General features: G+C 34.3%; 5 protein-coding genes and 1 pseudogene across 6 annotated transcripts; 4 read left to right on the top strand and 2 right to left on the bottom strand.

Moving 5' to 3' along the window:
- The first annotated feature begins 22,922 nt into the window (after positions 1 to 22,922).
- On the top strand, positions 22,923 to 24,122 carry LOC111398116. Its single transcript, XM_023025071.1, has 3 exons — positions 22,923 to 22,986; positions 23,521 to 23,735; positions 23,778 to 24,122. The coding sequence occupies exons 1-3, from the start codon at positions 22,923 to 22,925 to the stop codon at positions 24,120 to 24,122; spliced, it is 624 nt and encodes a 207-aa protein (XP_022880839.1).
- A 4,603-nt stretch (positions 24,123 to 28,725) lies between these two features.
- On the top strand, positions 28,726 to 40,948 carry LOC111397576 (annotated as a pseudogene).
- Positions 40,949 to 44,698: 3,750 nt separating this feature from the next.
- On the top strand, positions 44,699 to 48,388 carry LOC111397574 (uncharacterized protein At2g34160-like). Its single transcript, XM_023024569.1, has 5 exons — positions 44,699 to 45,018; positions 46,785 to 46,833; positions 46,967 to 47,029; positions 47,296 to 47,360; positions 48,051 to 48,388. Exons 1-5 carry the CDS (start codon positions 44,896 to 44,898, stop codon positions 48,141 to 48,143), a joined length of 393 nt encoding a protein of 130 aa, XP_022880337.1. The 5' UTR covers positions 44,699 to 44,895; the 3' UTR covers positions 48,144 to 48,388.
- Positions 48,389 to 48,718: 330 nt separating this feature from the next.
- On the bottom strand, positions 48,719 to 52,768 carry LOC111397573 (adenine nucleotide transporter BT1, chloroplastic/mitochondrial-like). Its single transcript, XM_023024568.1, has 3 exons — positions 51,820 to 52,768; positions 49,748 to 49,909; positions 48,719 to 49,589 (listed from the first exon to the last, which is right to left on the bottom strand). Exons 1-3 carry the CDS (start codon positions 52,339 to 52,341, stop codon positions 49,116 to 49,118), a joined length of 1,158 nt encoding a protein of 385 aa, XP_022880336.1. The 5' UTR covers positions 52,342 to 52,768; the 3' UTR covers positions 48,719 to 49,115.
- Positions 52,769 to 57,966: 5,198 nt separating this feature from the next.
- Positions 57,967 to 61,234, top strand: LOC111397571 (protein NRT1/ PTR FAMILY 6.2-like). Its single transcript, XM_023024565.1, has 5 exons — positions 57,967 to 58,074; positions 58,246 to 58,463; positions 58,876 to 59,426; positions 59,519 to 59,859; positions 60,037 to 61,234. The coding sequence occupies exons 2-5, from the start codon at positions 58,275 to 58,277 to the stop codon at positions 60,570 to 60,572; spliced, it is 1,617 nt and encodes a 538-aa protein (XP_022880333.1). The 5' UTR covers positions 57,967 to 58,074; positions 58,246 to 58,274; the 3' UTR covers positions 60,573 to 61,234.
- LOC111397572 (DEAD-box ATP-dependent RNA helicase 56) lies at positions 61,017 to 66,682 on the bottom strand. 2 transcript variants are annotated; one of them, XM_023024566.1, is made up of 12 exons: positions 66,530 to 66,682; positions 66,256 to 66,385; positions 65,424 to 65,524; positions 64,506 to 64,678; positions 64,067 to 64,298; positions 63,813 to 63,931; positions 63,208 to 63,264; positions 62,942 to 63,126; positions 62,182 to 62,326; positions 62,004 to 62,087; positions 61,815 to 61,878; positions 61,017 to 61,316 (listed from the first exon to the last, which is right to left on the bottom strand). In XM_023024566.1, exons 2-12 carry the CDS (start codon positions 66,366 to 66,368, stop codon positions 61,306 to 61,308), a joined length of 1,284 nt encoding a protein of 427 aa, XP_022880334.1. In that variant the 5' UTR covers positions 66,369 to 66,385; positions 66,530 to 66,682; the 3' UTR covers positions 61,017 to 61,305. The 2 variants fall into 2 exon arrangements, with proteins under 2 accessions (XP_022880334.1, XP_022880335.1); XM_023024567.1 differs by lacking the exons at positions 66,256 to 66,385; positions 66,530 to 66,682 and having other exon boundaries at positions 64,506 to 64,765.
- Positions 66,683 to 72,089: the final 5,407 nt, after the last annotated feature.

Genomic DNA, 72,089 nt, shown 5'->3' with positions numbered 1-72,089 from the left:
CATGTCTATTATTATAAAAGTCAGCTATTAAATGTTCAAAACCTTCATATGACTTTAATAACAAGACCTACGTCGCTAACAAATGTTTTAGCATTTTGCACTTCTATTTCAGCACAGTAATCCTCAACTACTTGTTTTCTACTTGGAAAGATTGTGATATATATTAGTGCGTTCCTAATATTTTGAAGTTCATCATTTACATATTTTAAACTATATTGGACAATTAAATTCAAAATATGATATACACAACGAATATGAAACAAATACTCACCAAAATCAGGTTGTAGTACCATATGCAATTTTTCAGCAACTACTTTATTAACATTAGCATTATTGAAAGTAAATGAACGAATTTTACCTTCGCAATGATATTCTCTAATAATACCAATAATAACATTAAATATATTATTAGAGTTGTGAGGAAATTCAATAATTTTAAAAGCAATAATTTTTTTATGCATGCACTAAAGTAGGTCTATATAATGTGCAGTTGCAGCTATATATGCACTTTTATTAATCTCTTCCCATATAAATGAAATTAAAGATATGACATCTCAATATTTTTGCTAATTCATAATTAATTATTGTTTTGTTGAAGTAAAATACTGTATTGTATCAAAACGAAGAGTGTTTCGACTTACCCCAACGTACATTAGCTGCAAATACTCTTTCACATACGAGACGTAGTGTTGGTTGTCAATTAATGTCAAAGGCAACTTAACACCAGTAACAAGCTTCACCATTCCGATTTGAGCTTTCTCCTCCGAATTCACCCATGTGGATAGGGGTGCAATAGAACCACCGATGCTTGGACTGTCAAATTGCAATTGTGTTTGACATTCTGGAATAAGTCTGTGTTTGGCCGCACATACTTTGTAATGACGGTTGAGATGAGTGGTGCCAATTCCTTTTTGTCATGCCAATCTTTGTTGGCAGTATTTACATACTGCTTTGGATTCTTGGACTCCATTGACGATTTTTCACGTTGAAATCAATTTAAAGTGATCCCAACATTTTGTTTGTTTTTTCCCCTTTCGCTTTCCCCTCGCATTAGGAATGTTTAATTCAACCTCTTCTTTCTGATCGTGTTCCTCTTCGAGAACGTGAACATCATCCAAATTAATTGGATAATCTGGATTGTCGCTTACATGATGATGAAGATCCAAATTTGGAATATTTTCAGGTAGGGGTACGTTATTTAGACCTTCAAATTGATTCTAAAATTGACTTTGCGATGTCATAGGTGATTCGTTTCCTCCCACACCGAGCAAGTTTTCGACAAATGAGCGTGGATCCATTTGTTTAGTTGTAATAAGTAATAACTAGTAGAAGAATAATTGTATAAATGTAGTGAGAAATGAAAATTAGATGAAATTTCAATAAATATAGTGAGAACTGAGAAATAAGAATTGGATATTGTATATAAAAATTGTAAGTTATCAACACAATACAAGAAAGTTGAGAGAAAAATAATTGAGAGTTAAGAGAATTATAAAAAAAATTTGTGGCTAAATGCCACTACTTATAGAAAAAAATATAAGGACCAAAACGGTCATTGAAAAAATTCAGTGACCGAAACGGTCATTGACAAAAAGTCAGTGTTCATAAAGTGATCGTTTCGGTCACATTTTCATACGAGCCCACGAGCTTGGGCTCGTTTGGAACGAGCCACTCGCGGGCTTGGCTCGCCCACGAAATCGGCCCGTTCGGCTCACGCTCGGGCTCGTGTTTTTACGAGCCCGAGCTGTCCACGAGCTCCGTTTTTGCGAGCCGAGCGGGTAAGCCGACGAGCCGCTCGGCCCATTTACCGCCCTTAATTATTCGTATGGCAAGTTTATCTCCTTCAATTTTAAAAACAAACAAGTTGATCTCCGACATTTTATTTTAAGTGCACAATCATTCCAAATGACACATTAACCAATTAGAGCCAATAGTTATTTTTGAATTTTTGGATTTTTTTCGAAGTGTTTTGTCTTGTTAAATGAGTTTTTGTTAATCCTTGACGTAACCCTTGAAAACACTCTTATTTCAAATATTTTGGCACTAGATCAAGTTAAGAAGTAAAACTTAGGTGTTGCTGGGTTTGGCTAAATTATATTTTAATAAAAATTCCAATATAAGTTGATTAAATATGTGGTCAAAATTTTGTGAATTTTATAAAATGTGTTGTTGAAAATAAGTTTGAGTAATTTATTTCTTAAATTTGAACATATGAAGATCACTTGATATTGTGACAAAGATTAAACTGCTTTAATTATTAAGGATTGACAGTGTAATAATAATAATAATAAAATGCTAGGAACTAATTTTCTCATTTTTAAAAGTTGGGTACAAACTAGTGCAATATATTATTGTTGGACGGAGCGTAGTCATAATGTGGTTTGTGCAACAGGTGAACAAACCCAATAGTTGGGTGTGCCAGCTGGGTGGACGGCGACGTTTTGGCATTAACAGGGGACTCCCACATGCAATTTGCCAGAGGTGGGTCACTAGTGTTTCACTACGGCCATAAATGTCATTTTCAATCAAGTTTTTTTTTTTCCCCCTTCTCAAATTCAATATTTTTCTTGCATTTTTCTCAAGCTTGCTTTTCTATAAGATAATGAATTGATCGAGGGATAGATAGATTTACAAGGAAAAGTGCAAAGTTTAATGTTTGTTTAATGCTAAAAAGTTCTTGATTGTCAAAAGTGAAAGGAATTATTTCAACCCTATGTATCGATTAGAGGTATGGTTTTAATATATTAATGATCATTGATCCCTTATTTGACTTTATTTTTTTTGTAATAGACTTTGTAAAAAGCGATTTTAATACTTGTAAAATCATTTTATTGAGAAAATATATCGTTGAAAATTGAGTTTTAAAGAATGAATTTCAAATCAAACTGAATTTGTTAAGATCGAAATCACTAATTTAACTCGATCAAGCTGAATTTGTTAAGACAGAAATCACTAATTTAACTCATAAAAGTTTTTGTTGTCATCTTAATTTTTTATTTTGTGGTACTTTAAAAAGAATAGCATTACATGTACATAAACTTTTTTTATAGGGCTTGCACAGATAAGACACGATAGCAGGAGGAGTGGGTGATTTTTCTGCATTTTTTTATCATCACATGGAGCCCGCACAATGTGAGATTTCCGATCAATTTTATGTAAAAAAGTGTTCTATACATGCATAATTTTTGCTTAAAAATGCACATATAAGGCAGGTGGTGGAGATTGTTTCAGTTCAATATAATTTTTTATTTGTGTACCCTAATTCTACCCTTCCAACACGTAAGAAGCCCGTTTTATGATTCTGATATCTTACAAGAATAATCTTGCGTAATCTTTTAAATAAAATTGTTTAAGTGTGTTTTGTCACTTTTGCCCTTTCTTTAAAGGTTGAACCCCAACCTTAAGGGTCTCCCACCACCCCTGTCCTGGAGCATCGTGAGGGAGGTAAATCGCAGGTTATGACTCCAAGGGTACAGGATGGAAGGCTGCTTGTACACTTGCACTTATCCAAAAGCCAAATCCATATTTCAGGATTCGAACCCTTGACGCGGCAGCCTCAAGCAAAGCTGGATTTCTTCACCCTCCCCTTTTACCACTTTTGCCCTTTCTTTCTTAAGAGGGAAGATTAATCTAGAGACGAATCTCACTCACAAGTATATCCTTATCTTCTTAGTAAATTTGGGTACATAATCATTTGTAGTATGACCTCCTAATCTTGTTTGAATATTAACAAAGTGACATCGTTTTTCATTAACACTAGGTAATGAGTCACCTCCATATATGTGCGATCAATAATTTAATTTACATTACTTCAATTTATTTCTTATACTTATTTTCAGCAACGCATTCACACAATAAAATATTCTATAGATAAATTCAAATTTTTTCTTAATTTTTAACAACACATTCTTCAAAAAATACGATTCAAAACATAGTTTTTTCAAATTAAAGGCCACCAAACAGCGACTCACATAGAAAGGGTTGTCTTGAAAATTATAAAAAAAATAAAAATAAAAATGATGTAAATTGTTAAGAATGTATTTTGATAATTATATGATGCGATTGATTGATTATTTTAAATGTTGATTCTCATACGTCTCTCTTCTTATTTGAGTTCCTAGGATTTTCAACTCTTATCGCCTTAAAAGTCCTAATTAACTCTTAATTAGCTTCTACCAGGTCCAGATTCTTCTACATACTGGAGATTGAAGTTATTTAGATGGGCCATCTTCACTTCTTTTTAACAGAGTCATCGACATTCTTTTGATCAATGGTCCCGATTTCTTCCCAATGCACCCTTTTTGTTAGACGCTTACACCAATTCTTCAAATACCAAACCAAGATAGATTTTATTTCTCACATAATCTAAATCATTAATTTTATAAACGAGGAAAATTAATCTTGTGTAAGTCCCGTATTATAAGACAAAGACATTAAAAATCCGTGACGGCTAGAAAACAACGTTAAACGAACGGTGGGCCAATGGGAGAGGAATGAGTGGCATCAAGAAAGGATAAGAAAGCAGGATTGGAATGCTCATCACTACGTGAAAGACCATACAAGAGACTCAAATTAGTACGCCCGATAATGTGTCCTTCTTATCATTCAACCACCGTATGTATTTTGTTTCTATTCTAAAAACTTCATAATCACCACGAAAGACTTACTTATCTTGCGTGAACGATAAAATCTCTACGTGGGTACCTAATTATTTAATTTTATTCGAAGGTTGTCATGATTTTGACACTTGAGTTATCATTTTTCTTGGTACATTTGATAAATATTTCTCAAATCCACTAAAATTCATCAAGAATAGTTACAAATGTATGGATTCTTCACTAGTGTTTCTTCTTGCCTCTCTAAAAATTACATAGAATATACTCCACATAATCTCTTAGATTGCACACCAAATACAACCAACAACCGGTCACTAAAAGATTACTGGGATTGAACACGAAGAAGAAGAATACAGAACAACTTAGAGAGCAATCTAGAAACGCTAATAGAATACCTAGATCCAGCCGAATGAGAGACGGGAGGATCAATATACATGTCTAACCAAAAGTTGCCAATCCAAAGGCCAAGAAAAGGCCACGTCTAAAGTCAGGATAAACCCCTTACCTAAAGAGATAGACGCGTGCTTTGAAAACACGATTTCATCAAGTGTTTTGAGGCTCAATCCGAAACACAGTTTGGACCACAAACCAATAGCCCAATTGTGTAGAGAGTGCTTGAAGGAGTGAAAATGACTTTGGAATCGAAACTTTGATTAGTAAATTTATTCTTTCTCTTTGATGCGTAAGCGAGTTTATCGAACTACGTTAATTTCAAGTTGACTTGAGATGAAAAGATTGGCACATTCCCTACGTAAATGTAGCTAGGTTAGGCAAAGATACAGCATGAATATATTTGGTTGTGGAAAAATCAAACTCAGCGATTTGGCATAACTTCCCCAAAAAGGAACAAAAGACTAATCTCTACCCTTATATATATAATTTCTTCTAACCTTTTATATAACTCACAGTTGACGTGAATGTTTAACAAATTTTGAAACTCGGGATATATGAAATTCCACGCCAACGTACTCCTAATCCGAAGAGATTAGTCTAAACATTTATACATAATTTCTTGCGATACAATTCTTTAGATAATAATATCATTCATGTATTGTATAATCTACACTTGATGTGAATGATTAAATGATATTTAATGTCGAAATTTACATGAAATTTCATGTCAACTTGTACTAGTTTAGTTTAGAAACAGAAACATTTTATTTCGACTGAAAAATCATTTATTGTCTAACTCGACGTGAATGTTCAAACGTCAAAATTTACTTGAATTATACGTCAAGTTGTACAAATCTTGTTATGGTACGTATATGAACAGAAGAAAATAGGACATTGTGTAGTTCATGATTACCTTAAACACCATCGCTGCATGAAGACGGAAAAGAACGAAAGACACTCCATGTGATTATCATTGTTTCATATCAATTAGTTTGAAATTAATACTACTATGATTGCTTATATCCGTTGCGTAAAAGAGACCTTTTTATTTATTAAATTGAAGTTAATGAAGAGACAGGAGGAAGGGGGCTTAGAGATTTCGATTCAATTAAATATCAAGAACTTGTTCATCAAGTATTCGTTGATTTACTACGAATATTGAATAACAGAGTTGAGAAACTCTTCATTTTTCTTGATCCGAGCAGCCAATTAAGTTACGACTAACCATAATTTTAACCTATGAAGGAAAATAAAATTAGTAACTTACTCTTAATCAAAGACAAACCTTTAAGAAACATAATGTGAACAAATCTCCTCCCAATTACAATAGGAAATAAAATATATAGACAATAAATAAATAAAAATTACTATCCACCTTAGAATAAAATTGTCATATTTGATTATCTATAAGTTAAAATTTAACTTAAGGGCTTTAGCTTATGAATTTTGCTCAGAGGCTCGATTCGTAATGAAAAAGTGTTATTATTCCTCAAATTTCGACACGATTGAGTCAAAATGCCCAATTACATCAAATTTCCAACAATTTGTTTTATCAGAATTTTGATCTCCATCATGTATAATCTGCAAACAAGTCATGTTTCATCGATTTATTCACGACTATAGGTTGAAGTTGGCCAGTTGATTATTGAATGAAATTTAGAAATTTTGCAGCCTCCCCAATTTTTCATTCAATTTCGGTAGTCCGTCGTCGTAAATTTAAAATTCTCACCGTCAAAATATTCAAAAAATACACGCACACATATATAAAATAAGAGAGATGGAAAATAAAATAGAGTAAGTCAATATATTTGCATGTATTTTGTGATAACTAAAATTCTGTATTTATATGTAAGAATTAGGATGATGAGGATACAATAATCATGATATTAGGGCTTTATGATTCAATAATTAATATTTAATTTACAGCACTCCCCTGGATTTAGCCTCGTTAAAAATCTTGCTTGATAAAAAAATTTAAAAGAATTTGAAGTATCAAGATTTGGATGGATGATTATGGCATAAATTAGAGGAAATGAGTGAAGAAGGACCAAAGTGAAAGAAATCAAAAGTTCAAGGACTAAATTGAAAATATCGAAAAGTTTAACCGGAAGGCGAAACGAAGGAGTGAAAGAGTTGAAGGTCAATTGATGGAAGACTTAAAGTATTGGAAAAAGAAAAACAAGAAAAAGATGCTAAGGAAAAGAGAAGATGAAAGCTCAGGGACCAAGTTACAAATAATTCCTAGATGAGACGAGCGATGGAATGAAGATTCAAGAGTTTTAGAGGTCAATTGGATGAAGAAATAAGTCAAAGAGGTGAAATATGGTCGAAGTATAATCACACATCAATTTCCGATCGAAAGGGTTATATGCTCTGGTTTTTAGCATTATATTGGGCCCAATTTCGACATGGTAGACGATCGAATTAGAAGATGAGTTCTGAAGTAAAGTTGTAGATCTTTGAGTTAGCTTTCTAAATAAACTTGAATCACCTCAATCGGATATCGAGAGAGAAAGTTATGACCAAAATACTAAAAACTATCCGGCGAAAAAAACCGTTTGAACCATGCGGTCGCACAAGCCATTCCAGCGATCTTAGGGCCCTGTTTTGACATAACCATGCAGTAGCACACTATATAACTATGCGGTCGTATGGTAGAAACTTTTGACGAGATTTTTAATTTACTTTTTCCGTCCAACCATGTATGGAAACAAATCTTTTCACCACATAAATACCCTAATTCACCCTAGAACGTGGGAGAACGCCCCCAAAATCACTTTTCTCTCTTTTGTGCTCTAAAATTGAAGATGTCTAGCTAATTCCTCATACTTGGTCGAGGATATTGAAGGCCCGAAATCTATACAACTGTGAGATTGAATTGTTTTATTAGTTTAATTCATGTTTTTAGGTATTGAACATTCTTTTGCACTTATTTTCAATGATTGTTGTGTTTAATTGCTAGGATGCATACTAGTTTGTTATTCATTACAATCTGTCGCTAAGTTAAACATCAAATCCGTAATTTTTTTATTGATTTAACTTGTGAAGCAACTAGGATTAGTGATTTGCTGGTTTGGAAATTGTTAAATCTTAGGAAGAATGTTTTGAATAGGTTAAATGCAAATGCGTGGCTTGTGTTATCTAGTTCATCGATTTCTCTAATACGTAAAGCTATTATTGAATTAAATCTTAGCGCTTGTCTATGGTTGTTTGATAATTAGAATTAGTTAGAAGGTCGTTGCCCTAACTAATTACACTTAAGGAGGAATAGGAAATTAATTTGAATGGTAATTATTTTTTCAACAGTGAGTATTCAAAATATGAATTGATTCATACTTGCATCTATGATCAGTTGTGAAATTTCGAAGGTGGATATTGACTCAGACCAAGGTTAGTTTTTTTATTGATTTAATCCAATTTATTAATTTGCATTGTTTTTAGTTTGAATTGATTTCAACACATTCAAAACCCCCCTTTTAATTAATTCAGTATAAAAGATAGACTAAATACTCTTCATAGAATCGACCCTTACTTCCACTACTACATTAATTTTAAAAAGTATAGATTCTAATTTGGAGTGCCTACAATAGCACGCACCAGTTATAAGAGAAAAAAATGTTCTATTTCTTAATTGAATAGAATTACAAAGAGAATTTACAAACTCTTTACAACATCTCAAACAAAAATGAAATCTCTTGGGATTCACTTAGGGCATTTTTCTCTCTTCTTTCAATTTTTTTCTCTCTCTTTTCTTGCCTCCTCTCTCTCTCTCTCTCTTTTATGTTGCAACCTCTATTTGTAGGAAATTTTGTTGTCAACCAACTCATTTTCAGCCAAAAACTGCTATTTAATTCATTGATGAAAAGCAAAATATGTGTCTACCTTCCCTTTAGGCGGTTAAGTTTTTCGCTTGCATGTTGAAGACTTCTTCATTAAGTGAGTGACTAAATTGTGGCTGTCAACAATGGCTGCAATGTTTTTTCATAAGCAAATCAAAATGGAGACTGAAGGAATGACAGTTACGGTTGGAAATATCAAATTTCATGTAGATATTGTTCCATCTGTTATGGTTTTTTCCATTACAGTGCTCCTTAAAGGTATGTAAGACAAAATCCCAGATCTTATACCATCTTATATGTCATTTTTTTATTTTTTGTTTGCCATTTATTTTATTTTAAATTGCAATTAACTTGTGATTGCAGCAACATGTTGATGGGGGCTTGAATGAGAATCTAAATTCAAAGGTCTTCTCTACCCCAAATGATGTGGTCCAAGAATCAAGCTTGAAGACGGCGAGTGCGAGTCGAGACCCGTTGATTATCGAAGGCAGACTGATGACGCGATCGAGAGCAAAGCAAGTGAAACAAGTGATGGGATTGCTCCTTCAAGAAATCATTGATGGGACGATGTTCGGGACTCAAAATAAGACAAGTTTCGTATTCGGGTCGAAAGCCGAATCAAAGTGAATCAACTCAACACAAGCAAATGAAAACGGAGGCCAAAGTAACAATCATGCGGCCACATGGTTTTAAAGTCGTGTGGCTGTACATACCCATGCAGGGTTTTCTCGAGGGGCGACAGTTTCTTCCATGCGACTTCATGGAAATGTACCATGCGGCCGCATGATACAAAAATTCGGCAGAATTTTCTTTTTTCCGCAAATTTTCTTATTTTGTTAGAATTTGATATCAATTAGACTTATTTCCATATTTTGACGATTTTGCACGATTTTAGCTTTAGTATAAATACTCTCTCCATTACATTATAAATAACTTTTTTTTACAATTATTATTAAATTCAAGAGAGGTTTTTGCTTTCTTCTAATTTGTTCTTCTTTAAACAATAATTTAGAACTTATCAAAGATAATTCCTTGTGGCATTCAACACTGGGTCGTGAGTTCTTCAATTTGTAAGCAAGGGGTCCATTGCATCACTGTTATCTTTGGGTTCTTTGTTTCATTTTGTTGGGTTCAAATCCAAACTGATTATCAATTGACATTCTTGGGTTCTGCATCAATCTAGTTGTGGGTTTCGTAGTCTAAGTTACTACGGGGTTCGCATCAGTTGGTATCAGAGCTTTGGTCCCAATTTAATCAGGTTCTATCTTTAATTTTTTTGTTTGAGTTGTAATTTTCTTTATTTCCAAGTCTCTTCCTTGTTCTTGAGTCATTCTTCAATTCATTCCTTCAATCCATGTTTTTCGTTGATAGTATAATCTCTTGTATTAAAAAAAAAGTTATTGTTCATCCGGATATTAAAAAAAAGGTTATTGTTCACGTCAAAAAAAATTATTAATTGCTTGATTTGCTACCAACAAGTTCACATTCAAATTCCTAAAATCCAAAATTCTTTTTTTTCTTCAATTCTGGCAATTGATCCATTGAAATTTAGTGAGTCCATTCAAATTTCATTCCATTTGTTTCCAAATCCCTTAAAAATTATCCTCTTGACTTACGTTTTTGGTTGAATCCGCAAGTTTTAATCCGGTGAGTTCGTTATTGTTCTTAGAAGCTCTTGATGAAAGCATTGAGTGGTAAAAGGTATAGTGATGAACTCATTAGAGGGTAAAAGACAATTGTGTGATTCCGAGTGAAATTTGGTGAGGCAGAAATTGAGAGAATGTCTAAACAAGAAGGTTCCAACTCAAGCGGACACGGCTATCACAACAATGCATCGGAGGATTTGATACAACGGTTTGAACTTGCTTTTGGGGTTGTTAGAGATCGGATGGATCAACAAGATGCTTGGATGGCTAAGCAGGAAGTTTGGATGATGAGGGTGGATACATCAATGGCTAATCTCAGTAAGGAGCCGCAGGCAGAAGTATCTAATGCCAGGAGGTCGAGGAGGTAGGATCATAGGATAGAACGGAAAGCATTTGATTTGTGCAGTGAATGAGATGATAAGGAGTATGGAGAAGTGGGAATGGGATGGATGAGGAATAGAAGTGGTAGGCCTGAACGATGGGGTAGGAATAATCACGGAGATGAAACGGATGGGAATATGGGCAATATCAAAATGTCCATTCCTCAATTTAAGGAGAGGAGTGACCCAGAGCCGTACTTGGAGTGGGAAAGGAAGGTGGAATTAATTTTTGAGTGCTATAATTATTTGGAGGAGAAGAAGGTTAAGTTAGCGATGTTAGAGTTCATTGATTACGCACTAACCTGGTGGGATCAAGTGGTTACTACACAACGACGGTGTGGGGGAAGACCAATTAGTACTTGGGAGGATTTGAAGGCGTTGATGAGTAAGTGTTTCGTTCCTAAACACTACTATGGAGAGATCCATCAGAAGTTGCAGAGCCTGTATCAAGGGTCGAGGAGCTTAGAGGACTATCACAAGGAAATGGAAATACTCATGATCGGGGCAAATGTGGTGGAGGATCGAGAAGCTACCATGGCACGATTCTTAAACGGTCTAGATCGGGAGATTGCTAATGTAGTGGAATTGCAGCATTACGTGTAGCTGGAGAACATGTTGTATGTAGTCATGAAGGTGGAGAAACAACTGAAGAAGAAGGGGACTACGAGGCAGCCGATGAATACTTCGCCTTCTAACCCAATTTGGAAGTCGAAGTGGGATGGTAATAATAAGGGCAATGAAGCGGTAACCAAAGGAAGAAGTGAGTGACAGAAGGAGAAAGAAGAAAATGCTAGTAGGGTAGCGCTAAAATCGGAGTCACAACCATCATGAAGCCAAGACATCAAGTGTTTCAGGTATTTGGGGACGGGACACATTACATCTCAGTGTCCTAACAAACGAACCATAGTGTTGCGGGACAATGGAGAGGTGGTAAGTGAGAGCAAGGAGAGTATGATGACATGCCGACGTTGGAGGATGTTGGTAGTGAAGATGAGATAGAATTTGCCATTGGGGAGCTGTTGGTCTCGAGGCGAGCACTTAACACTCAAATCAAGACAGATGATTCAGAACAGCAGCATGAAAACATATTCCACACTTGGTGCCATGTCCACGATCAGGTATGTAGCTTGATTATTGATGATGGGAGTTGCACAAATGTGGCTAGCACAACTTTAGTTGAGAAATTGGATTTAGCATTATTGAGACACCCTAGTCCTTATAAATTGCAGTGGTTGAATGAGAGTGGGGAAGTTAAGGTAAATAAACGGGTGTTAATTAATTTCTCAATTGGGAGATATAGTGGCAATGTTGTATGTGATGTGGTGCATATGCAAGCGGGTCATATTCTATTGGGGAGACCCTGACAATTTGATAGAAAGGTTACACATGATGGGTAAAGGAACCGGTATAGCTTTGTCAAGGATGGGAGTTCCATTACTCTTGCGCTATTAACACCGGCTCAGGGGTATGAAGACCAAATAAAACTAAGAAATGAGGAAGAGAGGCGAGCGAGAGAATCTATAAAAAGGAGAGAAGATAGTGAGCCTATGAGTAAGAGGGAAAATAGCGAGGTAGCCGAGAAGGGGGAAAAGAGAGAAAGGCTACATGAGATGAGAGAAAAATAGTCAGTTGAGCGAAGAGAAAAAGAGTCAGCTGAACGAAGAGAAAAGTCAAAAGTGAACTTCTTTGCAAGGGGGATTGAATTAAAAAAGGCTTTGAGTGATAAGAGACAAGTGTTATTGTTAGCTTACAAGGAGTCTCTCCTCTCCCTTGAGGAGTCTAATACCTCCCTCCATAGCGTGGTTAAGTCCTTGTTATAGGATTTCGAAGATGTGTTTTCGGAGAAGGTGCCAAGTGGATTGCCACCAGTTCGAGGGATCGAGCACCAAATCAACTTCATACCCAGGGCTATCATTCCAAATCGACCAGCTTAGTGAAGCAATTCCGAGGAGACGAAGGAGTTTCAGAGACAAGGGGAGGAGTTGATGAGCAAAGGTTACGTGAGGGAGAGCAAGAGCCCATGTAATGTGCCTGTTTTATTGGTGCCAAAAAAGGATGGGACTTGGTGAATGTGCGTGGACTACAGAGCTATCAACAACATTACGGTAAAGTATCGTCACCATATTCCTAGGCTAGATAATATGCTTGATGAATTGCATGGCGCTTGTGTTTTTAGTAAAATTGATCTTAAGAGTAGGTACCATCAAATTCGCATGCGGGAGGGTGATGAATGAAAAACGGCATTTAAAACTAAATATGAGTTATATGAGTGGTTGATTGTGCCGTTTGGTCTCACAAATACACCGAGCACATTTATGCATTTAATGAAACATGTTTTACGCGCTTTCATATGAAAATTTGTTGTAGTTTACTTTGATGAAATTTTAATCTATAGCAAAAACTTAGGTGAGCATTTAGAACATTTAAAGTTTGTGCTTGTTGGGTTAAGAAAGGAACAATTGTATGCTAATTTTAAAAAGTGCACGTTTGCATGGTTAAAGTTGTTTTCCTAGGATTTGTTGTTAGTGCTAATGGGGTAGAAGTGGATAAAGAAAAGATTAAGGCTATTAAACAATAGCCAACACCTAAAAGTATAACTGAGGTTAGGAGCTTTCATGGTATGACTAGTTTTTAAAGGCGCTTTGTGAAAGACTGTAGCACAATCACGACACCATTAACTGAAATCGTTAAGAAAAGCGTAGGTTTTTACTAGGAAAAATACAAGAACATGCATTTAACACCATTAAAGATAAGTTGTGTAAAGCACCTATTTTGACATGATCTAACTTTGATAAAATATTCGAGATTGAGTGTGATACATCAGGGATAGGTATTGGAGCAGTGTTAACGCAGGGAAGGAGACCTATTGCTTACTTTAGCGAGAAGTTAAGTGGAGCTGCACTGAACTACCCAATGTATGACAAGGTGTTGTATTCCCTTGTTCGAGCGTTGGAGACTTGACAGCATTACTTATGGCCTAAGGAGTTCGTGATACACACCGATCATGAATCCCTAAAGCACTTGCGGGGTCAAGATAAGTTGAACAAGCGACATGTGAGGTGGATGGAGTTGATAAATTTATAATTCATGTGCTAAAATGGCTGTTGATACATTTTATAGACATGAAAGATATTTTTTTAGACAAAATAAGTTGTACATTCCAAATTGTTCAATGCGTAAATTATTGGTAAGGAAAGCACACAGTGGGGATCTAATGGGTCATTTTGGGATTCAAAAAACTTTAGATATATTAGGGGAACACTTTTATTGGCCTAAAATGCATAGTGACGTAGAACGAATTTTTGAGAAGTGCATAACTTGTAAACAGGATAAATCAAAAGTTTTACCCCATGGCTTGTATACACATTTACCTGTACCTAATGAACCTTGGGTAGATATGTCTACGGATTTCGTGTTGGGGTTACCTAGGACAAAGAAAGGTCATGATTCTATCTTTGTAGTGGTTGATAGGTTTAGTAAAATGGCACACTTTCTACCATGTCACAAAACCGATGATGTCACTAATATTGCTGAGTTATTCTTTAGGGAGATAGTACGTTTGCATGGAGTCCCTAAGAGTATTGTGTCAGACCGAGATGTTAAATTTTTGAGTCATTTCTGGCGTGTTTTGTAGAATAAGTCGGAACTAAATTGTTATTTTCTACAACTTGTCACCCACAAACGGATGGTCAAACTGAAGTAGTAAATAGGACCATGACTTAATTGCTTCGAATAGTGATTAATAAGAACTCAAGGAATTGAGAAGATTGCTTGCCATTTATTGAGTTTGCTTATAATCGTGTTGTACATTCGATTACTTCTTATTCACCTTTTGAAATTGTGTATGGTTTTAATCCACTAACTCCAATGGATTTATTTCTTTTGCTTGTGAATGAACGAGTTAGCATGGATGGTAAGAGGAAAGCTGAGATGGTGAAGGCACTTCATGAGAAGGTTTGAACGTAAATTGAAGAGAAGAATAAGCTGATCGCATCAAAGGCAAATAAAGGGGGGAAGCGTGTGACATTTAAACCCGGAGATTGGGTGTGGGTGCATTTCAGGAAGGAACATTTTTCGGAGCAGCGAAAATCCAAATTGCAACCGCGGGGAGATGGTCCTTGCCAAGTCACCGAGAAGATCAACGATAATGCATACAAAGTGGACTTGCCAGGTGAGTATAATGTATTGACTACATTTAACGTTGCTGATCTTTCACTTTTTGATGCAGGTGCAGATTCGAGGACGAATGCTTTTGAAGAGGGAGAGGATGATGTAATCCAAGAATCAAGCTTGAAGACGGCGAGTTCGAGTCGAGACTTGCTGATTATTGAAGGTGGATCGATGACGCGATCGAGAACAAAGCAAGTGAAACAAGCGATGGAATTACTCGTTCAAGAAATCATTGATGGGACGATGTTCGTGACTCAAAATGGGACAAGTTTCGTGTTCGGGTTGAAAGTCGAATCAAAGTGGATCAACTCAATACAAGTGAACGAAGACGAAGGCCAAAGTAACAACCATGCGGCCGCATGGTTTTAAAGTGGTGCGGTCGCACAGAGCCATGCAGGGTTTTCTCGAGGGACGACAATTTCTTCCATGCGACCGCATGGTACAAAAATTATGCAGAATTTTTCTTTTTCCGCGAATTTCATTATTTTGTTAGAATTTGATATCAATTAGATTTCTTTCCATATTTTGACAATTTTGTACGATTTTAGCTAGATTTTTAGTTTTAGTATAAATATTCTATTCATTACATTGTAAAGAACTTTTTTTTGACAATTATTATTAAATTCAAGAGTGGTTTTTTGCTTTCTTCCAATTTGTTCTTCTTTGAACAATAATTTAGAACTTATCAAGGATAATTCTTTGTGGCGTTCAACATCGGATTGTGGGTTCTTCAATTTGTAAGCAAGGGGTCCGTTGCATCACCATTATCTTTGGGTTCTTTGTTTCATCTTGTTGGGTTCAAATCCAAACTAGTTTTCAATTGGCGTTCTTAGGTTCCGCATCAATTTAGTTGTGGTTTTCGTCGTCTAAGTCGCTACGGGGTTCGCATCACCAAACCTTAGCGCTTTGGATTTTCCTGCATTTCCAGAAAATGAAAAGCACATTCTTGTTTAATTCATGTTCTTTGATTCTCTCTAGGGATGGCAATTGGGCTCGTCGGCTCCGACTGCCCATGGCTCGGCTCCGAAAAAGCTTAAGTTTGCTTGGCTTGAGGCTTCGAAGAATCGAGCCCCATTTTTAGATGTCGAGCGAAGCTCGAGCCGACCCTTGTGGCTCTCCGACTCTGGCTCATGAGCTTATATTTTAAAAAAATATAAAAATATATATTTTTAAAGGCAGCAACACACTGTCTATTTTAGACAGCAACATGCTGCCAAACAAGGCCACAACATGCTGCCTTCTTTATTAATTAAAAAAATAAAAAAATACCAAAATCGAGCTTGCTCTGTTCAGCTCGGCTAGAAAAGGCCCAAGCCATAAGCTCAGGTCGAGTCTAATTTGTTTGGCCGAGTAAGCTCGGGCTCGAAAAAAGCTCAATCATTTTACTCGAGCTTTAAATTTTGGCTTGTGAGCCGACTCGGCTCGGCTAGTTGACATCCCTATCTAGAGGCGCTATAGATTTTGCGTCATTTGTAAAAAAAAAAAAATTGGCATCTCAAGATTCCAACATCTGAAAGTATGATAGAAATTATTCTTCCAATACCAGCATTGGATCAAGTAGAAGTTCACAAGTCCTAGCTAGTTCTTACATAAGTGGCCAGCGTAGGGGCACCTATAGTGATAGGGTGCAAAGTTGGGGATCAGTTCGCACAGCTCCTATCTGGCTTGAAACTGGATAAGCTATCGGTAATACCTTTGAGGCAATAAATCAAAATTTTCTTTAAAAAAAAACATATTTGTGGTTTATATGCTTTAACTTATTTGAGATCGCAGCTAATGTGTACTCTGAAATGCGGGAAAAGTCTCATGGTCATGCATGCCTATTAATGCATACTTTGAGAAAGTATGTTCAATGAGAGGGTGTACAATAAGGAAAAATGAGAACTTGTACAATGATAGGATAGTACAATCTACTTTCTGAAGACCCCAACTCTAATTAAAAGATTAAAGGTTGCTACTAAAGATTGATAGCCAATGTAAGCTGAGAATTTGTCGAAAAAGAAAAATTCTTTCATTTTTCATATGAAAATCCTTCTAGCTAGTTTTCCTTTTTATTCCAGTGGGAATAGGTTATTGGGGGTTGGGAGGTGGTCATTGGCCATTGAATACATTAACAACATCTGATTATATAAAAACATAAGCTGTAAAAAAAACCATTGAATGGTCTTTAATGACTGTTGTGGTATCTACAACGGCAAATGCTGCATTCACTCCACAAATCACATTTTGTTTGAAGTGAGGATAAAATATAAATAGTCTATTCAAGATCGCTCCCTCTTTGACTTTGAGTATGTGTATATTTCTATGCATGCATGCATGCACATATACACGTGCTTACACCTGAATGATAAAAAAAATTAAAATGTAGATGGGGCTCTTTTCTGTATATGCTTCAGTCCATCTCACCCATTTGCTCAAAACATGTTGCCATGTCTAAATTAACTATAGGTTCTTACTTTAACCAAGTCTAAGCCAAAACGATTTGGGGATAAGACATGATCTTGATATCACGAGCAATATGCTATGTAAGCATGCTTGCTTTTTGTTGGGTAAATTAGTTGGCTGAGTATTGTTGATATATGGTAGCCTTAATGAAAATTGTTGCACGCTTAGTGTTTAATCTATGACCTCTGAAATTTTGTGAAAGATTAGGCCCATCAAGCATACATAATTGGCAACAAAGCTTTAGTGAAAGAGTTGAATGTCAAAGGACAGTTGCACAATATACAGATGAGAGCAGCTCATGGGAAGCCTCAAGAATCTATTTATTGTTAGAGGTTTGTCGAGTCATGCTTGCACTTTATACTATTTATTCTTTAGATCTGGACTTAATATGGACAGTCTTTTTTTCCAAATTTTGTGGGCTATCCTACATTACTTCATCAGGAAGAAGGAAAAAATGATCACATACCCATCTAGAATAATAATTCTCATGTATTATCAGGAAAGATTGCACCGTGGTTTCACAACCTATTGTTGGAGTAGCAAGTTGGTCAGCAGTCTTTTAAAAAAATTAATTTGATTCTCAACCTTTCCTTAGAGTTGTGCAGTTTGTCTCCAATGACAGAAGTCATCCAAAACTTCTTTAAATTGTCATATGGTCTCTGCAAAAACATTCTAGCTTGGAAAGCAAAATCTAGTTTCATAAAGTTGGATATGTGAGAGTCATGTGTAGATTTTTTAACGGATATTTGGGAAATTTTCATCAGGAATCGATTGTGTGACTATAATGAGAAACTCAGAACTAGTTTGATCCTTTTAAAGATTGTAGACCAAATTGCTTATGCAACATTTGGTTGGAGACCTATAGTACTAATTCAGTATGAATACCTCATTGAATCATTATACTGTTTTTCCTTTGCCTTGGTGACATTTTAGTAAATTGTGGGTATGAAGGTCATTTTTGTTAGGTTTTATGACTCAAATATGATTAGGAGTCTTGTGAGATTGCGTATTTAATTTTTACTTGAAAAGGAAGATTGCATCCAAGTTAAATAAGGAAAGAAAATCATCTCTCGGTCGAAGTTCTATGCGCAATTGTAATCTAATTTTAACATATTTTCTTACCTTTTACGACTCTTCCAGGGTTTGAAACGCGGTCTATAAATACAAATTTCCTCTGTCAGTTTTGTTTTTGCATTATTGTTGTATCTGTAATTTCTCTCCATATTGTCAGTTAATATACATCGTTTCTCTTAACTCTCTTTATTCTTCTTTACTTTTAAACATTTTTTTGTTATGATCTTTATTATTTCAAATTATATCATTAATCTCATTCATTACAATCTCTCTGGGTCTAACAAGTGGTATCAAAGCTTGGTTATTCTTTTGTGGATTGGTCGAGGTTTTTTCTAAAATGACTACCTTGAAATATGACATTTCACTGCTAAATCGCAATACAAGATTTTCTTTGCGGCATGTAAAGATGAGGACTATTCTGATGCAGTTGGATTTGGACGATGCACTGTTGGATTTTGAGAAGATGCCAACTAATTGGATAACGGAAGAGAAATAACGGAGGGATCGGAAGACTTTATCGTTAGATCCATCTTCATTTATCCAATAATATTCTGCAGGATGTCTTGAAAGAGAAAATAGTGACTGCTTTGTGGTTGAAACTGGAGCAATTATGTATGACTAAAAGTCTCACGAGCAAATTAGCTTTAAAGCAGAAGGTGTATTCTCATTGCATGGTGAAAGGAGGGTCACTGGAGGACCTTATTACCGTGTTCAAGGAAAGAGTTGCATGTCTGGAAATATTGAAGGTTAAGTACGATGAAGAGGGTCTGGCCTTGATCCTATTGTATTTGCTACTGGCTCTTATGCATTGTTTCGGGACACCATTTTGTGTGGTCGGGATACTTTTACTATAGACAACGTCTATGATGCTTTGCACTCAAAGGAGAAGTTGAAGCATCTGGTTGGATCTACATCGAGGGAAGAGGAATTATCTCATGGTGGTCGACAGAGGGACATATTGAAGAATAACATCAATTTGTTTTACTTCTACTGCAGACATAAGGGACATATTCGAAAGGATTGCGTTAAGTTGCAGGGTAAAGGTAATTTAGCTGCAAATTGTGGGGTATAACCTTTGACTTCAGATGAAACAAATATAGTTGAGGATTTTTCATATGGCGGAGATGTGATGTTGATCGTGGTATCTGACATGGAATCTAGGCCTAATGAGGAGTAGATTCTCAATTCAGCATGTTCATATGTATTCCGATCAAAATTTCTTTCAAATATATGAGGCTGTTCAGTAAGGTCGAGTTGTAATGGGAAACAATCAGTGTTGCCGTATTGCTTGAATCGGTCGAGTTATATTTAAACTGCGGGATGGGACAATCAAAATAATTGATCAAGTTCGACATGTTCCAGACCTTAAAAAAACTCATCTCGCTTAGTACTCTAGATGCAAAATGGTATAAATTCTCTAGTGAAGATGGAGTATTGAATATTAGAAAGGGAGTTCGGATTGTATTAGAGAGACGAAGAATGTCTCCGTTGTACATCTTGCAGGGGAGCACAGAACCATTTAAGAGACATTTGGACAAGTTTAGTACCATGGTAGATATTTAGTTTTGTACAGTACCTCCTGTGACAAGCTCTAGATCAGTTCATAACATTGCTCGAAGGAGCGTTGATGATTTCACTTTACCATCAATTTCAGTGGTTGCACTATGTTCAGTTGCTAGGGTTGGATCCATTGAGCGTAGGTACTGTAGTGTCAGTGATGTCTATAATGCTTTTGGGGACGTTGAAGGCGACAGTTCTAGCAAGGGGCCTCATGTTTAGGCATTTTGTATGGTTTTTGCTACAGGGTGTGCTTCGACCCTGTTTGATCAACATTAATTCCGTGGTGGAATTTTGGGAACCCGAGAATAGGGGTCAAGTGTCGCTTGTTGACGCCATGCAGAGGACGATGGTTTAGATGGAGAATTTTGGTTACTACGTTGAAGTGATTGGCCATTTCATTTCGATGTAAACGGGTTTATTTCTTAGGTGGAGAAATTTTGTGGAGCTCCGCTCGTTACACCGAAATTTGAGTCAAAGTAGAGATTGTTAAATTTTGTGACTCAAATATGGTTAGGAGTCTTGTGAGATTGCATATTTACTTTTTGCATAGAAGTGAAGATTGTATCCAAGTTGAATAAAAAAGGAAATCCTCTCTCGGTCGAAGTTCTATGCGCAATTGTAACCTAATTTTAACAGGTTTTTTGACCTTTTAAAACTCTTTTAGGGTTTGGAATGTGGCCTATAAATACAAGGCTCATTTATCAGTTTTGTTTATGCACTATTGCTTTGTCTGTAATTTCTCTCCATATTGTCAGGTAATATACATCATTCCTCGACGATTAACTCTCTTTGTTCTTCTTTACTTTTAAACTTGTTTCTTATTGTGATCTTTATTATTTCATATCGTGTCATTAATCTCATTCATTACAATTCCTCCGAATCCAACAATTTTTGATTCGCATGATGAAATATTGTGCAAGAATCTGGAGATGCAGGTCAACAGGAGAGAGAAGATAATTGACCTGCAATGGCTACATGTGAGTGAAGCTATTTATGTCCTCAAGTGTGAGCTTTCTGTACTGAAGGACGTTGCCAAGTTAGCAGACCAATGATTGCTCTACATATGTGTCAGGACATGTCACCACACAAGGGGTTCACGTACTCCTGTTAGACTTCTTGCTACTGTTCAGCACTACCTACAAGAGGAGGAAGGCCACGACTACGCCGAGCCACAACTGGACTCCTTCGAGTTGTGGTATACTGAATCAAGATAGTATAGGAGTTTTTTTTTTTTTTTTTCCACACAACATGCCTATAAATTCAATAAATGAATCACAAAAGAAAAAAAAGAAAAATGGGAAAAAGGGAGAACGCAAAAATCTTGCAATATTAATGCATTGTCGGCTAATGGTAGAAATACTTCTTTTCTAGCTCTCAATGCTTTTGCACATTACCCGTATATTGTAATTTTTTTATTTACATTTTTTAATAGAATTTATTTACTTGATGGCTCAATTTTCACCAAGCATCTGGAGTATCTTTAGGCATTGGGGTTTTGTACTTCACAGTTTTTCGTCGTTTTGCAAACTGTGCGTTGTTAAAATAATATTGAGACGACTTCACATAACACAATACAATTTGTAAATAAATTTATTTATCATCGTTGGTTAACACTTTGTTATAAAAAATAAAAATAAAAATTGCATATTGATTCAGTATGAAAAATTAACAAATAACAAGTACAAAATTAAGGGTTTCTTGAAGCACTAGAATACATTACTATGGATGACTACTATTTAGTAAAAATATATCTTGTAACTCTTATAACTACTCATTTTTCAAGTTTTATAAATTCCAATATTTTAAAATCCAAAATTCATTTCAGTTTAAATTTTTGTCGATTTTGATTCTCAAATTCAATAATTCAATTGTCCAACAAAAAGCAACTTTATAAGCTTTAAGCTTTGGCAAGAAAATTGAAGTTCACATTAGAAGTTTAAACTATTAGAGCTTTCAATAATCAACATCTATATTGGAATAATACACTCTTGCATATTTTTCAAGCACCCGATTATATTATTTTAATCACAGAAAAAATTTGAAATATGAATATTAAAAAAAGTTAATAACATAAAAATGGAAAAATTTTATTGTAAATCAAGTGCAAATTTGGAAGCGACAAGAAAATTATCGCATATTCTGTGCCAACTCACAATCTAGTACATGTTTCTCAAAACTAAGAACATCCTGAGGTAGAGATTTTGGAATCAAGCTCCGTGTCAAAAAAGTTGACTTGCTCGGATGGACTGATATTGATCTTTTGTTTACCCTGTGCTAACGGGTAGGATACAAATGGAATTTATCAAAGTAGATTCTCAGCAACTATAGGTTCTTCTTATTCAAGTTTCAAGTTTTAAAGGTTTTTCAGACAACAAAAAGCTTGGATGGTCGATTTTATTTCTACTCGAGGTTTAAAAGCCATTGTGATGCATTTCCAAAGTTTCCAATGCCTGATTTTTCTATCCTTTTTTTTTTTTTTAAATATAATGTAGTGTGCATGACTATAGTTAAATTGTCATAATGTGTTTGATATAATGCCACTGTTAGTCATAAAAAAAATAAGCCTTTTTATTGTTTGCTTGGTAACGTAAATTATACAGTTATAGACAGTATTATTGAAGATTGTGGTGTTGAAAACTCCTCTATTGTATTGTCCTGTGCTGTGTAGTAAGCACTTACTAAATTTGATATTGCAGGCGCATTTGCAAGTATGTGAGAAGCAAGCTTAAAATGGCTGGCAAATGTGTGTAAAATTTTCTTCTAGGAGCAAAGCATTTTCGAATTAGGCAAAACCTAGGGATGCATTTGAGACTGGTGTATTATCATTCAGAAGAAAGACCCTATGAAGAAGGCTTTCTGAATGGTATGAGAAGGCTTTCTTAAAGCCAACAAAAATGAGTCAATTGTTGAAAAATGTGGATTTGATTAATGGAAGAATAATTAATCTCAATGACCATTAAAGAATTTTCGACTATAAGCTGAAGCACAAAGTGCAAACATTCAAGTCTCTTGTTAGAGCATTTATTGGGTGTTTTTCGGTTCAAAAAACAATGAGGAAGAACTTGATGGCCTCATTTGCTAATAATCCACGATGCAGAGAATTTTAGTGCTTCACTAAACCAAGGGAAAGGGATCCGATTATTTTGAGTTCACTAACTAAAGTGGTTGACATTTTGAACATTTTTGCATAGCAAAGGAATATCGTGAGGCATATAATATGCCCACAAGTGACACAACACCAGATATGGACCAGTGTACTTGAGGAGGTATTGAATGGATTGAAATTTGAGATTGGTTTTTCCGATTCATTGTTGCACAAGTAAAGAGATTAACTTGGCACAATAAATAGTTGTGAGTTGTATGAAGTTATTAGATTCTGCTATATTTCCTGACCCAGAGTCAACTTCATGGATGCGCCTCATGCCTACAAAAGGCAAGGATTCATCTCTTTCTCACAAATGGGAAGATGTTCATGAGACGTTAATTGATCTTACTACCAGCTTAAGTGAAGAAAAGAGATTAATTTTGCATGTTACGGAGCTTGAGGTCACGAAAGAAGGGCTTTATCAGATTAGGGATGTCTTGATGGATAAGAATATTGGATATCGAGAGGTTCAGTGTTAAGAAAATTTAGTGCAGAAGAAATTGACTAAGGCATTAGGTCATTCATCTCTGTGTTTGTTTACCCTTTTGTTGTACTATCTTTACGGCTATGTGAAAGACATTGAAGTAGACATTAGAGGGGGAGTTTATAGACTTGATGGTGAGAATAAGTTTTGCTTATATATGGGGAAGATTTTGACATCGGATGAGGACAAGGTGGTTCGGATTGGGGTAAAGCAACTAGATAGCGCTCTTGGGGTGTTCAAGTTTGTGATGGAAACAGCAGGGATGAAAGGAGATATGGTTCTGCAAGGCCATTTGCGGTGTGTTGGAACTGAGAACAGGTTGTTCCCATATAGAGGAAATGCATACTTATTACGTGGAATTAATCTTTGATGTAAGATGCAAAGTGAGAAAGAGTGAGATATTCTTTAAATTACATGTAGATGTAACTTAAATTGAGCGTAAACACTATAATCTTTGTGCTATGCTTTGCTTGTTTTATGATTTTCATTTTGTTTAGTATGGCTCTAGTTAGAAGGGCCTCCTATCACATTCAATAATGTATAAAGACATTAGTAGGGCTGTGTGTGGCAGACAACAATTGAAAACATAGACCTGGTTTGTTGCGGCCTTTTTTAAGTTTCCGTTTGGTTTTGTTAAAAATCAGATGATTAGTAAGTTTTGATGAAATTTGTTATTGAAAAATTGATTAAAATTATTGGTCCGAAGAAATGTGAGGCTAAAACTAATTGTTAATTTTGATTTAAATTTTATTAATTTTTTTAGCTGTGCCCAACATGGGATAAGAAAATAAAATATTAAATTTTGGTTTGAGAATGAAAGTTGAGGGTTTAGTTGTTATAAATAACATGTCATTCTATGATTATAAGGCATATTCACGGTTCAAACTTCAAGTTGAGAAATTCAAAGGTGGGAGACATAGAAAAAAGCTTTAAAAAAATAAAAATAAAAAGAACATGCTTGTGATGTACCTTTACTTCAATTTTGTTAAAAGATGAAATTGATAGTGTGAGGAAAATATTGCTAGAGGAATCATAATTAATTCGTGTTTTTTTTTTTTTTTTAAATTTCTGGCTCAATATCAAAAAGTTGTTTGATTGGTTATAAACAATTAATAAATGTTAGCCAAACACAATTTTTGTGCGAGCATAAGGATGGTAAATTACTAATAAGGACAATAAAACAGGGATTGACTAGTAATTTTAATGAAATCTAGGTCCATTTTAAGACGAGCAAGTACAAAAATCATCTACTGACAGCTACATAATTTGTCAAAAGAAGGGTTAACTGGCAACAACCGATAACCCACCAAGAGATGTACTCAACTTATTTGCTACCCGTATGTACTAAAAAGTACAAAAAACAATGATTGACGCTATTTAGCTCTCGTTCCCCCGCACCCCATTTTTTAAAATTTCAACTGTTAGAATATTAATATTTGTAAAACTATATGGTTGAAGCTTATAATTTAGTAATTATTTCCCAAAATTTTAACGGTTGTACTACATTTATATAATGATTTATATATACATGATGTTAGGGGTGACAATCAGGCTCATCGACTTGAGTTGCCCTCGTTGGAATAGGGTCGAGCTCCAGCTCAAAACTTCAACATGTGTTCCATGATATTAATGCAGTGAACGCCAATCATAAGTTGAGAAAAATATATTGGCTGCACTCACCACAGACCAAAAACCCAGTTAACAAGGAAGCAATAGGTCAAAAAAACTGATTTGCCAGAAACAGGACATTGTTAACTATGATCCTAACTTACACGATCTTCATGACATAAGGTAACCCTGTTTCTATCCTTTTCATCAGTAGGCTTATTTTGTTAATACGCTTGTCATAGGTTTCATTAAAAATAAGCCACAATGATCAATTCTCCAGAAATTCGCAGAGTCACATGCAACACCGAAAAGATGAAGGCAGTTTAAAATGCTTCATTTTTATTTGAAATCTCACTTAGAAAGGTCAATTTAATACTTTTACTTACCTCATATGCCTTTGGTGATTCTAGACATAAGCAGAAACTTAAAATTCAAAGAGAAGTCACCATTATTACTAATTAGACTTTTGCCTAAGAAAAGTTAACAAGAGAAAAAGGAAAATCGATAATAATTGATCAAAGTGAACAGGGTCCTCGAATAATATGCACTTATGAAATGCAGCATAAAAATAGTATACCGTCAAATGAATGCTTCAATAGTTCAACACACATAAACATATACCATATACGTATATATATGCGTATTCATCTCCATTCAAGGTATATAAAAGCTTATGAAGCTCTGAAATAACACATTAAAAAACCAAGAAAAAAATCGTAATACAAGTTTGGAGCAAAAGACTTACCGGGTAGGTAAAGAGAGGACGATTGCACTGAAAATCCTGGTAATTGGATTAGCTTGCATTTCTACACCTTCAATACCTAATTCAGAATCGAGAATAACAATTTCTTTCCAAATATTTGCATCAGAAAAAAATGAGTGATTTGAGCGAGAGTAGTACACGATTTTCGTCGGGACTGGAAAGGGACTACAAGTGGAAACACACTTATGTGCCACGTGTCACTCGGAACGACATAGTTGAATTTATAAAAAAAGTTAAGCCCAACCTTAAGGCTCCTCACCGCCCCACACCTGGAGTATAGTGAGAGAAGTTAATTACGGGATGTGCTCCAACAGGTCAGAGAACAAGAGTTGTCTGTACTCTAGTGCTCACAAAGAGTCTCAATCCATATTTCAGGAATCGAACCCTTATATTACTGCGGTAAGTAAGGTTGAGTATATCTCATCATTATTATTTGCACCATTGAAATATGCCTCGTGGGCACATAGTCGTATTTATAACTACGACCCCGTTTGGTTTACATAAGTTAAATTTTTGGTAGATTTTAATAAAAATTTATGAATTGTATTGTTGATAAATTGTAATCTTATAAAATGTGTTATTAAAATTAATTGTTGATTTTAGTTATAATTTTAATTTTAATAAACCTTTTTACTTGAGCTAAATAGAAGCTATATTAAATTTTTAGGATTATGCTACTTGTACATGAAAATAATACATAAAAATTACATAAAATGACGTGAACTGAAAAAGTTGATTGTGTTTTAAACTGACAAATGATAAAATGACAGGAACACCACGTAAATCCTCCATTTAAAAATCACATTTCAAAACTAACAAATTTCTAAAAATCTTTCAAAAATCAGTTGATAATTAAATTTATTAAATACTAATTATAATATAGTACAATTAATTTACTTATCCACCCCACCTTACCTCCAACCCCACCCACCCATCACATCAAACCCTTTTACTCACCCATCACATCAAACCTTTTTACTCTTTCTCCACCCCACCCCACGCCACCTCTGGTGACGGCTCCGACAACAATTCCGGCAACTATTCCAATGACATTCCGACGACCTCCCGACGATGCTCCGACAACCATTCGACGAATATTCCGATCATCCATCACTTTTCCGACAACAACATTTTTTCTTCTTTTTTAGCAATGACCTGTTACCAGTTTTATTGAATCTGTGACCTAATTAAGTGGAATGAATATGCATATGATTAATTTCAATATTAAGAAATAAAGTTTGAAATTTCACATGTTATCTGTGACCATACCTGTGTTATATGTGACCAATTCACTGACTTTTGTTATCTGAGAATCACCGTGACCAACTTTGCCTTCGATGTGACTAATTGTGGCCAAATTTGTATTCATTGTGACTTTATGTGACCAAATCAATCTCAAGTCACACCCGGTCACAATCAATACAAAATTGGTCATAAATAGTCACAACCAAATTTCGAACAGAAAAAACTAGCTCTCCAACCACTACAGCGGATCTGTTCGGAAAAATAATAACCACCACCACCACTACTAACATCTTTAACTCAAATTGATGACCATAAACACTATATTCACCTCAAATCCACAACAATCATCACTACCATAACTTCCACAAATCCTTCAAAAACACCAACCAGCACCACCACACTTCTCTTGTGAAACTCCGGTGAGAGAAGTGGTAGGTGGTCGGAATCTAGAGGATGGGTGGGAAAGAAGTCCTAGATCTGATTTCTGGGTAAGAGAGTGCCAACCTAATTTTCAAGGGAAGAAATAGAGTGTGTGGGTTAAAAATTGATACAAAATCTAGGATAAATTGATACGGGGTCTGTGACCAAGTTTGTATTCAATGTGACCGTCTGTAATCAGATCAATCTCAAGTGACAACCGATCACAATTAACACAAAATAGGTCACAAATAGTCACAACCAAATCTCGAAACAGAAAAAACTAGATCTCCAACAGCAGATCTGCTCGAAAAAATAATTACCACCACCACTACTAACATCTTTAACTCAAATCCACAACAACAATCATCACTACCATAACTTCCACCAACACCTTCAAAAGACACCAACCAATTAAATCAAAATTAGAAAAACATGCGCACACAATCGAATCAAAATTTTGGTTTAATTGATAGAAACCCATGGCTGCAATAGTCGCAAAATGGGGGTGGTGAAATTATAGGTGCAGATTTGTTGTGATGGGTCCCATCAATGACGCTTGACTTTGAAATTTCTGAGATTTGTAATTTAGAAATCTTCCATTTTTATCAATCCTGGAAGACACTGGAGAGGAAGAAGAGAGAGAAAAAGTTTAATTTGAGTGATGGGTGGTTTTGGTTGGGGGAAGATATAAAACATTTTCTATTATTAATTATATATTAATTAATTTAATAATTTTTAATTACCACCTGATTTATGAAATGAAAATTAATTCCCTTTATTTCTGAAAACTATTGTTTAAAAGTAGATTCTAGGTAATTTTCTCTTTAATAAGCGAAAGCCAGAGAGCCAAGCCAAAGCCTAAGCCATTTGACGTGTACTGACTACCGGTTCATCCAGTAAAAATGTTTATTTTAATTAATTGCCCAAGAAAATGATGAAAAGACAAAGCTTGTAATGAAAATTGAAGGGGGAGAGGAAGAGAAAGAGATGACCAATTGATCGAGGCTAATTCTTGCCAATGCCCCTCTTTTTCTCACACTCAAATTGCCCTTGAATATTTTTTCAAGAGTTTTATTCAATTATAAACTAAACCCACATTATATATTACAGATCTCGATTGTATACTGGTAATAATATCAATAATAGTGTTGTAATTTAGAGGAAATGGAGGCAACTGCTGGAATGGTGGCTGGATCTTACAAAAGGAATGAGCTTGTTAGAATCCGTCATGATTCTGATAGTGCAGTATGCTTTTGGAAAAACCCATTTCGATTTTTAGTCCTAATTTACAGTATTTTTCTTTATTAGTTGGAATTTTGTGTTTACATCTCAGGGGTGGTAGAGTCGAAGTGAATTTTGGGCTAAAGTTTAAATCTTTATTGGACATTGAAGTGTTGTTGTTGTTGTTATTATTATTATTATTATTATTATTATTATTATTATTATATATTTATTTATTTATGTATTTTTTTGGTGTGTTAAGTTGCATGTAACGTGGTGTTTGAATAAGTACTGGTTTTAGTAGAGTGAGTTCTAAGATCAAGATTAGTTTTTTCTCTTGAAATTTGGAAGTGGCTTCTAGTTAACTTTGATTTTGACTCTCTGATTTTTTATTTTTTTGAGGTTTCATATGTATTTCTAACTTGGACCTTTTATTTTTTGTTTAAATGGAGTCTGTTCTGTTGCAGACTAGGATCCAGTTAATTGAAGTTTGATTTATTTATTATAAGCTCGGTCATAGTGATGACCTCAATATATATCTGTCTTTGGATTTTCTGTCAATGTTACCGGATGATGTGTAAGAGTTGATTAATTAAACGTTGGACACAGAGTCTAGTGTGTTGTTTTAATGATTCTGTTGATCTGGGCTCTTGATGATTCAGTTCATTGATTGACAACCCACTGCTACTAAATCACCCCCCCACGCCCGCCCACAAGTTAAAGTGGTGCTTGCTGTTGCACCTGGAGTCGTTATCTATGTGACAAGAGTATCACGTTCTTTTGCCCCTGTGATCTTGCTAAAATTCAATTATCATCTTGACATTTGGGAAATTTCATATTCCGAATCCCTCCTTCCATCTGATTTTCTATTATTTTGCGCACAATAATTTCGATTAACTTATTAAAAAAAAAAAAAGGTTAAACCCTAATCTTAAGGGTCCCCCACCACCCCTACCCTGGAGCATCGTGAGGGAGGTAAATCGCAGGTTATGCCTCCAAGGGTACAAGTGAAAGGCTGCTTGTACACTTGCACTTACCCAAGAGCCAAATCCATATTTCAGGATTCGAACCCTTGACGCAACAGCCTCAAACAAAATTGGATTTCTCCACCCTTCCCTTTTACCACTTGGAGATCTGCCCTGGGGGCAATTTCGATTAACTTATTGCTTGCACATGATGCAGCCAAAGCCCTTGAAGAATTTGGATGGTCAGGTTTGTCAGATCTGTGGGGATACTGTTGGACAGACTGCCAGTGGTGATATCTTTGTTGCTTGCAATGAATGTGCTTTTCCAGTTTGCCGTTTATGTTATGGGTATGAACGAAAAGATGGAAATCAGTCATGTCCCCAATGCAAGACTAGATACAAAAGACACAAAGGTCAGTCTGCTAATCTTTTTATTTACTTCAATTTTTTATACTTTTTTCCCCTTATATTTGGAGGTTTGGGAACTTATTAATTAGCTCTCCATCATTTATTTTAGGGAGTCCTCGAGTTGAAGGTGATGATGATGAGGATGATGTTGATGATTTAGACAATGAATTCAGTTATTCTCAGGGAAACAGCAAGACTCTATCCCAATGGCAGGGAGATGATGTTGAACTCTCTTCATCTTCTAGACCGAGTCTCACCAACCAATTCTTCTTCTTACTAATGGGCAGCCGGCAAGTTTTTGTTTTTATTTATTTATTTATTTATCTTTTATGAACTCCACCTCTGCCTATGTGTAAGTGGTTTGACATTGACCCCTACTCGTCTACTGAAAAAAATTATGATTTGTTTATGTATACATTAGCAACAAAACAATTCGTAGAGTTTCTAAAGCTGCAATTTTTGACATAATAATGGACAATGCCAATGCAAGAACTTAAATCCAGTTGCATTAGATTATGCCCTTGTTTTGCCCCCATTTCTTAAAACTCGTTTTCAACCACAAATTTTATGTTTTATCAACTTTTCAACCATACATTTCACTAACTTTTATTGAAATTTATTGAAAATATAATTTTTTATCGAAACCAAACAGGGTCTATAGTGCATCCAGCATATGTGGCTTCATTGGCATAATTTTTGTTACATAGTTGTATTTCTAATTCTGAATAAAAAACTGAACTTCTTCTTCATTTTTTTTTATTATTATTATTTATTTTTTTATTTTTTTTTTTGGCATTCTTTCTTTTTGTTTTATCTTTTACTTCTACAAGTCCAGCACCATTTGCCGACTAAACGCAATGACTAGCATTCTAATGGAAGACACTGCGTGATTTTCCTTATTGCTTTTAAGACAAGGCCTTGTTCTTTACCTCAAGTCATTTTGGCAATCCTTTGAAGGAACATAAGAATGTCTTTTAAACATCAAATAGCATTGCTTCATTTAGGAAAAACCTGGCCATATGCAGTTCACTGTTCAGAAATGGCGATTGTGTTTTGCATCTTTCAACTAAATTTATTGTGACTATATTTTTTCTCCCAAATTTGTACATAACTGACAGGTGTCAGGTGAAGTTCCCAGCTCTATACAAGACACTCAATCTTTAAGAAGTACATCAGGACCATTGGGCCCTGGAGACCGGCATGTTCACTCCCTTCCTTATATTAATCCAAGGCAGCCTGGTAAGCTACTTATCACTGTGTATGAATTGTGTATTGTAAGCTTATCTTGGTATTGTAAGGTCCTTTTTATGTGAAAACTACTGACTGAGTAATTAATTTATGCAGTTCCTGTGAGAATTGTCGATCCATCTAAGGACTTGAATTCTTATGGACTTGGAAATGTCGACTGGGAGGAGAGAGTGGAAGGTTGGAAACTAAAACAGGAGAAAAATATGGTGCAAATGACCAACAAATACAGTGAAGGGAAAGGGGACGTCGAAAGCACCGGGTCAAATGGTGAAGAATTACAAATGTTAGAATCTTTACTCTGGTTGTTTTTCCTGGGTATAGTCGGTATAAATGTCAAAAGTGTTGGGGACTTTTCAGTGCGCGTCAGGGCACTGCTGTGCTACTATTTCTGTTTGAACATTCATCTAATTATTTTAAGTCTGCTGCTCTATTATCGCAGTCAACTGGGACATTAATTAGTTTAAGGGAGACCATGCATGTAGGACATCATGGAATGTTGATCTTTACGTCCTTCTTGATGCTAATAATTTGTTTTTGACAGGGCTGATGATGCTCGCCAACCCATGAGTCGTGTTGTGCCTATTTCTTCTTCTCATCTTACCCCTTATCGTGTTATAATCCTTCTTCGGTTGGTTATCTTAGGCTTCTTCTTGCAATACCATTGTACTCATCCTGTAAAAGATGCTTATCCTTTGTGGCTGACATCAGTTATCTGTGAGGTTTGGTTTGCCCTCTCCTGGATTCTGGACCAGTTTCCAAAGTGGTACCCCATCAATCGTGAGACATACTTGGACAGACTCGCATTAAGGTTTGTGGGTGTTATATGATTGTTAAAGTTAAAAGTCCTCGTAAGGAAGTTTGGATAACTACCATGAGTACGAAATGACGTCTTATCTTTCAGTTTGGTTCATTCCCTTGTCAATGATTTGTTATTTTCTCTCAGATATGACAGGGACGGTGAGCCATCCCAGTTAGCCCCTGTCGATGTGTTTGTCAGTACAGTGGACCCCATGAAAGAGCCTCCTCTTGTCACTGCCAATACTGTGTTGTCCATTCTCTCTGTGGATTACCCTGTTGACAAAGTCTCCTGTTACGTCTCAGATGATGGTTCAGCAATGCTAACATTTGAAGCCCTCTCTGAAACTGTAGAGTTTGCTAGGAAATGGGTGCCTTTTTGCAAGAAGCATAGTATCGAGCCAAGGGCCCCCGAGTTCTATTTTGCTCAGAAGATAGATTACCTTAAGGACAAGATTCAGCCTTCTTTTGTCAAAGAACGCAGGGCAATGAAGGTAATTGACGATGGTACCTATAGTAACTATAGTTTATTTGGATCCTCTGAATTGATCATCCATTCCCTTTTAAAGGGAGATAACTACTTGCAATTCGAAACTTAATATGCAATCCCCAAAATGTTTTCTGTTAAGGAAGAAAACTATATTACATTGTGGATAATTATATTTGTAAAAATTTGTTTTGCAGAGAGAATATGAAGAATTTAAGGTACGCATCAATGCACTTGTTGCCAAGGCTCAAAAAATGCCTGAAGAAGGATGAACAATGCAAGACGGAACTGCTTGGCCTGGAAATAACCCTCGTGATCATCCAGGAATGATCCAGGTGATGTAGTTGTCTTTTGAGTTTGAAATATCCAAGTTATGCCTTAGCGGTACATCCTGTTTTAAAAGTTTACTTACTTTATGGATTATCTGGTTTTCAGTAGGGGGCCTTGATACAGATGGAAATGAACTTCCACGCCTTGTTTATGTTTCTCTTGAGAAGCGTCCAGGATTCCAACATCACAAGAAAGCTGGAGCTATGAATGCCTTGGTAGGTTATTGGTCGCCAGTCCCTATCTAAGAAGCACCGATACTTGTAAACTTGTTTCGTATCCGTATCCGATACGTCGATACTCTCTGATATCCTTTGATACGTACTGGATACTTTTTTTTAATTATTTTATATATTTTTATATTTTTTTACATATCCCATACGTATTTTTTAATTATTTTATTTATATTTTTTTGTATGATTTTTTATACGTATCCGATACTTCATGATTAACATGCACCTTTACTACAAAATGCTGCTTTGAAACTGATAGGCTCCAATCCACCTCATCTATTCTAGAAGGAAATAGAAGAATTAGCCTACAAATGGGGGAGGGAAAACTAAGTTTTGTTAGAAATAGATCTATAAATAAGAGTAAAATATAGGAATAGAGGTAGGCAAATATTGAGTAAGGAAAAGGAGTCCCGTAAACGTCTTCATACTTGTAACTTCTGTAGTTTATTTCAATCAATATTCCTTTCAGATTTAGTCTTCTTTTTAGAGTCCTATGAAATTGGTATAAGAGCCGTCAGACGAATGGAATCAAACTTCAGGAGGGAGTGGAAGGAGAAATGGAGTTCAATATTCAATCGGTGGGAGAAGCTGGTAATGCAATAGGAAGGAGATCGAGACAATGATTCGGGACTGGATTCATGTGGCCGACTAAAAATTTCAATATTCTATGGCGAAAACACAAACAAGTGAGTGTTTGAGGCGGAAAAGATCTTCTCAAGAAATCAATTATTGGAGGCAGAGAAAATAGAGGCTGCAACAACTTGTTTTGACTGGCAAACTTGGGATTGGTTTCAGTTAATAGATTGTCGCGACCTGTGCAAACCTGGAAATAGTTGAAGTGATTGATGTTGGATCAATTTCGCATTAAGGAGGTCTTCATGGTTGAAGAAATTCCAACGCGTAAGCACTCGGGTGTGAGGAAAGGAGAGATGTTGGAAGCCCTAGCTTTTTCTTCGACATATGAACAAGGACTATTGTCGGAGGTGGAGAAGACAACGGTGAAGGAAGGAGAAGAGAATGGGCTGGTGAACTGGAAGACAGTGAAAGAACAGCCGCCGGAGGAAGTGAAGAAGAAGCATAAGTCCCGATTTGCGAATCCTCTGCACCAAGCCACAAGATCATCAATAGCAGCCGGAACTAGAGGAACTCCAACAGCCATAACAGGTGCCTATCCATTGATATCACAGATGAAGCAAGGGCACACCGTGGAAGATGAAGGTAATGAGCGATCTGGGTCATATGTTTTTTCTCGTGAAGTGGTAGGAGGTTTGGAGGGCCTTGTTAATGGGCTACAGGCGGAAAGGATGAAAGAAGAGAAAGTGGGGAAGTTAGTGGTTTGGGGCCATGATATGGAGGGAGCCCAACAAGAAGATTGCAGAAATTCAAGCAAGACAACTGAAGCCAGAGTGGGCCATTTCATGAAGTTGGCCCAACATGTAGAATATAAGAATGCTTTAGCGAGAATGGCCCAACTGAAGTTTTTCCCAAGCAGAAATAAAAACTCTCTACGCCCACTACCCTACAAGTACAACAGCCCACCATTTTACCCATATCAAAACACACCCAACACTTATCCAAATTACGTAAATCATTCCAACGTGACACAGTCGAACAGTGCTAAAACCTAGCGAGCTACAGTTCTTCGTCGCTCGATCGCGGCGAAAGGAGGGCCTTTGTTTCAGAAATTGACCAACGTCAAGCTGCTGGAAAAAATGGCCAGGGGACTGTGTTACTGGTGTAATAAAAACTACAGCCCAGGTCATAGGTGTGGAAATAAGGCGAACCAGGTACGAGTATTGCAAGAAGATGAAGAAGGTAGTTTATGCGAGAAATTCCTGTCCGACAAAAATCGTAAAGGAATTTTGACTGAACTTTGAGGCTTTTGCAGCACCTTTACTCAACATTCAAGAGGAGATTCTGGATTGTACATTTGTTTATGGGTTAAAATCAGAAACCTGGACAGCAGTCAGTCTATTACAGCCTAGTGGGTTGGGCTTCATAATGAAGATGGCCCAACTAATTGTGGACAAAAATCAAGTGGGTAAGATGGCCTAAGACCACCAAAGTGGACCCAAATACACTATGCTAGCTACACCTCCAAATCTGTGGGCTTCAAAAGAGACTAAATTCTTCCCTATGAGAAACCCTCACAAGGGTTTATGTACAAAGAACAGGCAAACCGTGACGATGGAAGAGCAGGCAATTGGTACCACCAACACTTCCTTGACTCCCACCTTGAGGACAAGGTGGATTTAGAAACGGGGGGTAATGATAGGCTCCTATCCACCTCACCTATTCTAGAAGGAAATAGAAGAATTAGCCTACAAATGGGGGAGGGAAAACTGAGTTTTGTTAGAAATAGATCTATAAATAAGGGTAGAATATAGGAATAGAGGTAGGCAAATATTGAGTAAGGAAAAGGAGTCCTGTAAACGTTTTTGTAGTTGTAACTTCTGGAGTTTATTTCAATCAATATTCCTTTTAGACTTAGTCTTCTTTTTAGAGTCATATCACAAACTTCTTGTGCAACCTATTTCTTCATCTAGTGCCATATTCTTTCGTACACTTTACGAGAAGGAGTATAATAACTCTATAATGAGTTGAAGAATTAGTTTTCATTCATAGCAATTTGTATCTTTTATTAAAAAAAACTAGATCTCTATTCAAAAGAAGAATTCAAAATGTGGGAAATTATTGGAAACTTTTTTGATACTCGTAAAGCTATTAGACTGCTTGAAGTTGTTAATCTATCATCAGATGAACCAGAGTTGAAGATTGTTATTATTAATAATAATGAAGAAATTGTTATTGATGTTGAAAGAAATGAAGTTTCTACAATTAATGACTAGGATAAAGTGCTTTGATATTTTATTTATTTTCATTATCATGCTTTTGTATTAATGTTTTTTAATATTAATAAATTTATGTTGAATTTTATAACACGTATCGGCGTATCCTAAGTTTTTCAAAAAAGTCGTATCGGCTTATCCCTATCGTATCGTACTCGAATTACGTATCCGTATCCGTATCTGTATCCGTGCTTCTTAGGTCCCTATAACCTTCCTGTATCTAAACACAATTGATGATAACAGTGATGTGAAGTTGGTGAATAACTAATCACATGTCATTTGATTAACTCACTAGTTTGTGTAAATTTCTGATAACCATGTGATTATGCTTGGGGCTGATGGTTGGATATGTTTAATAATACGTCTGTTCTTAAAAAGAAGTGCCAAATTGCCATTATAGGATCAAAACTTTATGTTTAATTTGGTTTCAGCCATTTCAAATTGTTTTAAATGGTCTGGTTTGAAAATAGCGCCAAAACCATCCTAACTGTTAACCCCTAGTATTTATAAGGCTAGCCAAATTAAAGCTTCTTTCTGGTATAAATCATCAACTCTAACTGGGCATAGCTTGCTGTTAATTCACATTGGCATGTACCATCCACAATACTTCAATGGACAATGGCTTAATTTGGAGGGAAAAAGTATAAAAAAAGAGAGTTACGAAAATTTTTCCTTGTTCTTGCCTAATTTTCACTCCAGTATGCTGTCATGGGTTGAGTCCACCATTGTGTGCGAGAGAGTTTCTGAAACCATCCTTTGCTTCTTTTCACTCCTACTTAATTATTATTTAAAAAATATATATTTGGAAGTGCTTTCAAATCTCATTTTTTGGTACGTTCTGCAGATTCGGGTCTCTGCCGTTCTAACAAATGGAGCATACCTTTTGAATGTGGATTGTGATCACTACTTTAACAACAGCAAAGCTCTTAAAGAAGCTATGTGTTTCATGATGGATCCTGTTCTAGGAAAGCAGACTGTTCAATTCCCACAACGGTTTGATGGCATCGACTTGCACGATAGATATGCTAATCGCAATATTGTTTTCTTTGATGTACATTTCACTCAAGTTTTTACAACTATATATAAGCTATCTTTTGTCATCCATACATTATCAACTTTGTTATGGTCTCATGCTACAGATCAAATAGAAAGGGCTCGATGGGATTCAGGGTCCAGTCTATGTGGGAACTGGATGTTGCTTTAATAGGCAAGCTTTGTATGGGTATGATCCAGTCCTTACTGAGGAAGATTTGCAACCAAACATTATTGTCAAGAGCTGCTGTGGTACTAGAAAGAAGGGAAGGCATGCCGATAAGAAATACATTGACAAGAAGAGAGCAGCAAAAAGAACTGAATCCACTATTCCAATCTTTAATATGGAGGACATTGAAGAGGGTGTGGAAGGCAAGTCTATTTCCTCTTTAGACAATTTTTGATAAGGAAGTCAATAAGGTTTTGCAGCTAGCTGATGTTTGATGTCATTGCATTGCAATTCACTTATTTCTGCAAAATCTAAAATTCTTTTTCTGTTATACCCACCCCATTTAAAAGATTAAGCCATTAAAGAGTAGACACATTTATTTATTTAAATTTAGTTTTCAAAAATCTCACTCATGTGCATTTTCATAATTGCACTGTTTTTGTAAATGGGTGACAACAAGACTCGAACCTATGAACTCTTCCAATTCTAATACCATGTTGAGCTACCTCATCTAAAACTTAAGTTGTTAGAGAGTCAACACATTTATTTATTTTTATTTAGTCTTCAACATTTTGTTATCTCAGAGTTCCCTTTTTTTTACTTAAGGAAATCTGACTAACATGGGAATCACGCACAATATACAAATCTCTGAGCTTCTTAACTTTGTATCCAGTTTCAAGCTTTTAGCTATATTATTAGTGATTCTGATACAAGCATGACTTAAACCATAGTGATTAATGCTTATTGCTTAATGCATTCCTTGCATTTTACAGGATATGATGATGAGAAGTCACTCTTTTTGTCTCAAAAGAGATTGGAGAAGCGGTTTGGTCAATCACCTGTTTTCATTGCTGCCACCTTTATGGAACAGGGTGGCATTCCGCCGTCAACAAATCCTGCTACCCTTTTGAAAGAAGCAATCCATGTCATTAACTGTGGGTATGAGGACAAAACTGAGTGGGGCAAGGAGGTAACTTTTATAGTTTTCCCATGGGTTAAAAACTCTCTTACTCACCCTACTCGTTGCAATGTTTCATTTAAGTGACCGATCTTTTCTCTTCCAAGTTAGTGTTCATTTTTGTTTTTGTTTAGGCACACTCTGTTTACCCGTCTCTCTGCTGAATTAATGGAATTGATTATGTGGCATGAAAAGTCCTTTGGTGCATAGCTTTTATCATTCAACTAGACAAAAAGCTTCTTTTTGGACACGTTGTGCTTGTTTTTGTTTTTATTTTTTGAAATTTTTGTTTCTTTATAAAGCACATTTCAAGAGTACGACTTGTCCAACAATACGTTTCTCTCCCTAGTTGGGTGATAATATTAATGCACTAATGTATTTTCCATGATACATCATAATCTCCATTAACCACACCAGCTGTTTTATTAATCAGCCAGATGGAGTGCCTTACATGAAACAAAAATGAAGTTTTATACTTTTATTGACTAACTTGGAACACAAAAAAATTTCCGTGACCGAAGTGAAACATCACTACAAGTTGAAAGTGTTTTTAACCCAATTTTTAATATTGACACAGAATATTATAGAATTAGGGCATCTAGAGTTCAGATTTTATGTGTTGCGTTTGCATTTCAAGTTACAAGGCATTTGGATTATTTCTTTGCTTTCAGATTGGTTGGATATATGGTTCTGTCACCGAAGATATTTTAACAGGGTTCAAAATGCATGCTCGAGGATGGATTTCAATCTATTGCATGCCTCCTCGCCCGGCTTTCAAGGGGTCTGCTCCTATCAATCTCTCGGATCGTTTGAATCAGGTCCTTCAGTGGGCTTTGGGATCCATTGAAATTCTTCTGAGTCGGCATTGCCCTATATGGTATGGTTACAATGGAAAACTGAAGCTCTTGGAGAGATTGGCGTATATCAACACTATTGTTTATCCCATTACCTCTATTCTGCTGCTTGCCTGCATTCTTCTGGCTATATGTCTTCTTACTAATAAATTTATCTTACTAATAAATTTATCATTCCCGAGGTAAGCAACTAATTTCACTATTGCTGGTTATGAAGTGTTTTTCTCTTTTATGTGCACACATCATCATCCTGCTTGAGAAGCCAAAAATTAATGGCCAAGAGTGCAAACAATTAAGCTTTCAAATTTATAAAAAAAAAAAATTATTGGTCAAAGTTAGAAATTAGTAAGTACAATTAGGCAAGATTTATTTCTAAAATAAGTATTTTTTGCCAAAATATCCAAACATGTTGGAAACCAGAAGTCGCTTTTAAATAAATTTGTGTTTAAGCTTAACGACAGGCTCCAGGATCCATGCTTCCTCCTTTCCTCCACGGGCTCAGAACTGCAAGGTGCTCGGTGGGTGGGGAGCTGATATACGACTTCCTATATTGAATTCCTGTAATAAAGACAATGGTTTCCCCACCATGTTTTGGTCATTGTCAAATAGGAAGAAAGGATCAGCATGGCGATAATTTTTTTGCTATTTTTTTATTTCTTGTCTCCTGCGTGATGTATTGACCATGCACCTACTTTTATTCTTCTGCAGATAAGCAATTTTGCTACCATGTGGTTCATTCTTCTCTTTGTCTCTATTTTTGCTACTGGAATTCTGGAAATGAGGTGGAGTGGTGTGAGTGTCGAGGACTGGTGGAGAAACGAACAATTTTGGGTCATTGGTGGAACATCGGCTCATCTCTTTGCTGTTTTCCAAGGTCTCCTCAAAGTTCTCGCTGGGATAGATACAAATTTCACGGTCACTTCAAAGGCTTCTGATGAGGATGGAGACTTTGTGGAGCTTTACGTGTTCAGATGGACATCCCTACTCATTCCTCGCACCACCGTCCTTATTGTGAACTTGGTAGGAATTGTTGCTGGTGTTTCATATGCCATCAACAGCGGATATCAGTCATGGGGTCCTCTCTTTGGTAAATTGTTCTTCGCTATTTGGGTTATTGTCCACCTTTACCCCGTTCCTCAAAGGTTTGTTGGGCCGGCAAAACCGCATGCCTACAATTGTCATCGTTTGGTCGATACTCCTCACATCCATTTTCTCCCTGCTTTGGGTTCGGATCGACCCGTTTACATCAGAGGCTACAAAGAGAGCTGCACAAGGTCAATGTGGTGTCAACTGTTAGTTATCTTGAAAATATTCACACTCCGTTCCATGTCTCCTCTTGATGCTTGCTTTAGTGTATATAGACGAAGAACTAATGGCATGTCTGGTAAGATTGATCAAGTGATGATGGACAGTATTAATATAGAAAAGGTTGTTAAAAATCTTGACATTGTACCGTCCAGTTCAGTCCAACCAATTCATTACAGTACTATAAACCAAATATGCCTTCGTGTGATAAGTCAAGTGCTGAGTCCTAAGTTATGTTGTACCATCTACTAGGAGTGATATGAATGAATTCATCACACTTTGGTAATTTTGTCATTTTATTTTAGTCCACACTTTTTGTAAAGGTTGGATCTAGGGGTGGACGCGGATCGGTTCGGTTCTCTTTTCGGGTATCTAGTAAATGGAACCGTCGGGTCCAAATATAATTATGGAACCGTTCGGGTTCGGTTCCGTTAGATTTTGTGCTATAATTAAATTTTTTAACATTTATAACAACATTATATAAATACAACTAATGATACATTTAATGATTTTGGAATGTCAGAGACTAATAGACTACCTGTTCAAATGATCGCTACGGTCAAAGTTTCGGTCGGCGGAGGTCACAATTTCGATCGGAGGTCACAGTGTCGGCCGACGATTGTATATGTTTTGGAATATTAGCAAGGCTGTGAGAGTGAGTGCGAAAGTCAAGACAATGTTATGCATTTTAGTGTAGGTGTTTAGGGTTATTTAGTGGATTTGATCTTGTTGGGTTAAGAAATGAAACAATAAAATGGGTAATTGGAGCAAAAATTAAAAAATTAGAAATGAAACAAATTATTGGGTCAAAAATTTGGATTTAGAAATTGTTAATTTGTTTAAAAAAAATTAAAATTAAAATAACTTGATTTACTTAATATAAAAAAAAAAAATTAGAAAGATTCGGTTCTTATTCGGTTCTTGATCTAGAATCGAGAACTGAACGATACCCGTTGGTTCTCAATTCAGATACCCTTTCGAGTATTTAATTTGACAAGAACCGTCGGGTTCGGTTCAGTTCGATTCGATCGGTTCGGTTCGGGAGATTTATCCAGTCCTAGTTGGATCTCTTTCACTCATGTTCACATGGTATAGTTGTGTCTTAAAACTTCCAATTTGTGAAGAAATGTGATTATTTGTTTTGTTATGTAGTGTGCTTTATGGATAATTTTGTTATGGGTGGAAATGGCTGAATGGGGGTGGAAGAAGTATGCCTATAGATAATTTTCACTAGCCTGTGCTTTAGGGTGAGGTGAATATGAGCTAGTTAGCTTGGAAATCTTTGGGTTCGGTTCGACTTGGCTCATCGGCTTGCCTAAAGATGGGATGAGTCGGCTCGTGAGCCTTTTCATTAAAAAAAAAAGGGAAAATAAAAATAAGGATTTCAAATTTGGGCAACCAAAGAGCCGTTGAAATTGATTTAGCTCCTGTTTGTCATCCTTTATTTTACATTCTTTCTCATTATTTTTTTCTACAATATTCATTTTTAAATACACATTTTCCATTAAAATAATATTACATGCAAATAAAAAACTTTCGTTATTTTTTAACTATACGTTATTTATCAATCATTATTTCATAATACATTTCTTCAAACTAATGAGGCTCAAACATGCCTTAATGGCACATGATACAAAAAACCATTACCTAGAAGGCTGCTTTTGCAATAATAATGGGGAGTCAGTGGGCTTGCCTTGCAACCCGCCTCTTGCATCGGAAAAAATGAGCTTGACAAGTCGTAGAGGTGGGCGCGAGTCGGCTCGATTTGGTTTGGTTCTAAAGAGAGCCGTATCGAACTAAAATTTTCGGATATCTAGTAAATAGAATCGTCGGATCCAAATATAATTATGGAACCGTTCGGATTCGGTTCTGTTCGGTTCCATACTATAATTAATTTTTTTAACATTTATAACAATATTATATAAATACAACTAATAACGCATTCAATAGTTTTGGAATGTCAGAAACTAGTAGACTACTTTATTCAAATGATCGCTATGGTCAAAGTTTCGGTCGGTAGAGGTCACAGCGTCGGCCAGCGATTGTATAGGTTTTGGAATGTCAGCGAGGCTGCGAGAGTGAGTACGATAGTCGAGACAACGTTATGCACTTTAGTATAGGTGTTTAGGGTTATTTACTGGGATGGATCTTGTTGGACTAATAAATGAAACAATAAAATCGGTAATAGGGCAAAAAATTAGAAATGAAACAAATTATTGGACAAAAAATTTGAATTTAGAAATTGTTAATTTGTTTAAAAAAAATTAAAATTAAAATAATTTGATTTATTCAATATAAAAAAAAAGATTCAGTTCTTATTCGGTTATTAGGTTTTTAGTCTAGAATCGAGAATCGAATCGTACTCGTCGGTTCTCAATTCAGATACCCGTTTGGGTATTTAATTTGACAATAACCGTCGAGTTCGATTTGATCGATTTCGGTTCGAGAGATTTGTCCAGTCCTAGCAAGTCGTATTGAGTAAGCGAACAGTTAATTTCATTTAACATCCCTAATAATAAGTGGCAGAGGATCTGGTACGGGTGCAGGGTGAGATGAAGAAGATACTTGTTATTTTTTTGGCATCTATATGGCGGTGGAGGTTCTAGTCTGCTTGGGGTAGTTTGAGGAAGGAGACTAATCAATTTTCAGTTCTTCTTCTTCATTTTTTTATTATTATTATTTTTTAGAATAATTTTACAAAAAGTGATTTTTTAGAAAAATAAATATGTACTAAAAAAGTAAAAATATTATAGATTCAAGTATAAAATCATTTTATTAAAATAAAGTATTGAAAAAATAAATTTATGCAAAAGTAAAATTTTAAAAATGTGTACGGAGCTCAAAGCTCACACATTTTATTAAGCGCTTGTTTGAGCTCCATTTTTGGCGAAGAATGCTTTTTAGAATAGTAGATTGATGTTGAATATGCGGTTAAAAAATAATGAAAATTTTTAAATTTAGGTGTAATATTATTTTATTAAATGATATGTGATTTAAAATAAGAGTACGACTATTTTCATCCACTTTTAAAAATATAATTATATTATATTTTATATCTTATGTAAAATTACCTAAAGAGAAATATATAAAATTAAATAAAAATATATCATTCGATCTTCATTCACTAATATTTACTTTTATAAATTCTTTTAAACATTTTTATATTCTTTTAGAATTTGTGTTTAACTAAAATTCTAATAATAAAAAAAAAACAATCTTTATCTAAGATCATAAAATATCCTCTACGACAGAAATTAAAAAAAATAAATCAGCACATTATTAGAGTTATTATTCTTTCATGATATGAAAAACAGAACATTATTTTTTATTTTTTTTTAAGTATTGGTTTGACAAATAAAAATATATGAAAAATTTCAAAATAAATTTCAATACCTGTCCAAATATTTTTACATTATAAAAAGAAACAAATTTTTATCAATTGAAACACAAACAACCAAAATTATGAACTTATAAGCAAAAAAAATAAAATAAAATATTAATATATGATTTGAGAAGGAATTTGTTTGATTGTTTGAGCAATATACTCTTGTGAGAATCTTATAAATTCAAGAAAAGGGATTTGCTAATATTACTAAATATTAAAGCACCAACATAACAATATAGAAAATAAAAATTAAGAATCATATTAAATGATGATCGTCATTGGATGAATATAGTGATTTTTAAAAATTTTTGAAATTGTATTAGGAATGTATTTATAGTGGGCTGAATATATAAAATTTGTATGAATCTATAATGTTTCAATGAATGAATTTAATAAGAATAATATTGAAATTTGACGTTGATGAAAATAATAATGCTTTAAAATTTTAGCCCCCGTTTGGTTATATTTTTTACCCTGAAAAATCAATTTTTTTTTACCATCACTTAATATAGTCCGCTATTATTTTTTATTTCTTCACTCATATGTAAGATCCACTTTTTCTCAATGATCAAAAAATTGATTTTTATAATCATATAGGCTCTTAATATTTTAATAGGCATATATAAAAACTATAATATAAACACGGCACCCAAAAAGAATTAAGGGGAAAAAAAAAAGTTTTTGAAAATAATGGGATGAAACAGCGGCTAAGCAATGTTGTCAAAATAAACGAGATGCGATTTCCGTTTAAAACCAATAATCACAAAATCCAGGTATATACATCCCTGATAAGAACACCTTTTTCCGACCGAGGCTTGAGATTTTCAGATTTTAGAACTTGAAAGCTGAATCCCAAAAATTCAAGAAGAAAATGGAGAGCTTAACCGAGGGAGTTAACAATATCAATATTTCTTCATCTGAATCGCAAAAGAAGAACAGAATCCAAGTCTCCAACACCAAGAAATCCCTCTTTTTCTATGTCAATCTCTCTAAGGTCTCCTTTCTTTGTGTATAAATTGTAAATGGATTTGCATATTTTTCTTATTGCATTTCTGTATTTTTTCTTTGTTGGGTTTTGCTAAAGACTGAATTTTTATTTACTATTTCTGTTTGTCAAATTGAGTTGCTGAGAAGTATTGATGTGAAAAGTTATGCGTCTGTGATTCAGGAATCTTTTTTCATTTTCTGTTCTTGATTATCTGTACACGCAGACACGGCCACACTGGTTTAGTGGAATATTAAGATTTTATACATTTTTCATATTTTTCAACTAGTTTCTGTAGAAATATATTGGGAACTCAGTAAAAGGTTAAGAAAATTTTAATTTTTGTCTTTTCCTCTTTATTTATCTGCAAGTATATAAGGGCTAGCATTTTAGGGTTTAGCCAAAGACGGAATATCTATATACTCAACTTCCCCCTTTTGAGTCGCATGGGAACAATCCTGTAAATTACAAAAAAATAAAAATAAAAAAAAAAATAAAAAAATGGATCTAGAAAATGTATGATTTTATGATTTCATGTTACTTTTATTTTCCTCTTAACTATTTTCGTTTTGCCTTGTCTACTTGTATTCATATACATGTATTTTGCATTTTGTTCAATTTCATATCATATATTTATTCTTAGAGAGGTTTAGTCTTTGAGGTTTAACTAATAGCTGAATCTTTATGCACTTCTTTTCTCAATAGTGGTTAAGCAAAATGTTGTAATTAACAAGATATTTCGTGGGTCTTATACTTGTTCATTGATTAAGTTCAAGGTATTTGTTTAAATGGAACAGAAGGAAGATCTATAAGTTAAAATGAGATTTGGTTGTACATGCTATTTAGTAACTAATACTTGTAAATTTGAACATGATTGAAAATTTGTTAGTTTGGTATCTCTTGTAATTGTCTTTTCTTTTTCTTTTTTTATTTGTTGATTAAATAATTTTTTTAAGAGAGAAATAGTATTAAAAATTAGCAGCTTATTATATTTTTGTTTCTTGTGATTATTCATCTTTGATGTCGACCATTGGTTCAAGAGTTTGAGCATAATGGATAATTCATAATTGCCTATTTTTTCCCGCTAAGAACCAAATTTAAAGCATTTTCTTAAACCATATATTTTAAGAACTTGTTAAATTTCAAGTTTGCAAAAGCTTTTCAAATTTGAGGTAAGAAAATCATTTTTACCTTCCCTTCCCTATTTATATATTTTCTCTAGTTTTTGTATCTAAAGGTTCACTTTCTTGTGGCCAAAGATCAGCATAAGCTTGTTTAAAGATAGGTTATTCGGTGAATGCGCTTGAACCCATCATAGGAGCTGGAGACTCTTTCAATTATCTGAATGTGCACTTGGCCTTTTCGTGATTCATGTAAATAGTGTTCATTTGAGATTGATTTGAAAGATAAACAAGCTTTGGTTCTTTTAATGCTTAAAAATAAAAATAAACAGCTTGAACAACCTACTTTGTGCTCATCCTTAAATACCGATCTATTGATTCAGGTAGATCCATTTTACACCCCCTAATTGAGTATAAGTTCATAGTTCACGGTTAAATTTGTCAAGCTAAAAATGAGGATAATTTTTTGTAATGCGAAAATTATTGCTAATAAAGTTTTGGATGATCAATATCCGGTACTATATTACTCCCTTTTTAAGGCCATTGCCAGTGAAAGGGATAATATACATTCTACAGTCATATTCATGTGGGATCTGTTTGTACATAAATGAGGTACCTTATAGTCATCTAATGAGTTGATAATCACGTTTGCAGAGGTACATGCAGCAATACAATGAAGTGGAACTCTGTGGCCTTGGCATGGGTATTTCTTTTTATCTGCAACTTTAGAATTTCAGTTGTTCAATGTTAGAGGAATTTTGCTCAGTATGCTTTTTCATGAATGGAACCTAATGTGAATTTATTGTATAACAAATTACATTGTTTTTTGCCTTCAGCTATTTCCACAGTGGTCAGTATTGCTGAAATTTTGAAGAACAATGGATTTGCTGTTGAAAAAAGTAAAACTCAATTTTCCTTTTTTTTTTTTTTTTTTCATTAAGGAGTTTCCTTTGCCTTTTCAGCTTTCCCCTTGTTCCTCCTTATTCCGACCTTTCCTATACTTCGTAGCCTAATATTACCCTTGATTGAATGTTTTTTAAGGTGGATTGAGATAGTAAGGGACAATAATGAAGAAGAAAAAGAAAATAAAATTGTTAATCGAAATGTCTTGTTTGGTCTAATATTGTATACCGAGTATGCACTCATATATTTGTTCTATATGCAGAAATCAGGACATTGACTGTAGACATGAGGGATGAACCTGGGGCACGGCCAATCCCCAAGGCGAAGGTAAGTTCGAAATTCTTCATCTAATAAAATAAATATGAAAGATTGCAAATGGATGCAATTCAGCAACATATGCAATTGGCCCAAGCAAAAGTTCTTGCAAGACTTCTTGGTTTTCGCAAAATTCTAGAGATTCCAGTTGAATGCATTGTCCAATCATGACTTGATATTTTGTCTTTGAATGTGTGCATGACATCTCTTAAAAGTAGACATCAATTGAGTGTTAAAAAACGTTGGTATCACCGAGCTTGGCTGAATACTTCTGAAACACCGGTAAAAGGGTTGACCCTGGATGCAGAAATAACACCATAAATTTGTCATTTCATTGTTTGCTGTGGACCAACGTTGTTAAGACTTCAGAGTTCTCAATTTTTGGATGGATTTTGGTCTCAAAATATTATTTCAGGAAGACACATCATACACGTTCTAATGAAAATTACACTCAATTAGGCATGTCAACGAGTTGAGTCAAGTTGAGTGAAATTAAGTTGGGCTTTTTTTGGCTTGAGCCAAGCCGAGCAGAGCAAAGCAAAAGCTCGGCCAATTGCATTTTTGAGACCGTATATAGTAAGGGATTTTCTTGGTCCATTGCAGACCTGTGGAATTATATTTCATTGTTCCTCCATTCGACTATTATTTACCTTTGGCTTAAGAGCTCGCTTTTCTGTTGTTCGTGGTTTTTGTTTCATGTAGATTGAGATATTACTAGTGAAGACGGAGAACTTTGATGAATTGATGGCCGCTGAAGCAGAGGAAAGAGAATATGGAGTCTACGAACAAAATTGACAAGGATACTTCTGAAGTCTGGTCCAAGGCTCGTCTCCTTTTATCTGTCTGAATTGAGTACTAGTGTCTAGTAGTGAGGCAAATAACTTAACATATCGTTGTACTTTATTTTCACTTTGTGGGTTTGTCAGGTTATTGATTAGTTCTGTAAAGAACAAAAACTTCGACGAAGTTCATATGTTTACAGCGTTTGATATGTTATTTTGGAATTACACCTTAAATTAAAATCAAGATCCAGGGTTCAATTTGGCGTGTAAACTCGAGCATTGGAGTCTTGCAAGGATATTGCAAAAACTTCAGAAAGGCATTTTTGCAGGCTGAAGCATTCTGATATGAATATACGCGGTCAATCTCTCAGGAAAAGGTGAATCATACTCTCCCAAAGATAAGGAAAAAGCAGAAACAAAAAATGAAGGGAAAGAAAAAGGAGGAAAGGAAATAATATGGGGATATGCCCTCCGACCATAAATTTTGTGTCATGTAATAGCACAAGAAGCTAAATTGAATGCATTTGAATCTTAGATGTATGATACCTTTATACTATGTTGGCACTTCAAACGTAAGTCTCGACTGGCATCATTGTCCAATGATCAATTCCTTGTTAAAATATCGATATCAAGGACTCGAACCTCTGATTACCAAAATACATTAAAATTACTAGACATTATTCCTGCGGCCTGAAAGTACACAATACAGACAAGTTCATTCTGACGCTAAATTAGAACCTTCAGCATTTATTTGGTCATTCTTCAACACGTTAAAATATAAACCAAAATCGCTTGGAAAGGTTCTAATACGCACTTTTTCTCACCTCTAAATACAAGTCTCAAATGAAAATTCCAAGCAAAACTTTCGAGTGAGGAAAATGATGAAACATCAGACAACCAGAAGTCAAATGAATCTATATGTTATCCTTAAATCTAAGTTTCGTTTACTCATTTGTAAAACAGCTCTCTTTTGTAAAACAGCTCTCTATGCATTATCTTCGTTCTCAACCAAAATCCTCTTGCATGCCTCGTAACACATGAAAGATATCCCAGCTGCAGGCACCAACTTCATACAGCTCGGGCCGAGCCCTTTATATAAACCCTGAATCCCTTCTTCTTCAAGTATGCAGGCAAGAGCATGAAGCACATTCTTGTACACTTGTCGCCCACTAAGCGCTCCAACCTGCATGTGCTTACGAGCCACCTCAAGAGGGAAGGTAGCGCTACTAGATATAGCACCGGCTGCGGAACCAATCAAAAGTGTTTCGATGTTGCCAATCTTCTCTTGTTTGAAAATCTTCCGGTATGCCTTTCTTAGAGTGTCATATGCACAGTAATTGGTGGCAGCATACGGAATTACTCCAATAAGACTAGGAGTCAGACCTCGATAAAGCTCTTCTGGCCCACCTTCACGTAGTATTTTTATAAACGCATCAAGCAAACCATTGTAAGCTCCTCTCTGCATATTGGAACAAGAACTACCAATAAGGATGAAGTATGGAGATACGAAAAGTTAGAAAAGGGTGTGTTTGGCTGTGCTTAAAAGTAACTTTAATTTTGCACATTCATTTATTAATAATAAAACTTGCTATTCCTGAAAGTTAAGCATTCAGTTACCTGAATGGTCAATCGAGTCTTCAGTAATTCGAGGGGATATGTCACTAAAGTCGAGCTAACTCCAGCACATGCTCCTGCAATCAATGAAGGTGGTATACGCAATTTGGGTTGTTCCCCTAGTTTTGGCGACAAATTTTTGTTGATGGTATCGTAAACAAATAACTGCAAAGTACTTGCAGCTTTCAGGAACAGGTAAAAAGCACAAGGCAATACTAGATAAATAACAAAAAATGCTTAAAGCTTGTGAGCAAAAAATCAATTAGACATCTCACAGGAAAGTAAATCATTAAATGTGCATGAATTTGATCAAACTAAAGACAACTCACAAAGATAAATTATGACATAAGATTACAGATTGAATTATAAATTTTAAAAATTAGATTGCACACAGACAAATGATGCCTTACATGCAAACAAAGAATTTAGAGGACAAGAAAAGGGAGAGGGCTAGAAACTAATTGACTTATTTTGCAACAACGAATAGAATATTCTTGTCAATACACACAGGAGGACCATTCAATCCATAATCCTCAAATCACCCTACTGTCTATCAAGACCAACATTCTGTTATCCTCAAATGCAAAACACGGTTGGAAGACTTGCAGTGAGTTGATCGAGGAGAAGGTTGTTCGAGACTGGAGGAGCTAAGATATTGTAGTTGAAATAACCTTCAAGAGAAGGAATGGCAAATTTACTTTTGATGTGACTTGTTAATTTCTTTCATTTAACCATTAAGACACAAAATAATACACCGGGTTAAAGTCTTATCCTAAACGTAAAGTAGTAAACTCTATTTATTCTACAGCCAAAAGTTCATCAGTAATATTCCTCCCATCAACCTTTAGAAGGGATTTGAAATAGCTAAAGACCGAAAAAACAGATACTGTGCCTCTTAAGGCTTGGTTGGTAAAAGCAACCTCCCGGAAACTGGATAGTATTAAGAAAGAAAAAGTAGCTGAAATAAGCTGAAATTTGTCTCACAGTGTTGTATAGTCGTATGTAACAAACATAACTTTGTGTCTTAACGCTGGATGGACTAGATGATGGTCAAGTTCTTAAGGAAAAAAACTGAAGACAGAACATGCAAATTTGGGACAAAAAGAAATTTGAAAGATCAAGCTCTCATGGTTCCAGGGCAGTAGAATTAGCTGATTTGAAGAATTTACCCATGAAAAAGTCAGACCCAGGGAAGATAACAATCCAACAAATTTAGGTCCGGCCACACGAATTCCCCTTTAGAAGTCATGATATAAGATTAGATAATAAAATGTTATGAAAAAAATACAAGGCTTTCTAACATATTTTCTAAATCGGTGTTCCCTAAAAGCAATGCCACAGATATTGTTGACCTTGGTGCTTATGGACAATCTAATATTCTTGACTGAATAACAGAAAACAATATCTACCATTTCTGAAAGGTGGTTTTAATAAGCAGGCATCACTAGAGACGTTCTCGAGACTACAGATGAGGTGGTGTATTACACGGGATAAAAATAAAACAATGTCATCATGAATGCAAAATGGAATTACAAACAATCAAAAACAACAGAGATGCTAGAAATCATTTATATATGTTTGGTATACAATATAGGACAAGGCTGGGCTGTACAATTGACAAGAGTTAGGTTATTTTCTTCTGTTTAGTAATATTGAGCCCACATTACCAACCTAAACATGCTATTTGAGTCTTCTACATGGAGCAATACATGTCAAGCATATGATAAAATTCACATTAACACAGAAAAAGCAGCAATAGTTAAAGATGTCTTTCAATGGCAGAAACAACCAATATGTGACCCTCAAGTTCATTAAAAAAGTGAAGCACATTTAAGTATTATAGGCAACCATAGACAGCTAATCATAAACCACCAGAATCAACAAAACATAAGCCAATACGACCAACAAGATAGGCTAGCAACTAATAACAAATTAAAGATAAAAAGAGAGTCAACATTAACCAACAAAGAACATCTTATAGGCAAAACCCCAATAACCAAGACAGAAAATAAATGAAAACTCAGACTAAATAACATAATACTGTCAGTTTCATTGTCCCTTTTTCTTTTACTTACCTCTATGGCTTTGCTTGGTGCAACTCGAATCACATTAACAAAATTTCCCCTAAACAATCCTGGCCATCCATCAGTCTTCATAATATTAATTAATACCTCCATAGTCGAATGACCACTACTCCCAACCATCAAATGAGTCCTTATCGTCTCCAATGGAGCTACAGCAGTCCTCGAAACCGCCCCAGCAATTGCACCACTAATCAACCTCCTCAATGAAGGATTTTCAATCTTAACCTTAAGCCTAAGCCCATTTTTCTTCTTCTTAACCACCTTTTTCTCCTCCTCCTGCACACCCACAATATTAAACCTCTCAGGCGATGAAACATACTTCACAAATAAATCGGCATTCAGAAACTTAAAACTGCCATTTTCATTGTTGTCCATTTGACCTACAGACGCGAATAGCCCACCACCTGGATAAAAGTTGCAATCTTGGGGAGTCCATTGGAGTCTCAACTGAGAATTCGACAATAACCCATTGTTTTTATACTCCAAAGCTTGAATTTTTCCTCTCTTATCCATAATTCAAAATTCAAACAGAAAAATTACCTTCCAAAACAATAACCCCCTTTTTATAAAATCTCAGAAAAGATAACCCACCCTACAGATTCATGTTTCCAGGCAATTTGAAAATAGTGAAGGAGCACAAGATTCGATTTTAATCAAACGGGAGTACCAAGTGTCCATTCTTGACAACTGGGTAGGTATTAAAAAAAAAAAAAAAGATTCGAACTTTTTAACTAAGAAAGATAATTAATCCGACGATATATATATGGATGTGTATATGGCTATGCGTGTGTGTGTGTGTGACGAATCAGAGAGGCAGAAGGGAGGCGGCCGCCGCTATGGGTGGTCGGTGGCGGAGGAATCAAGAGAGGTTCTTTCTTAGCTTTAGGGGCAGCGCAAGCGAGTAGAGGATTCCGCCCCTCTCCTCTCCAACCCCAAACACTAATGCTAATATATATGCGTGTGGTCCGTGAAACTGACGGAGATAATACAAGGAAAATTTTTCCCATATTTAATCACAAATAGTCCCTGACTTATGGTCTCCGTGCGAACTGCCGTCTCTTTGGCTCATTTATAAACATTATAGTCCATATATTTCGAGGAATTCAAATATTACTTATTCATTTATTCACTAATCATTTCTATTTATTTATATTTTAAATCGCTTATAAGCCCTTCTCAATAGATGCATCAAATAACAAACAATTACATATATATCACAACTACTAATCTCACGATAAATAGCATTTCTCTCTCAAATATTAGTGTGCAAAACATAGAATAAGAACAGAGGTTGAATAAAGGCTATAGGTTAGAGATTATTTTTGAAAAAATTCCAAATGTTTCAAGGAGTCTTTCCACAACGGACTTGTGATAGAGCCTGTGCCTGGTCAGAAATATAGTGAAATCATCTTTTCATATTCTTTCCCCCGACCCTGCTACTAAGAAAGATGTGCACTTCTTAAAATATCTTATATACATAGGCAGGGTTCTGGAGGTTCCAGCTATAGGAGAACCAGGAACGGAAAGCTTTCCCTCCTTTCTGCCCGACTAGTATTCTTGCTTATTTTGATGATCCTCGATACAGAAGAAAGAGTTCGGGCATTACTAAATATGGGATTCGCACATGAAGAGTGATTTCTTGGTTTCGTCCAATCATGAATAACTTGATTATTTTTAGATAATAGTAAATAGACCAAATTCAAAATACTTATAAAAAAATCGGAAAATAAAGACCTAATAAAAATATTGATACACAAGATAAATAGAAGAAAAGATAAGAAGATATGCATAATTTTATTTGTCTAAGAGATCTTGCAACCATACTTTTAGATGTTGCATAATCCCGAGTGTACTGGGTTAGTTTTGCCAGATATTTTACAGATTCTCACATGTGGGATGCACCTCATTAAAAAATACCCCTAAAAATCCGAACCCCCCGCAATGTTTGTGTGTATTCTGGCAAAACCTTGTAGGAGGTTATTTTGTACATGTGTATTCTAGTAGAACCTTGTAGGAGGTTATTCTGTTCGTGAAGTACGGCTCTTAGGTGTTTTAGCTCTTCTCAAAGAAAGTTGATTGTGGTTCTTGCCACTTCATCTTCAAGGATAGGAATAAGGTTTCCTAGACTAACATCTTTTGTTACCTTTGATGCACTAAAGTTTGATGGACTAAATGTATGCTGATTTTTATTCGCCCTTGTTAGTGGCAATCTTAATTAATGAAATATGCCAGTTTGAATTCAGAAAAGGGAAGATTTTTCAAGTAGTCAATATTTTTTACCAAAATAAAATTTGTCACTCGCAAATTTTTTTTATTAAATATTGTCATTTAGTCATGCAAAATGACCATATAATCCTTTTATTAAAATATTTTCTAGCAACTTTGACGAGAAAGATTGTAATGCTAAATAAATTGAAAACTCTCGTCAATTTTGTTTAATTGGACAAAAATGCATATTTTATTCGAAATATGTGCATAATGAAGAAAGTCCATTTTAAATAGATTATATATTCTCATTAGTTTGACAAGAATGTGAAGTTGTCAACGTACTTTAAAAAAAAAAATTCGTTGCTCTCATTATTAATTAGAACTCTTAAAAGTCTTTTGGAAAGACGCAATAAGTTTACTCGAGAGATATTCAACTCATAACTACTTGAGATTACGAGAACTACTCTTTACCATTGTGATTGTATGCCGTTTCACCTAAAAATGCAAGTGTCGATGAAGATCTAATATATTATACATTTGTGATTGAATAAAACGTTTCACATAAAAATGCAAACCCCAATGAAGATTCATGTGAATTTGCAAATAATCTAAATAAGTGGTGACTTAGAGGATCTCCAATGTCCTGATAGGAACGGATACGATCCAATTTAACATTTAAATAAATATTATCATATAAGTTTAAAAAAAAAAATGGTGTGTAAATTCATCTCTAATGCAATCTGATGAGGATACTGTCGATGTTAAAAAAACCAAAAGACTTTCAAAGTTTGGTTAGACAAAGCGACTCAACATGATTTATATCTTCTATCCATCATTAAATGTGATTTTATTTTTAGAAATTAAAAAAAAAAAAACATTTAGACAATATTGTTGAGTTGTAGTTAGAATCCTTTGGAATTCAATTGAGCTCGGCATCTATTCATTAGACACTAATGGCATGCCACAAAAACAACATGCCTTTTAACTTGTATAGACTGAGATGATAATTCATATAATGTATTAGATATGCTCTAAGAAGAAGAAAAATGGAGAAGAAACAAGAAGGAAAATCGAATATTTGGAATAAAAAGGTCAATTTACATATTCGTGAAAAATATGTCCTATTTCATCCTTTTTTTCATTTACGAGATTCTCTTTACACAAATTTCTCTAGATATCATGGAATATTCTAGTAACATTTTTTTTTATTTGCTCTCATACAAAAGTATAAATGATTTTCTTCCCAATTCAGAATGTTGAAGTCAAGAATTGCTAAGCACGATTTTGGACCAACTTTTTGGAAAAATAGCACTTTTTATTGATAATGAGGGTTTACAAGTATGTTCCTTCGTGGGTGTGAATTGCTTCTTTTTTTTTCTTATGATCCCCCCTTTGAGGGAGGGGGACATCCTTTTCTATTTATAGAGTGAATTAATTCTAATTCTCTTGGAATTTTGTCTTGTCAATCGAATCATTCATAATGCCAAACTTGGTTTGTGTGCCGCCGATCTCTTTGCAATTGGTTAACGAGGCCGGCTCCCATCAAATCATAATCATTCATCATTTTATCAGAAAATCATGACCTACTTCAAGATAAATAGTTTATAGGGGTCAATTGGTGGTTTTTGGTGGTGCTGACGTCACTTTTTTTAAGTGTTTCTGACTGACTGGGTGATTTAACAAGATGGAAGGAATTTGCATTTATTAGATCTGTTGAAATTATGGTAGCCACAAGTCCGAGCTGACTTCATAAACCCGACTTGGTATGTGGACGAGATAGATGCCAAGTATATTTTAATTGAGATCGAAGATCGGTGGTCAACATAGAATATTGATCATTACAATAAAATCCGTATATCGTTACTTTGTATTTTTTATTATTATTATTATTATTATTATTATTATTATTATTATTATTATTATTATTATGTTTCACTTAAAAATGCCAGCCGCAATGAAAATCTTTGAATTATGCATTTGTAATTGGATAACGTTTCCCATAAAAATGCAAACCCCAACGAAGATATAAATCTAAATAAGGAAAAAACGAATATGATGGGAGGGACAAGAAACAAAAAGGGCAATAGTATATTTGAAATGAAAAGATCTATTTACTCTGAAAAATAGGTCCTACTTTACTTTTTCTTTCCAAAAAGATCCTATCTCCATAAATTCTCTACATATTATGGAATATTCAATTATATCTTCAGCTTTTCCTTTTTATTTTTTTGAAAAAAAGCCTTGAGTACATAGAATTTCTTACCGAACTCGTACAGATGCTGATGTGGCGGAATCTGATTCACCTGCATTTTTTCCATTTTTCAATGATTTCACGTCATGTGTTGTCTGTCAAAATTTTCTGTACTTGTAGCATGATTGTTATTTTTTCTCATACAAAAGTATATAATGTTTTTCTTAACAATTTATAATATTTTCAACTTCCAATTTACCATTTAATTGAAGTCCAGACAAATAAATTTAAAAACTTGAAATTTTTTTTTAAAATTTTATTTTTAAACAAGTAGAATTATTCTTATAACAACAAAATATATCGAATTAAAACTTTAACTTGACAAATATGATGCGTTCATTGGATGCTATTAACTTTCTTTTTTAGTGGAATGTTGAAATAATTACACGATTATAAAATTAAAGTATATTTTTTCCAATACCATAGTCCAAGTTTATCTACTTTTGTCAAATATTACATTGATGCTGGTTACATAAAGTAATTAAATTATAATTCACAATAAAATTGAATGAATGGTTTGATTAGAAGTATTGAAGTGTTTGGTTTCGAATGGCACAATATTTGTGGGACAGAAAAAGCATTAATATCACTGGTTTCGGAGTGAGTGCAGATTCAAACTCAAAATCAATTATTGGTGTTAATGCTTGAAACCACAACTTTTAACTTACTCTTTTCCCCAATAATTATAATTTACCTGAATGTAGTCATTTCTTTGTAATTTTAGGTGAATTCCTTAAATGGCGATGTCGAGTGCTTAGGCTGATCAGCTTGTGATAACTCCATTCTTAGGACGCCTTTGACCCCCATCCCGAGACAACTCCAGACTTTTATTTGTACCCAATAAAATTTACAATTATAGAAAGCACGCTCTATATGAATGAGAAAAAGTCTTCAAATCACAAAATTGAATCAAAATCATTGGTTCGTGTCCATGGAACATCGTCACGGTTAAATTTTTTATTTTGAAGCGAACTAAACCTAAAATATGGTTTGGTTTAGATTTATAAAATTAAAATAGATGAAAATTGAGCCAATTAAAAAAAAAAAAAAATGGGACAAAAACATCAAATAAATGAGTTAGGAAACTTATTTGTTATAGATTTTGTATGATTGATGATAGGTTTCATGTCTTTCCAAGTTAAGTGAATAATATGCTCATCATTTACAAGTTTATGCGAGTCTTCTTTGTATTTTTATTTCCTTTGAAGCATGAAGAATGATAAAATATGCATGTATTTGTAATATTTTATTTCTTAAACGCTAATAATGAATGAGTTTTATTCTTGTAATATTTATGTTTTACTGTGTTTAGAAAATATGTTATGTTACTTTCATATTATTACATAAACTACGGTTTGAAACCAAAACGAACGACAGAAAACGGTTTGATTTGGAAAGCGTTGGCAAATATTTTGCCTATATAAGAATAGCCCGAAGAATAACCAACCAATGAAGTTGAGAAGGAGAAAGAATTCCGTTTTTTCCCAACTTCGCCAACAAACATACACACATAAATGTATCTTTCTCAGAGCTCTCTTTCTGAATTTCTGAGACATGGTATCAATCTTTAGCCTTCATATTACATTTCTTTTCAAGATAATGAGAATTTTTCATAATAAAATTATAATTAACCAATGAATTGTTTAATCAAATTTTTTTGTTCATCTGTATCTTTTGTGAACAGGAGGAAAAGGTTGTTATTTCTGCAGCAAATGCATTAGATTACAAAGGATTCCCTGCTGACAAGTCCAAAACTGGTGGATGGATACCTGCTGTTCTCATCTTAGGTTCGGACTCCCCCCAGATTTTTATTTTTTTAAAAATATTTTTTCACTTTTCTGTTTCATATATATTAATTTATTCATAGAATTTCCTAATTGAATCTGAACTTTTTATTCATAATAAATTTTCAAGTTTTCTTTTTCTTTTTCAATAACATTTTTTTTTTAATTTTTCAGGAATAGAATTCTGTGAAAGACTATCAACAATGGGAATAGCAGTAAACCTTGTGACATATTTGACTGGAATAATGCATCTTTCAAGTGCTACTTCTGCTAATATTGTAACAGATTTCATGGGAACCTCTTTTCTTCTGTCATTGCTTGGGGGATTTCTTGCAGACTCTTATTTGGGCAGATACAAAACAATTGCAATCTTTGCACTTGTCCAGACCCTAGTGAGCATTTTCCACTTAGAATTCAGTAATAATTTAAGTTCATTAACGTGAAGTCTTTTTCTTATGTTCGTGACATTGCAGATCATGTTAGTTTACATCTACCCTTTCCTATTCTGTTTTGTTGTACATAGAGTATGCAAAATATGTTTGAACCATCTAAGTCGTTATTTCATAATTTAAATCCTTAGGGGCTGTTTGACAAAGCTTTTGGTAAAAATTTTAGCAGATTTTGATAAAAGTTAATGTAATGTGTTTGAAAATTTGATAAAAGTTCAGTGAAGTTTTATCAACAAACACTTAAACTCCATGTTGTTTCTGCTATATTCCTTTAACAGCCTTACACGGGGTCTAGGATTCCTGTGCAATGAACTCAGTATCAAAACTAATTCATTTTGTGCTTTCTTTGAACCAGGGTACAATCATGTTAGCTATATCAACAAAGCTTCCACAGCTTCGTCCACCTCTTTGCCAAGCAGAATCACCACCCACCCTATGCAAACAAGCAACAGGATATCAAATGTCAATTCTATTTGCATCTCTATATATTATGGCAATAGGAACTGGTGGCCTAAAATCAAGTGTATCAGGTTTTGGAACAGATCAATTTGATGAAAGCGATGAAAAGGAAAAGTCAAAAATGAATCTCTTTTTTGGTAGGTTCTTTTTCTTTGTTAGCCTGGGAACATTGATGGCTGTTACAGTTCTTGTTTACATTCAAGACGAATTGAGCCGGAGTTTGGGTTATGGGATTTGTTCTATGTTCATGTTTACTGCAATTTTGATATTCCTGGCTGGAACAAGAAAATACAGATATAAGAAATGTGCAGGGAGTCCTGTGGTGCATATTTTACAGGTTTTAGTGGCTGCTTTTAGAAAAAGAGGGGCTCAAATCCCTGCAAATGAGAAGTTGTTGTATGAAACGACTCCTGAGGGTTCAAGGATTCGTCATTCGGATCAGTTCAGGTAAGTCTATGTTCCATCAACTTATATATATATGATAAACTAATTAACTATCAGTGATTTTCTAACATAAATATCACATTATGCATTTACAGATGCTTGGACAAGGCTGCAGTTATCATGAAAGAAGACCCAAATACAAACAATATAATATCTCCAAATCCATGGTGTATTTCTTCAGTAACAAAGGTAGAGGAAGTGAAAATGATGATCAGACTTCTTCCAATTTGGGCTACAACAATTATATTTTGGACAACATATGCACAAATGATTACATTCTCAGTAGAACAAGCCTCTACAATGGAAAGAAACGTTGGAAGTTTCAAAATTCCAGCTGGTTCCTTAACTGTCTTCTTTGTATTAGCCATATTAATCAGTTTGGCAGTTTATGACCGTCTGATCATTCCTGTATGGAAAAAATGGAAAGGAAAACCAGGTAACTATAATATTATCCATCGTCATTGAATTTCTCCGCATATTGTTTGCCATAAAACAGATATTGGGTTTTTTTTTTTATTAATCCTTGAGTCCCTAGGTATGGGGTTTGCCGGTTTGCTTTTCATTCTTCTGCAGTACATCGACTCAACATGGTAAGTATTGTTACTCTATGCAGGTTTCACAAGTCTACAAAGAATAGGCATAGGGCTATTCCTATCAGCAGTAGGCATGGCGGTTGCAGTACTTGCAGAGAAGAGGCGCCTCACAATGGTGAAGAAATTCGGTCGGAACACCCAAACTCTACCGTTAAGTGTCTTCTTTTTGATCCCACAGTTCGTCCTTGTGGGCTCTGGAGAAGCATTTATATACACTGGACAGTTAGATTTCTTCATAACTCAATCACCAAAAGGGATGAAAACAATCAGCACTGGCATATTTTTGACAACTCTTGCATTTGGATTCTTTCTCAGTAGCCTTCTGGTAACCATTGTTAAGAAATTGACTACATATGGTGGAAGAAATGGATGGGTTGGAGACAGCATTAATTATGGGAGACTAGATTGTTTTTATGGACTTTTGGCCATATTAAGTTTCATTGATTTTGGGATTTATCTTGTTTGTGCTGCATGGTACAGACCACATACAGCCGCAACGAAATTACAGACCGAAATGGTTTCTAATAAGGGTTCCTCCACTGAGGAGAAGTGCTAGTTGGTAAGGTAGATTGTACAAAAGACATAGCATCAAAAAATCTATAGACCAAATTTGTTGCTAACAAGGGTTCCCCCACTCAGAATTTCTAGTCTAACATCACAACTGCTTTGTTGGGTAAGGTCACATTTACAATATCTGAGGAAGAAAACGAACTCAAAATCCCTTTATTTTTTGGGCATCATTTATTTTTGTGTAGAAGGTACCATGTGTACAGAATCTTTATAAACATTAGGGGTTACATCTCTAATTTGATGTCATTCAAGGAAAATTTAATTACGAGCTTATTGTAAATATCTACTGTAGTAAACAAACGAGCTTCTTTTAAAGAGCTTTTATAGCTTAAACAAACATCCTTTCGAGTAATTAGTTTAATTAGCTTTAGAAGAGTTGTTCATAGCATATGACGCCCAGTAGACGACTTGACAAGTTAACTCTCTACTATGGTACATAAAAGACAAGAAAACTAGCCTCGAACAAATTCGGAGACATTACTGTAGAATCTTTCATAGACAACACAATCAAATCTGAAAATGTCAAATATCTGTCTGCTAAGGTGGCAATACCTAGTGATTCATTAGGTGTACAATAATCTTGGAAGTGTTAAGCATAGAAGAGGAGTCTCAGTTTCTTCCAACGAACTAGTTCATACATGCAACAGATACAAGAGCAGGAGCTTAATAACCAAAACACAAACTGCGTCCGCATCTGCCAGAAAGACCTTGTCATCGGACTAAGCAGGCACTGCATCAGGCCAAAGAATAGTGTAAATGAACATTGTATTATTGATGAACAGTACTGTGTGTCTTAAAGCAATGATATGCCTTATCCATAAATAATCTAGATTGTGGTCAAAGAAATTTAAAGGCCTGGACAAACAAGAATAGGATTAGTCTAACTGGAGCCTATCAGAAACACATTTATACATGCAGAATTTTTCATCTTATTCTGATTTTAAGCTTTCCAAGAAATCTACAAGCCAAAGCCATCTTTAAATTTGCTTCTATCTAAAAATCATTCAAATGTCCTAGGAGTAAATGTAAACCAGCTTCCAACGAAAAAAGAGAAAGAGCCACGTTTCATTAAGAACACCGTCGTACGGTTATGCACCCATGGATAACCTTCTCAAGGTAAAGTTTCTACCAATGTTGCCCAGTATTTCCCGCACACACAGGACAAGAAATTGGATATGTCCAGACACCATTGTGAGGGTAAACATTATAGTAGAATAAACAAACTTACTGTATGTTGATGTATCAATCTGCTCAGGAAGCTCTTTTATATCCACTTCAAACCTCTCCTGGACCTGCAACAAATTACAGAGCCAGGCATCAGGATATGAAAGCAGCTAAAATAAATGCAAAATCTCTCTCTCTCTCTACACACACACACACACACACACACACACACACATATATTTCAATCCCTTGCCTGATTGAGAACATCAGAGTCCGAAGCAGAAGAAACAAATGTGATTGCAAGACCTTTGGTACCAAACCTTCCAGCTCTTCCCACCTATCAAGCAGAATATGAAAACAAAAGAACGTAAGGATTGATTGCTCGCTGATGCTAAACACAGCTGATATTAATGAAATAATTAAAAAAATACCCTGTGCAGATAAGTGTCCGCAGAATCTGGCATGTCATAGTTGATAACAATGTTAACCCTTTCAATATCAATTCCTCTACCAACCAAATCTGTTGCAACAAGGATCCTCTTATGCCCTTCCTTGAAGCCCTTGTAGCGTGTCAATCTGCACAATGCCAAGCCATTGAGAAAAATGAACATTTATGGCATTTAACACAAGTCAGAAAAAGGCCAATCTTTACTTGTCCTTGCATGAAAATAAAGATCACTACTCCGAGATGATGATCATATTTAATATGCAACAATTGAACAAATGTGCAGGGCACACTTCGTGGCTTAAATTGATGCCAAGGAAAATCAAATGCTACTTTATGACGAAGCCCATCCGACTAATGAAGAAACAAACCAGATTCGAGTTAAAAAATCTCTACATGTGCATCTGTTTGAAGGTTTAAAGTACACACACACAAAATAATTTCTAACTGTTTATTACTCCAGCATAATGTTTTAAAACCTTGTTAATGCAATTTGGGCATGATGCAATGTGGCAGGGGGGCCCGGATCAGAGGGTGCAGCGCCCTGACCTAAGGCGCAACCCCATTTGGGGTATCTGTGGGGTGGGTGCAGATTTGGGGGGGCTAGTTGCCATCCCTAAATTCGGGCATGTTTTGATCCATCCCATTTACCATTTTTATATACCACATAAAGGAACCAAAATTTGGTTTAAAAATCTCGTTACATTTTACCAATTTTATATTGATATGATTTAAACTGATCAAACCTTTCTTCCTGAGACATGCCAGAGTGGATGCAAATAGATGGAAAATTACACTCCACAAGCAACTTATTAAGCTCCGCTGCTCTGTTCACACTCTTGACAAAGATGACAACTTGATTAAAGTCCAGCGCATCCAACAAGTCATTCAGCTTCCGGTTCTTCTCCAGCTCGCTCAATTTGATGTAGTGCTGTAGTAGGTGGATGTCAAGTAAAAAAAATAACAGAATTTAGAAGAGCAAATAGGTCATTTCAAATGCTAAGAAACAAACCTGTACAAGACCATGAAGGGTCAACTTGGCTTCGTCATCCACATAAATTTCCATAGGCTGAAAGGAAGAAATGTCACAGTAAAGCATATTAGGTGCCTGACTGAAGCTAATGGTATCCACAACGAAATGAATGATGGATGAACGTCCCCCAAATCGAGGTTCCGGTCCATCTGATTCTCCTTGCAGTTACTTTATTGCTCAGATCATCTAGAATCCACCATCACTCAACAAAAACTAGAAAGAAACTGATTATAAATTCCAGAATGAAACTGCTTTCCTAAACCCACATCCCATAACTTCCCCTCCAAACATACAAAAAATTCAAACACAAAGAAGACTCATGAGATGTGGACTAAAAACACGCTAAGTGGAGAAAATACTGGTCGTACACTGCCTTTACTTCAGGAAGACTCCTATTTCCCTTTCCATCAGAACTTTTCAAATCAAGCATTATGTTGTGTCAGTAGGATACAAAAAACATGAGAAGGGAAGAATCCAGTGCTTGAATCACTGCATTCTTGACTAGATACCGCCTGCAGAAAGCTGGAATAATGGTAAAATTGTAGACTTCTAAAATTCAAGTAGAACTGGCCACAGGACATTACATCTTGCATAAATTTCTTGCAAACTGGTCGGATCTCTTTGCTGAGTGTAGCAGAAAACATCATTACTTGCTTGTCATGAGGGGTCATCTTGAAAATCTCCTGGACATCTCTTCTCATATCTGGGAGGACATACAACCAGATTATTAAAAAACAAAAGAATTTCATACAAATGACTGAAATTAGAGTGGAGTTTGATTGATTGCATGAAGAGGCTGAATGAACATAAATATTATTCAAGACTTCAAGTCACATACCAAGAGATTCAAGCATCTTATCACATTCATCCAGTATAAAATGCCTCACGTTCCTCAAAGAAAGGTCCTTGTCTCTAGCTAGAGCAAGGATTCTCCCAGGTGTTCCAACTACAATGTGAGGGCATTCATTTTTCAGAAGATCTTTGTGGATTTTGATGTTGACACCACCATAAAAAACAGCAACTTTGATGTCTGGCAAGTATGTGCTGAACCGCTCAAATTCATGACATATCTGCAGATGAAACGGCAAAACCCATGAAGCACAAGTATGAACAGATAAAAGAAATAGATAGTTGAGGTCTTGCCCACCTATGTCCATAAAAAGATTATGAATAGATAAAATAGCTGAGGATTTTCTATGTAATTATGCATAGATGGTAGAAATCACTTCCCAAAACACAAGAAATTTTGAAAAAAAGTTCGTAGAAAGAATAAACACCTGGTATGCTAGTTCTCTTGTATGACATAGAACAAGAGCAGCAACTTGACCGGCAACAGGTTCAATCTGCTGCAATGTTGAGAGAACAAAAACAGCAGTCTTCCCCATTCCAGATTTTGCTTGGCAAATAACATCCATTCCCAGAATAGCTTGAGGTATACACTCATGTTGCACTGACGAAGAACCAAAGAAGCCTCATTTCAATTAAAAAAGGTTTACCATTCAACTTCCCAAAAGTGTGAGTGATAATAGTGATTTACCTGAAAATCACAAGTTGCCAAATTAGAAAGATACAACTCTGAAAAGCAAATTTCATACAAGTTATCGGAACGAAAAGAGTAAAGAACGTAAATATTCAGAAACTGAAAACACATGCCATCATGTCTGGAGTAAGTTCAATTAAAAGAGATTCACCAAAACTCCAAAGAAGACACAAGTAAAGAAAAATTAAGAAGACAACTACCCAATGTCTAAACTTAGAAATGAAAAGCTTCTCAAACAATGTTCCATACTTTTACTAAAAACTTCACAATAAAATAAACTCAAACTTTAGGAAATAATATGGATCCAATTGCACTGAGACCAAAGATAACTCCAATGACCTGAGAAAAACTAACACCACATAGAGCACATTATGCGTAGATAACAGATGCTTGAAAAGTACTGTACATCCCCAACAAGAAAGGGAAAATAAGAATTGCACAACAAGTAATACGATTTCTCATGGTTTAAGCTAAGCTTTATGCCCCTAGAATTGGTCATAAATTCTATGTCTATCCTACACTCCCACCTTTCTTACAGCATGACTTAGTTAAAGGATCAGATTTTAAATATAATTTCCATCACGTACACCATATGACAAATTGTTAGGGAATTAACCCAGCTAAATAAACTGAATAACCAGAAGACAAATCTTGCCTTCTGAAGGATGCTCAAATCCAGAATCTACAATAGCCCTTAGAAGCTCTGGTTTCAAAAGGAAGTCTCTGAATCCGGAACTGTGAATTCCCACGTAACCCCTGCAATGGTAAACAGGAATGATATTGTCACATTATCAGCTTTCACGAAAAGAGCAAATGTAATACTGAATGCATATTCAACTGTTAAAAGGTCCAGAGTGTAAAACTAAGTTTAAAATCCAATGGTATGACACCTGATATAACTAGTAACAACAGCTAATGCAACAGAACCAGATGCAGCGCCATAGTAACAAAAACTAAGTTCACCCCCCATTGACTTCACTGTAAAATTATTACCAATCAGCAGCCTAATAAGATATTCATAATCACATCTCTAAAACTACATTTTTTTTTTTTGGAAAATCATTTGTATCCATCCACAGAAATGAATAAAGTTCTGAATAGAAAATCTAGGCTACCAAACAATTAAACAGAACGCCATCCACAATTTTCTACTCTAATCCTTACTTTATACAGCTTTAATTTATAAGCAAAAGCACATGGGAAGCACACGTGAAAAATAAAATATAAGCGGAACCCTAAATCATAAACTGTGCATGATGATTTTTTAACTTAAAAAAACTACCAAAAAAGGAGGGCTAAACAATTAAAAAAAGCTAATATAAAAGTTTAGAACGTCGCAAAAACATAGACTGCGCACAGAAAAAGTGAGCGTTCAAGTATTAGATCAATTCAGGTGTACAAAATAAAACAAGAAAAAATATTCGTATATCACACACGTATAAGCAATGACGTATATTGATAAAGATCATGAGATATCAGAAGCTCACTTCTTGGCTGATTCGCCGTTCACTTTGGTCACAGAGTCGGGAGCTTTTTCATCTTCTTCCTCATAGTCGAGAAGCTCCTCCTCGTATGCGTCGTTCTCCTTCATCTCTCCCATTTTCCCAACTGCTTTCACTACAAAAGCATACAAGCCCAACAGATCAGTACATAAAAAATAAATATTTAGGATGTTAGCTCAGATTAATCAAATAGATAAGCCAATATGTAATAGATATATGTGGGTGCAAAGCTAGGTTTTCTCAGTTTTTGGTGATTTACCTGCTGAATTTATAGAAAGATTAGCGGTTTGTAAGGGTTTTGGGGTTCGAGTAGACTGCAAAGAAAAATGTTAAAAAGGGAAAATTTGGGGGAGAGGCAGAGAAGAATTAGGGTTCTTAAGGTAGGATGGTTAAGTAGTTGCACCTAGGGATTCAGTACAGTATGGGCCGAGTCGAGATGGGCTGCGTGGGAGATCTGAAACCAATCTTTAAGTCGGTCATTACGAAATTTTGATAACTAGCTGAAATTTGATACAGATTAAAATTCAAATTTTAATTTAAATTAAAATCAATAATTAATTTTAACCATATATTTTATATGATTCACAACTTTTCAATCATATATTTCATCAATTTTTTATCAAAATTTATTAAGAATCAAATTTTAATTCCTACAAAATATGGGTTAAATCTTATTTAAGAAAAGTAATATACAATCCTTGTTTGAGCACCCTTATTTCAAGAATTCATTTTTTAAAATATTTATGTTTAATTACGCATTTTTCAATAAAATACTTTTACACATAAATTAAAATTCTTTTCTTATTTTTTAACCATACGTTCTTCAAAAAATCACTATTCAAAAATACATTTTTTTTCCAAAATGGGGCTCAAATGAGGGCATAGTGTCACTTTTCTTTAAAACTCAACATTTTAGTTTTTTTTATTTATTTAAAATCAATATTTCACACTGGTATGTGGTCTTTTACCTTGCTTTCTAGGGTTGGACAAAACTCTCGAATTGAACCGATCGAACCGAACCCGACGGTTCTTCTCAAGTTAAATATCCGAACGAGTATTTGAATAGAGAACCGACGGGTATGGTTCGGTTCTCGATTCTAGGCCAAGACCCGAAAAATCGAATAAGAACCGAATTTCCGTATCTTTTTTAATTAATTTATTTTAAATAAGTAAAATTATTTTATTTTTTCTAAATAAATTTGTTAACTAGTTAATTTAGTTCAAACCACAAAATATGATTTTCCCATTTCTAATTTTCAATTCAAAATTAATTTAATCAAATTGACCTCAATTTTATTCAAATATGTTATTCTATTGTAGTGTCGTTTCTACCGGAGAAAATCGAATTAAAACTCTACAACATCTCTCTTAATTATTTTGAGCTCGCTATCTTACTTTTTCTGTGATTTTAATAATCAAAATTATGAAAAATTCAGCAAAGAGAGACGTGAAACACATAAAATTGAACTACGTTATTTTATAAGAGCTAATATTGAACATATGATTAATTAAATTAACGTAACTTTGTATATATTAAAAAATTTAATTATAATACGGAACTGAACCGAACCAAATAGAACTGAACCCGAACGGTTCCATAATTAAATTTGGACCCGACAGTTCCACTTACTAAATACCCAAAAAATTTGGGTCGGTTCGATTCTAATGAGAACCTGGTTACTTTATTTTCCATTATACTTTGTTATAGTTCATTAATTTGTTATAAAACCAAAAGGGTATCAAAATTTAGAGTTAAATGCACCTACGATCACGATACTTCCCCTATTGTTTCTAAATGATCATTGACCTTTAAAACATTTCTAATTAGACACTAAACTTACTAAATTGCTAAATTATCTTTTACTCCATCATCAACTTTAAAATATTGATGGCATGGATATCAGATATTTAGCCAAGCACCTCTGAACGTTTGTGTTTCACATTGTTTCTCATTGATCATTGAATTTTAAAACATTTTTTACTAGCACTAAACTTACATATCTATTGATGTTGCTCAAGATAATATTTGTTGAAAATGGACAAAAAAGTGTGACATCATATGTCCTTCCATACAAGGCAAGGACATATACACTTTTTTTTTTACAGTGAAGTGATTATTTTTAACGACATTGAACATAATTTCGACAATAGTATCATTTTGACATAAGCTTCCATTACATGCATATTATAGCTTTGCCATCAAGAATTTTTGTTAAACAATTTTCTCTGCAAGCCCATTGTATAGCGAAAACCTAATATGATTCCATTTTTGGTTAATATCCATTGTACATAGGTTTAGAAATAGCAAAATATACAAAAGTGAAAAATATAGTATGCTAGCATAATTTCAAACAATTCGCCGTTAACGTAGAAAACTTACATGTATTCCATGAGCATATAGCTCTAGTAATTTTTTTTTAATTATTATTATTTTTTTTGGGAATATTAGCTCTAGCGATGTTAGTATAATTATAAAATAATATATAAAAATTGCTGATTCAATAAAACCAAAATATTATAGTGTTCTTATCATTGATGTAAGTGGGAGCGTAAATTATAGCAAATACGAGATTACAAATGCATTCGTGCACAAATTACCGAATGAATATATATATATATATATATATATATATATATATATATATATTATTTTTAATCTTATGTAAATATACTTAAATAGACATATATAAAATTAAATAAACATATATCGTTCTAAATTCATCAATTAATATTTATTTTCATAAATTCTTTTGAACATTTTCATATTTTTTAGAGTTCGTGTTTAACTAAAATTCTAATAATCATAAAATATCATTTTCAACTAAAATCATAAAACCCTAATAATTATAATATATCCTCTTCAACTGAAATTTAAAAAAAATAATAAAATAAAAAAATTATCACACTATTTTAGTTATAATTCTTTCATAATATGAAAAATAGAATCTTATCATTTATGCCTTGTTTTAAGTATTGGTTCGATAAATGAAAGTATACGAGAAATTTCAAAATAAATTTTAATACCTGTCCAAATATTCTTATCTTATATTACAAAGGAAACACAAACTTAAAATTATCAATTAAAACACATTCAAAATTATTAGCTTATAAGCAAAAATAAATAAATAAATAAATTAACATATGATTCGAGGAGGGATTTGTTTGGTTGCTTGAGCAATGCACTCTTGAGAAAATTTAATAAATTAAAAAAAAAAGGATTTGTTAACCTTTACAATTAAATATTAAAACACCGACATGGCAATATAGAAAAGGAAAAGTAAGAACCACATTAGATATTGATAATGATTGGATGAATATGGTGGTTTTTAAAATTTTTGAAATTGTATTATAAACGTATTTAGAGTGTGATGAATATATAAAATTTGTGTGGATTTAAAATGTTTAAATAAAAGAACAACACCGAAATTTGACGTGGATGAAAATAAAATTTTTTAAAAATTTTAGTATTTTAACGCGCTCTAGACATAAAATACTTTAAAATGTATAAAAACTAAATAAATAAAATATTAAATTAAACGGCCATCCTTCATCAACAATCATATTTAAACTTTTATTAGATTGTTTCAGAATTTGCCTACATTTGGCCTCTCTTTTTCACTTAATTGAATCCATAATTTCCATCAACTTTTGACGACACGCTTCATTAACTTTTATCAAAAAAATAATAAAAATCCAAACAGGGTTTAAGAAAAAAGAACAGGGGAAATGCGCCACATAGGAGTAGAAGTACGTACATGCTTGTTCCAACAAACAAAGATAGTAATTTGTTATCTTTCTTTCTCGATCTTAAATTTTGTTATGGCATATAATATAGTTAAAGAAAGAAACATAACTATTAAACGAAAAATAGGGATTTAATTATTCAACATTACTAATTAAAAAAGGAAACGGTAAGAGTAATCGGCGACGACTGATTTATAACTGGAATTTATTTGCTTTATTGCATATGCAATAACAACAACAGGAAGAACGAGATATGTATTTAGGATTTATATCTTAAAAATTGACGGTCTTATGCTAACTACTAAGGCCCTATCTAGCAATCATTCTTTCAAAGTAAGAAAAATAAAAAATAGAAAAAATCTCATACACATTTTTTTGTAAGGAAAAATGAATGATTTGTGTGTAAATTAATTTTCAATTAACATTATAAAATAAAAAATATAATTCAACAATAATGTAACATAAGAAGATAAGAGTTAGAAATGCAAGGCTTGGGAGTTACGTTAAAGACGTTGTCCTAAAGTCGTGTTGCCTCCCTGATATTCGAGTACTTTCGGCACTACACAACTCCAAGATAAAACCAAGGTGGCTCACAGCTGGTTCTTCTTCTAACCTTATCGAATTATCAAAACTACATAAAATAATATAGAAGTATAGAGAGTATTCTATCAAGTTATCTTTTTCATGTTGTACTTAACCTCATAAAATCACTCTCTATTATAGGGATAAATTTAACCCTCACAATTATATCATTAAAATACAAGTTAAAATATGTATTATGGTATTTTAATTTTATCTTAGAATTGAAAAGTAAAAGGTTTTAATTTGAAAGGTTAAAATTTTAACTCTTAAGTTACAAATAATTTTAAATTTGAAAGGTTAAAAATTCAATATTTGCGGTGAACCAAAAATTCATTTTTTTTATAACTAAATATCCCTACTATATAAAAAGGGAAATGTGGAGACATTGTTGATGGGAACATTATTTTAATCCATTTTATCTCACTGTAGCATTTTTATTTTTTTTTCAAGTGAGGGAGCAAAAACGACGTTGTTTACCTTACTTGATATATATTTTATTATACAGTAAAAAAAGACAAGCAATCTAAATTTACTGCAACACGCAACATTCCATATCTACCACCAAAAATTTAAAGTAATATTTAGATATATTTAATTTTAAAAAATAAATATTAATAAAAAGATCACTATAAAATTAAATATCGTGTGGAATTATTAAAAAATAAAAATACTAATAATATAAGACAGAAAATATTTCTAAAAAGTAAAAAGTTATTTGTGAGTAAAAAAATTGAAGAGAAAGAAATTAAAAAGAATTTTAAGTTGAAAAAAATTATTTATAATGTAAAAAAAAAAAAAAATAAAAAAAATTTTAAGTTGAAAAAAATTATTTATAATGTAAAAAAAAAAAAAAAATCTCCGTGCACGAAGACTCACACGGCTCTTCTCCGTGTGCATGGTCTCCATGCATGAAGACATATTTATTTTTTTTACATTATAAAATAATTTTTTTCAATTTAAAATTCTTTTTAATTTTTTTCTCTTCGTAATATCTTATTATATATTTTTCCCTTAATTTACTGTAATACGCAACTTTTCATTCCCACTAACTTAAAATTTAAAGTAATATTTAGATATATTTAATTTTTTAAATTATATATTAATAAAAAGATTACTATAAAATTAAATATCGTTTGGAATTATTAAAAAATAAAAATACTAATAATAAGACATAAAACATTTCTATAAAATGTAAGAAGTTACTTGTAAGTAAAAAATTGAAGAGAACAAAATTTCAAATTAAAAAATATATATATTTATAATGTAAACAACACAAATATTAAAAAAAAAAAAAAGTCTCTTCGTGCACGGAGACTCAAAGTCTAGACATTATCTCCATGCACGGTGACTTTGAGTCTCCGTGCACAAAGACAATTTTTTTTATATGCATTATATTATAGATAAATTTTTTTTCAATTTAAAATTCTTTTTAATTATTTTCTTTTCATAATAAAAACTTAATTTTCCAATTTTTCACTACCATATAAAAAAGT

Source organism: Olea europaea, chromosome 7 (assembly GCF_002742605.1).
Source record: "Olea europaea var. sylvestris chromosome 7, O_europaea_v1, whole genome shotgun sequence".
In the NCBI taxonomy this organism is placed as follows: domain Eukaryota; kingdom Viridiplantae; phylum Streptophyta; class Magnoliopsida; order Lamiales; family Oleaceae; genus Olea; species Olea europaea.
This window is presented reverse-complemented; position numbering and strand designations above follow the sequence as displayed.

Bases quoted from the DNA above. Each gene is read 5' to 3' on its own strand.
- LOC111398116 (XM_023025071.1), top strand. From the start codon at position 22,923: ATGCATTTGAGACTGGTGTATTATCATTCAGAAGAAAGACCCTATGAA. The intron at 22,987-23,520 runs GTATGAGAAGGC...TTCCTGACCCAG, and splicing joins TGAAGAAGGCTTTCTGAATG to AGTCAACTTCATGGATGCGC. The intron at 23,736-23,777 runs GTTCAGTGTTAA...AAATTGACTAAG, and splicing joins AGAATATTGGATATCGAGAG to GCATTAGGTCATTCATCTCT.
- LOC111397574 (XM_023024569.1), top strand. From the start codon at position 44,896: ATGGAGAGCTTAACCGAGGGAGTTAACAATATCAATATTTCTTCATCT. The intron at 45,019-46,784 runs GTCTCCTTTCTT...TCACGTTTGCAG, and splicing joins TCTATGTCAATCTCTCTAAG to AGGTACATGCAGCAATACAA. The intron at 46,834-46,966 runs GTATTTCTTTTT...TTTTGCCTTCAG, and splicing joins ACTCTGTGGCCTTGGCATGG to CTATTTCCACAGTGGTCAGT.
- LOC111397573 (XM_023024568.1), bottom strand. From the start codon at position 52,341: ATGGATAAGAGAGGAAAAATTCAAGCTTTGGAGTATAAAAACAATGGG. The intron at 49,910-51,819 runs GTAAGTAAAAGA...AGTACTTTGCAG, and splicing joins CACCAAGCAAAGCCATAGAG to TTATTTGTTTACGATACCAT. The intron at 49,590-49,747 runs GTAACTGAATGC...TCCAATATGCAG, and splicing joins AGACTCGATTGACCATTCAG to AGAGGAGCTTACAATGGTTT.
- LOC111397571 (XM_023024565.1), top strand. From the start codon at position 58,275: ATGGGAATAGCAGTAAACCTTGTGACATATTTGACTGGAATAATGCAT. The intron at 58,464-58,875 runs GTGAGCATTTTC...TCTTTGAACCAG, and splicing joins TTGCACTTGTCCAGACCCTA to GGTACAATCATGTTAGCTAT. The intron at 59,427-59,518 runs GTAAGTCTATGT...ATGCATTTACAG, and splicing joins CGTCATTCGGATCAGTTCAG to ATGCTTGGACAAGGCTGCAG.
- LOC111397572 (XM_023024566.1), bottom strand. From the start codon at position 66,368: ATGGGAGAGATGAAGGAGAACGACGCATACGAGGAGGAGCTTCTCGAC. The intron at 64,299-64,505 runs GTGTTTATTCTT...TTTCATCTGCAG, and splicing joins CAAGAGAACTAGCATACCAG to ATATGTCATGAATTTGAGCG. The intron at 63,932-64,066 runs GTATGTGACTTG...ATGTCCTCCCAG, and splicing joins TAAGATGCTTGAATCTCTTG to ATATGAGAAGAGATGTCCAG.